General features: G+C 33.7%; 4 protein-coding genes and 1 long non-coding RNA gene across 8 annotated transcripts; 3 read left to right on the top strand and 2 right to left on the bottom strand.

The window, feature by feature from the left end:
• Positions 1-83: 83 nt before the first annotated feature.
• Positions 84-4,436, bottom strand: LOC108346083 (ATP sulfurylase 2). 2 transcript variants are annotated; one of them, XM_017585038.2, is made up of 5 exons: positions 3,631-4,436; positions 1,994-2,399; positions 1,559-1,819; positions 1,043-1,129; positions 84-602 (listed from the first exon to the last, which is right to left on the bottom strand). In XM_017585038.2, the coding sequence occupies exons 1-5, from the start codon at positions 4,194-4,196 to the stop codon at positions 468-470; spliced, it is 1,455 nt and encodes a 484-aa protein (XP_017440527.1). In that variant the 5' UTR covers positions 4,197-4,436; the 3' UTR covers positions 84-467. The 2 variants fall into 2 exon arrangements, with proteins under 2 accessions (XP_017440527.1, XP_052723338.1); XM_052867378.1 differs by lacking the exon at positions 3,631-4,436 and adding an exon at positions 3,317-3,489.
• Positions 4,437-12,382: 7,946 nt separating this feature from the next.
• On the top strand, positions 12,383-13,488 carry LOC128193618 (uncharacterized). Its single transcript, XR_008244970.1, has 5 exons — positions 12,383-12,466; positions 12,626-12,841; positions 12,939-12,980; positions 13,071-13,180; positions 13,256-13,488. It is a non-coding gene; the product is annotated as an uncharacterized LOC128193618 (long non-coding RNA).
• Positions 13,489-16,900: 3,412 nt separating this feature from the next.
• On the top strand, positions 16,901-20,964 carry LOC108343703 (amino acid transporter AVT6B). Its single transcript, XM_017582039.2, has 6 exons — positions 16,901-17,118; positions 17,217-17,703; positions 18,032-18,184; positions 18,672-18,875; positions 19,617-20,082; positions 20,411-20,964. Exons 2-6 carry the CDS (start codon positions 17,271-17,273, stop codon positions 20,556-20,558), a joined length of 1,404 nt encoding a protein of 467 aa, XP_017437528.1. The 5' UTR covers positions 16,901-17,118; positions 17,217-17,270; the 3' UTR covers positions 20,559-20,964.
• Positions 20,965-31,984: 11,020 nt separating this feature from the next.
• On the top strand, positions 31,985-42,477 carry LOC108346005 (amino acid transporter AVT6B). The gene is made up of 6 exons (XM_052867397.1): positions 31,985-32,723; positions 36,162-36,163; positions 38,802-38,954; positions 39,878-40,081; positions 40,813-41,278; positions 42,178-42,477. Exons 1-6 carry the CDS (start codon positions 32,290-32,292, stop codon positions 42,311-42,313), a joined length of 1,395 nt encoding a protein of 464 aa, XP_052723357.1. The 5' UTR covers positions 31,985-32,289; the 3' UTR covers positions 42,314-42,477.
• Positions 42,478-43,728: 1,251 nt separating this feature from the next.
• On the bottom strand, positions 43,729-67,655 carry LOC108345455 (uncharacterized). Of its 3 annotated transcripts, none has more exons than XM_017584048.2 (17): positions 67,328-67,655; positions 67,121-67,239; positions 65,941-65,986; positions 65,731-65,803; positions 65,594-65,651; positions 62,497-62,592; positions 61,539-61,656; positions 61,196-61,462; positions 61,008-61,109; positions 56,977-57,334; positions 56,756-56,869; positions 53,856-54,484; positions 53,497-53,693; positions 49,559-49,766; positions 48,364-48,483; positions 47,315-48,085; positions 43,729-46,990 (listed from the first exon to the last, which is right to left on the bottom strand). In XM_017584048.2, exons 1-17 carry the CDS (start codon positions 67,421-67,423, stop codon positions 43,940-43,942), a joined length of 6,423 nt encoding a protein of 2,140 aa, XP_017439537.1. In that variant the 5' UTR covers positions 67,424-67,655; the 3' UTR covers positions 43,729-43,939. The 3 variants fall into 3 exon arrangements, with proteins under 3 accessions (XP_017439537.1, XP_017439538.1, XP_052723548.1); XM_017584049.2 differs by having other exon boundaries at positions 57,007-57,334; XM_052867588.1 differs by lacking the exons at positions 65,594-65,651; positions 67,328-67,655 and having other exon boundaries at positions 67,121-67,215.
• Between the last annotated feature and the right edge of the window lie 4,434 nt (positions 67,656-72,089).

Raw genomic sequence — 72,089 nt, 5'->3', positions numbered from 1 at the left:
GCAAATTTCTAACTCATCTAAATTGTGGTCACAATCTTTAATATTATGAAAAATTGTTGACAAACACAGATAATGCAGCACAGTTACGATCATGATGATCACAAACTTCAAAATCCTTCAAGTTGCGACCACAATTACAGTTATGAACCGTTTCCCATGATGGACATAAGCACCAAGGCTGTGGTGAATTTCCCTAACTCTTATTAAACTGGTCTTACAGGAGTCTACAGTAGAAGACTACATCTGCAATCATGCTTGATGCACCACAACAAATTCCTCAGTCATAGTAACTTCAAAAGAAAAAGATGATTCAATATAGTACAAAAAATTCAAATATGCTTGCGCATTGATTAAATCTTCATCATGAAGCTGGAAGACCAGGCACAAAAATTGGCACTCCCAGAACTGTGTGTTTAACACTCTCCCTTTGGAATCAATTCATGCTAAACTTCTACTTCTAGTTATGTCTAGGTAGATAGCACAGGCTGTTCAGATGGCTCCTCTGCCTGCAAACTCTCATAGTACTTCACAAGAACATTCCACCCACTTGGACACATGAAACCTTCTGGTGGGTTCTCCCCGCTTCTCGCAAAAGCCCGCATCTACAAACATAAATCATCAAAGAAACCATGAAAATTTGTAAAGAAATGTTGTCAATTGTCAAAGGATTTCAGAAACCAAACTTGATGATACATAATATTGGAGTGTAAAAGTTTGATTCTATTCACAGAACCAGCATCTCAATATCTTGCACTTAACATGTTATAATGAGTAAAATATATTTTTGATTTCTCAGTATTTCAAAGTTCGGTTTTAGTCCTTACATTTACCAAGAAAGTATGAACAAACTATATAAGAGACTAAAACATTTCCTTCAATCCAAAACCCTAAAACAGTGACTCTTCTTTTGCTTATTTGTACTCAATCTGACATTTGGATTTCTATCAATATCCTAACATGTAATGATGAGTAGTGTTGACAAGTATCAGACTTAAGTTTGTAGAACCTGAAACATCTTATTGAAGGACAGGGAATCAAATACCTTGGTTCCAGAAATAAAGAGGAAATCTTTAGCACGGGTTGGGTCAAAAAATGCCATCTTATTAACCTTTGTGTCATAAGCTGCCACCTGTAATTTAAAAATGGCATACAAGAAAACAGGTATTATCAGACATATATCTATGGTCCAAACAGTCACAGAAGAAAACAAACAATTCCGCATCATAATGGTAGGTAGTATATATTATCAGACATATATCTATCGTCGAAACAGTCACAGAAGAAAACAAACAATTCAGCATCATAACGGTAGTTAGTATATTAAGCTTAAGTGAACAACTTTCTACATATATGAACAAAACAATGTTATTTCTCATCCCAAAAACAAGTCATGGTATGCATGACTAAGTAGTTGATTACTTGATTTAATTGAGTATCAGCTTGAAAGAAACTAAGTACAAAATACTAAGCAAAACATCATGCAGAAGATAGCATTGAAAGAAGGTAACTCTCACTGGATTAAGAAGCTATAGGCACATGTAAAAGTAATACTTCTTACCCTGAATGGCAAAATGTTAAGCTTCTCCAAACCAGGAGCCATGCTAAGAACCTTCTTTCCATGATCAGGGTCATACAAATCCCTTTTCTCAGTTGGGTGACCCATACCTGCTGGATCACGACCAACAATATAGAAGTTTGCACCTGCATTTATGCGTGCCTTGGCATGCCACTGTACTTCAGTTGGACCAGCATAATGCATAGGCGATGGAAATATGGCAACTATGGTAGTCTCGGGATCAAGAACTCCATCTTCCAGGACCTAAGCATAAACACAAAAAGATTTGAGGATAAAATTCCATGGATTTTTCAATAATAAAATGAATAGATTTCTGAAAATGCACAACAGTTTAATCACTTCCAAGGTCATTTCTGAGCATACATTGATACAGAACATTCTCATTCACATTAACATTACGGTGACTCTAGGAATTACCTTACTATGTTGCTCCATCCTAACATCCAAGGGAACATCATCAACCTTTGTGAATCCTCCAAGAGGATGAAGCAGTAAAATTGGATTTTTGTAGCCCATTTCCAGAAGGCGTTTGCGAGTATCATTCATTAACAAGGCATGGCCATTGTGCACAGGGTTTCTTAACTGGAAGGCAAAAACTGCATCGGCTTCACGCTTGTCAAATTCGTCTCGGAGTTGTTTGGGAGAGAGCCTGTAGTCATCAAGACCATCATTATATTTGATAGGTTTCAGCACTTCCAAATCTCCTCCAATAAGCCAATTTCCAGCTCGAGTGATGACCTCCTCAACATAAGGTAATCCAGGAGCAGTGGTTCCCCAAGTTCTAGCTATTCTCTCTTCCTTGTTATGCTTGTAGATTTCAACACTGCATAGGAGATTAATGGTTAATCATTGCTAAGAGAGGCCATGACAGAAATTTACTTACATAGCTAATGTACTTCAACAATCTTATTTTCAAAATAACTTTATGGCTTACAGTTAAAACAAACCAGACGACTGAAACTGAAGAGAACATTAATCATCCAAGTACTAAAATGTGAGACTTATGAAAATACAAGAAGTTAGGAAAGGTCAATATTTCTTAACAATTTTCATAAGTCTTTCCCTCAGTTATTTAAGGTCTCCCCTACACAGACAAGATCTTCTCATCATGATAGTTTTTTCCCTACACATAGAAAAAAATGAATGTAGATCTCAATCTGGTTTTTAACAGGGTATTGTGACAACATAATTTTATAAAGATGAGGACTTTGTGAGAAGAACTGGTTCCATTTATGGTCATCTCAGATTTTAACTGAGCCACTTCATAACTTGGTAGCAAGAGAGGAGGCTCAGCAAGACTTTCTTGCCTTTCAGGAATTTGAAGCAGAACCTAAGACCTTTCATCTCAGCTAGACCATTCCAAACTCAAATTCATGTCTCTAAACAATGGAGACTAGATAGTGATACTTCAGATCACCTATTTGAAATCATTCCAAGACTATTTGATACTTTTGGACTTCCAACCCTATTGAAACATGCCATTTTTTAAGGCCCAATTCCCTTTCCACATATCATCCAAAGACAGTGAAATGGATTGCCACACTGTTTATGAACAAGTTCTAACACAGGAGATATCTCCACAACACAATGCCAGCTGCAGTTTGTTGCCACCTGCACTAGGGGATCGGAATGGAAGCAATTCCCATCCTAGCTCAGCAAGTTTGGCATTTCAACATTTTAACATTTGAGGATAAAAAGTTTTAATTTGACTAAGATGGTTCAACATATAATTTCTGTTACCTTTCACTCATCCTTCCGTAGAGCTTACTGTTCAGTTTTACAATAGCCATTTACATTAATGTTCACAAATCATCTACCAGCGCATATTTCTGGCAGCTGACCAATCCCCTTTCTTGGGGGTTTCAAAAAATTTCTTCAACCAACCCCTTCTGCAATGGAAATTTCTTCAAAAATTTCTGCAATGGTATCCGTTCCTTTCACAATTTTAATCATTAAGCTATCCCACCAAAATTCATACAAAACACCACAATTGAACGATCAACAAGAAATTAAACACCAACCAGAAACAAAAAAACGCCATCAGACTAACTAACCTTCGAAGAATTGCAACAAAATCTCCATCAGGCCCCAGCAACGCCACATGCGAAGAGGACCCAATTCTCCCTTTGGTCTCGTCATCAATGGCCAACACAATGGGAAGGGACATGTTCACGAAAGAACCATCCTTGACCCTAAGGGAATTGAAATGCAAACTCTGAAGATACTCATCCTCCCTCATGAACCCTCTCAAGGGACTAGCCCAGCCTTCCCCCACCACATGCACCCACTCAAGATCAATCCTTGTGAGCTGCACCTTGGGCAGCGTCTCGGCCTCAATGATCTTAGCACCCCTCACACTCTCAGGCACCACAAGATCCACCAATGCCCCCCCATCAGGCTCTATCAGAGAACTCTTGACCATGGCACCACACTGCACTCTTGGCCTAACTCTACACGCGGGGATGATCAAAGGGTTGGTGCTATAAATGGGCTTGGGACGAATCTTGGCGTTGTAGCAACAAGTTTCGAAAGTTGTTACCTTTTTTGCATGGTGGTGGTGGGTGAGGTGGGAGGAAGAAGATGAAGCCAAGTGTAGCTTGATGGTTAGACTTAGAGACATGCTATAGAAGGAAAATGGAGTGTTGTTGGAGAGAGAAAGAAGTAAGGCTGTGAAGAGAAGGGAAAGTGAGAAACGAACGCGTGTAACGTGGGGAACACAGAAGCAAAACCAAGGAGTGTTATGGTATTATGGTGTGGCACAGTTTCAGTGGCAACCACTACCTATGAATATGGCGAACATGTTGGAGTGATAAGGCCACGCAAGTGGGTTCGTATGCCTTTTTGAGTGTGTGGACGAGAAAATGGTGGCAGTCATTGCTGCTGCAACTGGGGACCATGATTTGTACTAAAAGCCTCAAAGCTAAAGGTAGAACCGTTCCTTGTTCAAACCGCACAAAACTCAAAATTCAATCACTTGTGTATGTGCTCACTAAAACAAGGACAAGGAACAGAAACAAGTTAGACTACTATGTTAGACTTAAATATTTTTAGAAATATACTATGCTGTTTTTTTTTATATCGAATTATATTATGCATAAAATAATAATAATAATAACAATATAAAAATATGTGTAATTACTAATACACATTCTTAGGTTGATAGACATTTTAAATTTTGTGATGAATAAATATTTGCAAACATAAACTATTTAAGATTTATGATAAACAACTTATTATGATCCAAAGATTTGTTTGACTATTCTAAGAAAATAAAAAGTAAAAATTGGAAGAGAAGATGTTACAAAAAAATATGAATATTAATAATAAAAATAAAATTTTAAAAATTAGTTTTATGTAATATTAATTGTTTGGTTGGTAATATGAAATTAGTGTAATTTAAATAAAATCATAACGATGATAATAAAAATATTTAAAGCTTTTAATTGTTAACTTTTTCCAATCATTAGTTACGTTATCAAATAAAAAAGCATGTTAAATTACTAATAATATTTACTGTGATAATAAAATGAATACTTTTCCTCTATTGCCCTTATTGTTTCATTCTATACAACGGGTGCACAAAAGGTTTAAATTGATTTTTTTCTTAATTTATATATATACAGAGAACCTCCTTAATTAAATAAGAATTAATTTTCATCTTAAATGATCATAAATGTATATTAATTATTTTTCATATAAAAATGGTAACTTCTTTCTTGATCGTGAAATGTGGGGAATACGTCCTTAAATATTATAACTCTTTTTTTTCATTTTTGTTAATATATTAAAAGTTTAACTAAGTTTAAAGTTTGACTAATTGTGATATTTTTAATTGTGTCTTTATTATATTTATTTATTTATTAAATATTTAAAAAAATTATACTTTTTTATTGATATTAAAAAATCAATTTTTTAGGAAAAAAATTGTAGATAAAATATTAAATTCGTCGCAAAATTAGATATTACTAAGTAATTACATATAAGTACATTTACACATAGAAATAATTTTGTCACTACTATATATGGAATAATCCACGGGTAATGACCAGGAGTATTTTCCAGCATCAAAGGGCGTATAAAATATTGTAAACATCTGTATGTACGAAAATATCACCAATATGTAACAAACACGTAGATTACCGAAAATAAATCTGTATGTATAGCAAAATATTTGAGGAATATTAAAACACTTAGCAATAATTCCTTGGTAAAAAATATATTTGTCGGTATAACATCTGTTAATTAGAAAAAAAATATATTTATTTTTGTTTGGGGATTCGAATATATTTTTAAGATTCAATTGTAATAAAATAAAATTTTATCAACGCATCACCAATGTAATGACATTCAAATTTTACCAACACGTAACTAATTCAAATAAAGTTGGTCCACATGTCAGAATCCAATGAAACTCTAACAAAACATAATTTAACTAATATCGGGTAATCTAAATCAAGTTATAACGACGTATAATCCAAACCAAGAGCTAAAAACATATAATCTAAAATCAAGTGACAATTGATAAACTAAAATCAAGTGACAATTGATAATCCAAAATTAAGCTATAAGAAAATATAATATAAATCAAGTTCTAACAAAACATAATCTTAATGCTAACATAATTTAAAAAGTTCAAAATTAAAACTAAATGTCTAATAATTAGAGTAATTAGGTCTATATTAGTGATGGTCTTCATGTTTTTTTTTGTTGTGTTCCTTTTTATCTTGTTGAGGTTTGTATATCAAGATGGAAGGAAAAGAAGGATAACACTAACATATGATTGTAATTAGAAACTTAAAAACTCATTATACTCCCTACAATGAACGTTTCGTTTTAGTTGAACAATATCTTGTAAAGTATAAAATAGGCTTGAACTTCCTTTATATGTGACTTTCTATCCATATCTAAAAATATGAACGAGTTTTTCATTTCTGCATATTTGACTTTTCACCTACAACAAGAATCCAACTATTTGCTCTTATTGTGTGTTTACTTACATGTGTATAATATTAAAAAAATATTGGACTTACATGTGTCCTTCTAAATCATTCATCAACAAATTTATTACTAAACATTCACATATGAGTTTACTTTAAAACTTCATTAATGTGGTAGGTAACTCAAGTTTTTCTTTTACAAACAACATCAGTAATATAAATGTTATAAAAAAAATACAATTTCTCTTTTTTATGTACTTACCATGTGAATCACATGCTCACATGCACTAATGAAGTCGTTTGTGTATAAATTGTCACCTATTCTAAATATTAGATTTTGTTGGACTTGTGAATAGTTTGCACAATATGAAGAAAAATTCCACTTCAATAGTAGTAAGTTTCAAATCTCATCAAACATCCAATTTCGACATCTTTCGAGTTATATGTGTTATCATAAACATCTTAAATAGCCTATACAAGTCTTTTAAGTGAAAAATCTTTTTATCCTTTTCTCCTATTAATTAGTCTTCAATGGTTGAAGATTGTTTCCATATCTTGTATAAGAAGAACATGTCAAAATGATAGTTCAATAATTAATTATTTTATTCTCATTAAATTTAGGTGAACTTACAAATCAAAATTGTCCCGAACCATTGAAATTTCATATTAATATCATGTTTTCATACACTTGGTTTAAGGTTGGTTAAATCTTAGAAGATAGTATTAATGTTATTGTAAGACCATGAAAAATATTTACCTTAATAGTAACAATTTTATTACTAGTAGTAATAAATTTCTTTGTGAATGGAAAATATGATAAGTTTATGTAAAAATAAAATGTGGAAAGCTAAATAAGAAATTTTGGTAGCTTAATTGGTAGAAAATTGTGGTGATTTCAAGAACATGGGTTCAAACTCTTTTCTACCTTTTTGTTAAAAAAAATTAAAATATTGATAGTGGATAAAGCACTCCATGTTTTAAGGCATTATTGAGGAATCCATTATGTAAGTGGTGATTAAGATATTAATATAATAAAATAATATTAAAAAATTGTTGAATAGTAAAATTTTTGGACTATAAATAGCCATGAGAGGGGAGGCTATTTTGCACAAAGAGAGAAAGAATCAAGTGAGAAACCTTGAGAAATAGAGAAGAAAGAGTTAGGAAGAAATTTTTAGTTGCAAGAAGAGTAGAGGCTCTGAAGGGTTTTCGGGGAAACAAATTCGAAGCAAGAGAAGTCTGGAATAGAGGTAGGGGAGCTAACCTTTCTAAGCTTTTATATTATGATTTAGTATTGTTTTATTACTATTCATGTCTTGAAATTCTGTGTGAATATTGTTAATAAAAAAAACATAGGTGCTTACGGTATATCTATCTATAGTGAATTTCTGTGCTAATATTATATGTTGTTGTTTTGAATTTGTAAATAAGAAATTTGTTAAAAACTAGTTGAGGAACACTTTGGCTAAGGAAAGACTTGGTACTTAAGTTGTCCATTGTGACACACCTCTCTTTCTTGGAAGTCTACTTGACAAGTTTTTAACTTAAATCCTACTGAACAGATTATGTACTGTTAAATTATTGTGCAATATATCTTGTTGGAATGGAAATTTCTGATGAATTCATGTTATTGTGGTAGATATGGAATTATGAATTATAATTGTGATGGTAGGATAGAGGAATCTTAAAAATCGGAGTTGGTACATCCCTAATCATAGAGTAGCCCTGGTCAAATCCAGTAAGTTGTGACTAGTCATATGTACTGGCGTTTATGGTGAGTTTGATTCGTCAAACATTTGATTCTTCTCCGGTGACCATTTATGGTGATATTTTAGTATTGTTAATTTATTTTTTGATATATTCATTTTGTATGATTTCTGTGATGATTGTAATTTATTATATTGGATTTGAATTTATGCATCTGAACATGATATGAGTATTATGGAGAGATTTCGTAATGGTATAATATGAGTTGAGGAATGTGAGCATGGTATGAGTCTCGTGGAGAGATTCTGTAATGATATGGTATTTGTGTATATGTTGATGTTGAGGGTCCTGATGTTGGAGGTTATCCTGATACTCTAATAATCATCCAGTCTCAAGTAGAAAAGGATGAATTATGTGGTGAGAGGGGCAGGAGGTCCTGGTCTATGTGTCGGTTTTGGACATAGTGTTGAGGACTAACCTTGTGGATGGTACGGAGGGCAGGAAGTCCTGGTCTATGTGCCGGTTTTGGACATAGTGTTGAGGACTAACCTTGTGGATGGTATGGAGTATTTTGGAAATGTATTTGTAAGAAGAAGTAGAAGTCATCACAAGTGCATAACCTCCCGTGACCGCTCATCAACATATCATTGGAATAAGTGTCTATTGGGTATTGTGGAAATGAGTGTCTATTGGGTATTGTGGGATGAGTGTCTATTAGTAATTGTGGTATTGTGGTATGAGTATCTATGATGCGATTATTGTATGATGGTATGAGTATCTATGATGCGATTGTTGTATGATGGTATGAGTATCTATGATCCGATTGTTGTATGATGGTATGAGTATCTATAATGCGATTGTTGTATGATGATATGAGTATCTATGATGCGATTGTTGTATGATGGTATGAGTATTTATGATGCGATTGTTGTATGATGGTATGAGTATCTATGATGCGATTGTTGTATGATGGTATGAGGGTGTCTGACATAATTATTATATGAGGTTTGTTGAGTGTATCAAAGTAATGGATGAATATCTATGATGTGATTGTTGTATGATGGTATGAGGGTGTCTGACATAATTATTATATGAGGTTTGTTGAGTGTATCAAAGTAATTATGCATGTTTTATAAATGATTAGTTGCATGTTAGTACTGAGTTAGTGTAATTCGAGAATAAAAATGAATCTTTAATACTCTAGTAAACATGCACCATAAATATGAATCATACTTATTGTAATTTGATCCCAACAAAACTTAAAACTTGACATTCTTTTTTCCTTGTGTTTGGATAACTCATTTTATAATTGCAAAACATTGAAAAATAAGTTATATTTGAATTATTTAATTTAATTATCTCTTTCTTAACTATTTTATTTTGATAAAGAAATTAAAATAGCTTACATTGGAACCTTTTTTGTTTCCATAAAATAATCGAATTTCTCATTTAAAATAAAATTCAATTTTAAAAATATTAATTTTAAAGTATAAATTTTAAAATTAAACTTTCAAGAACGTATTAGTCAAATTTAAATATTCAAGCAATATATAATAATTTAATTTTTTTTAATATATGTGTGGAGAGAGAGATAAGTTGCGAAATTTCAATTTCCTCCTTTCTTTTTTTTAGTGAAATTCAAATTTCATTGTTTTATTTATTTAAAGTATCTTCTAAAAATTCTAAATTTTAATTTTCTTTTAATTTCTTCATTCAAAACAATAATTTTAATTCAATAAATTTTAAATTCATCAAATAAATAATTACTTTTTTTAAACTAACTTATTCAAACAAATTTAAGAATGACAAACATTAATGATGGCACCCAAATGTTCTTTTAGAGTAAGATAATGAAAGCAGGATAAAAAATAGTTTATTTGATGATAGTTGATATTTTGTTTTAATAAATATGAAAACTTTTTGCAAGGTGTAAAACATTATATCCTTTGATTAAATAAATGTCATTTTAGACTTCTATTTTCGTGTTACTCTTTACGTTTACTTTAAGGTACAATACAGGAATAAATTATTTATTTAATATATCTTTTTAAATAAATGTATATTAAGATAGTGTTTTACTTATCTTATTGCTACCTTTTTCTTAAAGAAAAAGGGGAAAAACTTAGCCAAAACACTTTTTTTATCTAAGGTTTCTTAAAATACATAAACAACTTTTGTTAAAAGATAAAAATCCATAAAAATAAGGAACTATTAAAATTCTGTGAGTGACTGAATAATGGGTTATTACCCATGATTTGATTTTCCTATTGCCATTTCTCTTACAATAAGGATGATGAAAATTAAATTTAGAATTTCATATAAACTATCATCAAATTCCACTATAATTCATTGGATTTACTTTAATGGGTTGTGATTTGTTATTAAACACGTTGATTTCTCGATAATGTGTATTTGTATTTTTTAAAATTTGAAAAACTAATTTGAATTATTATTAAATGTTGTAATTAAAATGTTATAAGAGAAATAAATTTTAAAATAAATTTTAATTTATCATATGTATGTATTTTATGTGGGCTATATTAAAAAGTATAAATCAAATAAGAATATGACAACAAAGTTAGCTGTTATGATGCAATTGTAAAGTAAAATTTAGTTGAAAATTATTTACCACGTGTTGAAAAAAATTAAACTAAAAATAATTTTAAAAAAAAAATCTGTATAATAAATAGAGAATTTCATTATATATTATAAACTATTTATTTTTCAAAAAGAATCACGAAATTATTTGCCGTTGGGTATACCTAATTATACAGTTTACGGTTTTAATTATTATTTTTCTTACCGTTATTTTTTACGAGACAAATTTTAATCATCATTTAAATTAATAGAAAATATATTTCTGTATTTTTTTTTCATATAAGACTTATCGATATATTTAATTACATTCATTTATAGTCTCTTCTTTCTATTTTATTCTTTCATTCTCTTTCACTTTTTCTTCTATGTTCTTCTTTATCTTTTTTTCACCCTTCTCACCACTTCACGTGGGTTGTGTGAAAACGATGTCTAGCATATATTCTTCATGGTTGAAAATGATAAATGAAAATGACAAAACAAATTTTGTGGGATTCTGCTATTTTATTTTTATTCTGAAAAGTAAAACAAATAAATAATGTTGGTTCTAACTTATTTCCTTAATTATATTAATTAATAAAAAGTATTGATATTTTATTTGTATTTCAATGTGTTCGATATGTTTATTTGTGTTACGCCTTTATTTAAAGTTTAGTTTATTATAGTGCGAAAAATAGTATTACAAAGGAAAAAAAATCAATTTCAATTGTATATTTTCTTATTCAAATTTTACTCATTTTTGTAAGACTTAAATTTTTAAATGGTTGCATAATATAAATCAATAAATAGATTAATATATAGATTATAGATGCTTTATAAATCAATAAGTTATAACATTTTAATATAAGAGGCTTAATTAGATTCTTGAAGTATATATATACAATATTTTACTAGTGGACATGTTACCTATGAATAACGAGAGTTAATTCTAGCATTAAATATTTTTATTTAATGTTTGGATGTATGAAGAACATAATAGTGAAATTAGTATAATATATGCATGATGAACATGGATGGCATACAATTGTATATGATTATTGAGAAATTGAAAATATTAATGTATGATTATTAGCTACTATCAACCATCATTTATCTCAAGTGGCTGCCACCTTCCCCGTCTTCTTCCTCTCTCTTGCTTTCCTTTTTTGTCTTTTTATTTCATTCCTTTTATGTTCATGTTTTAACGTTCATACTCATACCTTGTTAATATTCTCTTGGTTTTGTTTGTTTCATAATTGACACCCCAAACTCTTTTTCTTAAGCTCTTAGAAATTCATATTCACATTTAGATAACATCTTGATTATTTTATTTTATTATTATTTTTATCATACTGTATTTCTAATTTTCTTGTCTTAGGAATGTTACTGTGAGTTGAATTGTCCCTTTTTTGACTCACCTCACGTAAGAATTGCACACAAATATTAAGTTCTCTAAAGTTTTTTTCTTTTAACCTTTTTAATATAATGAAGAGGCAAAAGTAAAATATCTTACATAATAATATAAAATTTGATTTAAAAAATTATATATGATTATGTCCAGCCTATATATATTTCCCTGCAACTTAAATTGTTTGGATACTTACAACTCCACGTAACTCCAAGTAAACGAGTTGTTGCAGGGTGATGACAGGAAATAGGATTAAAGGAAAAGGTAAGAGATAAACAGAAATATTATAGGATTAATGAACAATGTTTGTCTCAATAGTTTGTCTTTTTATACAAACATTGTATTGCTGCCAACTCAATAGTTTGTCTTTTTATACAAATGCAATGTTTTTAATGTTGGCATCATTGATTACGTTGTATGTAGGAAAAAATTCAAACATATGAATCTACAACATCGTCTCAATCAAAAGAAATATCAAGTTTAGATTCATTGGCTCATGTTTTAGGAAGCCAAGAGCATTGTGGACGTGTTCGCGGTCTAGGTTTGGGTCCTTGCCCATCTAAAGTCTTTGGAGTCCATGCTTGTTCTCATGTTGGATCATCTTCATCTACTCCTTCTAATGTTGAATTACAATCTCAGGTTAATGAATATTTAAATATTTATTTGGTTTGTTCCTTTTAAAATTAACATGTTAGTATCATATTTCTCACTTTTTAAATAAATTTTTCTGTTATAGGTATCTTCATTGACTTCTTCTAATGTTAAATTAGAATCTCAGGTTAATGAATACTTACTTGGTTTGTTCCTTTTAAGATTAACATGTTAGGTATCATATTTCTAACTTTTTAAATAAATTTTTCTGTTATAGGTATCTTCATTGACATACAAGTCAATGAAATGAAGGCAATCATGACACTTTTGTTGCAAAATCATCAAGGTCCATTGCCTTCACAATTTGCAGTATTTCAAAGATCATCGGTAATAATTGTTAAATTTATTTGTATGATTTTTTTATTAAATATATTATCGACTAACTATTATGTTATATTGTAGGTATCTGATCAAGGGAGTGGGCCAAACAATGGATGTAATGAAGAAAAAGATTAGATATTGTTATTGAATACTTTTATGAGTCATACTTTTAGTATTGAACATTTATATTGAACATATGTAATGAACTTCTTTCTTTTTAATTTTTATGTATGAACAATTAGTTGTATGAATGATATTAGGTTGAACAATGTAGTTTATTTTATACAATATTATTAAATTTTAGTTCATATTAATTTATTATTTGTTTTGTCAATAAAACTATTTTTATTATAATCTAATTTTAATACAATAAAAAAAATGAACTATACAAATTCCCGGCGGTTTTAAAACCCCGGTAAACTAAACCATCAAAAGTAGGGGCGGTTTTGAGATAACCCCGGCTAGTTCCGGCGGTTTTTGAGTAGCCCCGCTATTCTCGGCGGTTTCTACAAAACCCCTGGAAATTCCGGCGGTTTCTACAAAACCCCTGGAAATTCCGACGGTTTCTACAAAACCCCTGGAAATTCCGGCGGTTTCTGAGAACCCCCGCTAATACTGGCGGTTTTTTCAGAACCGCCGGTACTTGCTTGGCGACGGACGTTTTCCCACCGGTTTTTCCAACCGCGGGAAATATGATTTGCGGGGGTTCAAACCGCCGGTAATATTTTAAAAAACCCCCGGTAAAAATACAAATTTTTGTAGTGTATATAATAACATAATAACCAATATTATATAATAAAAACGTTAACATCCAAATATAGAGAACAGTCGGAGTATGACGTGTAATTAAATGTGAAATTACAATCATCCAGAAATAAAAGAAATAGAAAATTTAAACTTGAACAATTGAAAGGATTAAACACTACAAGTGTTCAATCAGGAAATTCCTAAGAAAACTACTCCGCAACATCAGTAACCTCCAGCTCTTGCTCCAAGGGTATCTCCGCGACAACATCTGCTCCCATCCAAGTGGATGATCATCGCCAAAGAAACATACCCAAACAGCACACAACACAAACAAATGCAAGGGTGAGCTAGATATAAAAGGCATGTTATACATATAGCACAGTTAATTCATGTTATCATACTTAAATTCGTATAAAAGAACAATTAGAGCATACTTATTAAACCACAATTCACTCACTCACACGACATGCAAAAGTCATCCAAACATGGTAAACTGACATCACAAGACCTGTTACTTTATACTCCGACTCGTCCGGACTAGAATGATAGTCGAGCTATGGCGAGTCTTGCACTCGTGGTGGCTTATGAAACTTGGGCTCCCCACCCTACCACACTCACGAGGTTAATCCGTTATCACTCACCTTGGATCATACTGGAAGCACCCAAGACTAGGACCTCCTACTACTCCTCACCACATGGTTCAATCCTCTTTACATGAGAAGAAAGACCATTGGAGTTTTAGGATGACCCCCAAGACTGAGCTCCTACTTTCATTCTAAACACTACTAGGGCACCACCATGTATCCTCTCCTTGAGGATCATGGAATTACGTCCATGAACCATACTGTCACTTTGAAACTTAACCCAAGACATGAATAACCAGATACCCTCATATTATCATAGTGAATCCAACATACCTCATACATTCACCTACTTCCCACAATAATCACATCATGTTCAGACGCATAAATTCAAATCAACATCATAAAATACATTCATCATAGAAATCATACAAGATAAATATATTACAAATAAAATAACAATAATAAAATATTACTATAAATGGTCATCGTAGAAGAATCAAATGTTTGACAATCATTAAAATAATCTTAATACATAAAAATTCTTGGGGAAACAAGAAGTTGAATCTGGCAGAGCCGGTTAGACAACTTCTAATCCTTCCAAGAAGATGCAATAAAAATTAAATAAAACAATAAAAGTTATGGGGAAACAAGAAGTTGAATCTGGCAGAGCCGGTTAGACAACTTCTCATCCTTCCAGGAATACAATGTAATTAAATAATAAGAATAATAACAAGTTTGGGGAAATAAGAAGTTGAATCTGGCAGAGCCGGTTAGATAACTTCTAATCCTTCCAAAAATAAAAACGAATGAGGAAAACAATATAAAGTATGGGGAAACAAGAAGTTGAATCTGACAGAGCCGGTTAGACAACTTCTAATCCATCCAAAAATAAAAACGAATAAGGAAAACAATATAAAGTATGGGGAAACAAGAAGTTGAATCTGGCAGAGCCGGTTAGACAACTTCTAATTCATCCAAAAATACAGAAATAAACAATTAATAGCATACATATGGCATAACATAATCAACATCACATTTAAAACTATCACACTTGAATCTAAACACATAAGCATTTCTCATCCAAAATTTAAAAATCATACAGAAACAAAATACTTCACATTCAAGATTTAAGATCAACCAAAAGCAACATATACAAGACTCAAAATAATACCAAACAAAAATGTAACTCTCCTTACCTCTATTCCAGACTTAATTTCCTTCTCTGAAATAGTTCTCCGAAAACTTCCAGAATTCCCCCTTTGCAACTAAAAAATTTCTTCAACTCTCTTCTTTCACAAATTTTTCTATAATTTTGGCGTAAGTTTCAGCCTTCCATCCCTTCCTATTTATAGCCAAAAAAAAAAATTTACTATTCATTTTTACTATTCATTTTTTTACTATTTATTTTTACTATTCATTTACTATTACAAAAATATTATTTTAATTCAAATTCTATTTGATCCACCTTGCACCAACGTGGCTTACTTATCACTTTGGCACTATTCATTTTTTTTACTATTCACTTTACTATTCACTATTCACTTTTTACTATTCAATTTTCTAAAAAAAATCCTAAATAAGTTGAACCTCTCATTCTAGAATTACTAAAATTTTATATCCAAAATTTACATTTTTCTATCCATTAAAATTATTATTACTAATAAAATGCTAAAATTTACTATTATAAATATTTTTCATGAGTCTTACATTTTACATCTTTAATTTTAATTCATAATTTATCTTTATCAATTTTTGTCATTTACTTTTTAATTATACCTAACTTTGGTTCTTTAATTTATTTTTACTTGTTTTTTATCCTTTAATTTTTAATCACATAAACATTGTTTAGTTTTTAGACTTTAAAAATATGTTGAATTTAAAGATTAAATTAATTTGAGATATTTATTTACAAAAGAGTAAAATTTAAAGATTAAATAACACTAAATTAAAGATTACAACTTATGTTTAGATAGAAGTAAAATTAAAAAGACTAATATGAAATACTCTTTATCTTCCTCTTCTTTTTATCCTAAACCCTAAATAAACTTCATACACATTCAAAATTTTCTTAAACATTAGAATATCGAACTCATTTAAATAAGAAAAATGAGTCATATACATAAAATATTATCAACACTTTATATATATATATATATATATATATATATATATATATATATTATTTATTTAGAGAGAAATCATCACTTTCTATTAAAAATAAAAAGTTTGCATGCATGTCTTAGAAATACAAACCAATAGGGAGAGAGTCCTACCTTAATCGTAATGTGAATTACGTGCAGTAGTTTGGTCAACAACTATTGTACGTTAGTTTTTTCTTTATTCTATTTTATCTTTATTTTGGAATATTACTCCAATTGTAGTAAATAAATAATCATCGTTGCCCTCTGAAATCTAATCTTTCTGCCCTTGTTTTTGTTTTCTTCTTTGGTTCCATATTTCCAACAAGCCCAAAATCTCTCTGACTTCTGGATTGGTTTGTTAGAGAGATTTAGGTTCTGAATTCTCTGAGTATTTTGGTGATCTGGGTTCTTTTAATATTGATTGTTGTTTTCTTCTTTCTGGATTCTTGGGTGCCTTGAATTTTACTTTCAGGTTTGTTTAACTGAGTGCGCAAAATTTTCTGAATTAATTGTTCCATAGTTTAAATCTTTGCATCAACTTGAAAAATGGGTGTATTTGGTTTCTGACAGATTATTTGAGCTAGTATTAAATTTCAAGGAAAAGAGAAAACTTGAAAGCTGAAAATGACTATCGTGAACCTAGAACCCAGAGCAAAGAAGACAAAATCAAGGAAGAACAAAGCAGTGGCTGATGAGAAGGCACCTTTGATACCTAAAACTCTTGAGGCTGATTCTTCAGGGTTTGATGATTTCAATGGTGCTTCATTTTCTGGGGCAGTTTTCAACTTGTCCACCACAATTATTGGTGCTGGGATCATGGGGTTGCCCGCATGTGTTAAAAAATTGGGGATGATACCTGGTCTTCTTTCTATAATCTTGATTGCTTTTTTGACAGAGAAGTCAATTGGGTTCATGATTAGGATTTCCCGGGCAGGGAATCTTTCTTCTTATGCCACTCTAGTGGGGGATACATTTGGCAAATTTGGAAAAGCCCTGGTGCAGATATGTGTCGTAGTCAACAACATTGGAATGCTGATCATTTACATGATTATTATCGGTAAAAACTATATTCTTAATATTAATACCTTAGATTCTATGAACTTAATTGGAATGCTTTGATAGGGTAAATATTTAACTTTTTATGCAGTGTTGTCATCTGATCATTAATTGTCTTATATGGTAAAAGTCATGTCTAGTGTGATTTCTAATTAGTTCGCTGTACGCATAATTTTGCCCTTATTGCGTATGAATCAAACTCAAATATTATTTTGGTGTTCTTGTTATCTAGTTCATGGGTTAATTATTTTAGTTGAACGTGGACACTTCAATCTGTTTAGATGAGAACTTTTGGGTTGTGATTCAGCTTTGTGTTGTTTATATTGAAGGTGATGTGATTTCTGGAACATCTTCTGGTGGAGTTCATCATTCTGGTTTACTTGAAGGATGGTTTGGAGTTTACTGGTGGACAGGACGTACATTTGTTCTTCTTGTTATAACACTTTCTGTGTTTGCACCTTTGTCCTGCTTCAAGCGCATTGGTGAGTGTTCTTCTTTCTTGTGTTAAAGTGAAAATTAAAAACATGATATTATCACAATTTTGGGATTGACCGCCAATTGTTGTGGTTGTGACAATGCTTAGGTGTTGTTAACATGTCAGTTTTCATCTCAAAATACTCAAGTATTTATTTGAAGTGTTGACAGGCAAGATGAATTAGAAATAAGGCTTGACATAAAATGGGACTACCTATTTTCTTGATGTTAACTGCTTTAATTTTTATATTTCTCAGTTTTTTTATGGTTTGAATTGAAATATAATATGTTTATGGTGGAAATGGAGCAAACAAGTAACTGAAACTTTATAAAAACTTTTTGTTGTTTTGTTGCCATAGATGTTGTGTTGTGAGTATGACACCTTAGTGACATCACATACTAGACATGAACTAATAATGTCTTAAATACTTTGGCTTAAGTTATTTCTATAACAAAAAACTCATGATTTTTTTTTTCATACTGTGCTTTTTGCAGATTCGTTGAGATACACTTCTGCATTATCATTTGGTTTAGCAGTTGTCTTTCTCGTCATTGCTGTGGGAATTTCAATTTTCAAGATTGTCATTGGAGGCATTGAGATGCCTAGATTATTCCCTATCATTACTGATGTTTCCTCAGTTTTTGAACTGTTTACAGTAACTCCTGTGGTTGTCACAGCCTACCTATGCCACTTCAATGGTATGAAAGTTTCTCGACCATTGTTTCGAGCTCTTTACCCTTGTTTTAATGTTTTTATTGAAAACAGACATATGTAGATATAAGTTTGTCAATAATTAATTTCAAAAATATCGTGACTTGTGAGGTCATTCTTACAGTTCCTTTCATAAGCCTCACTCCAGTTCATGTCCAACTAATTTGAAAAGAAAACTGAGGGTAAAGTGGTTTGGTAAATGAATATTGATTTATGCCTGGCTAAAGTTATTTTGGTTTATTTCCGAGTGTTCATCATGATACAAAACTGGAACAGTAGAGCCTTTTTAGTTTGAGAAAATATATTTTCTATTTAATTTTGTTCTAATTCGATTTCCTGTTTTTTAAAGTTTATACAAAAAAGAACTTTTATTGTTTCTGTTTTCACAGTTTCTTGTATAAACTTTAGAAAACAGGAACAAAGTGTTAAACCACAAACGTTTTCTCAACCCAAATAGATCCTAAAATCTCTCCATCTTGTTAATCATATACTTCATTCTGTGTTGATAACATGATGAATGGTAATATGCCTTTCGTATCCTATGCTTGGTTGCTTAAAGTCATGGTAGAAATTACTAGCAGATGCCTCAAGTGCTATTAGGCACTTGCAAAAGTTTCAGTTATGTGGGAATGGAAGCATAACATGACTGCAGTTAGCTATACTGATTTTACGTGTTTACTTCATGGATATAGTTTGATATTTGTATTGTGTGCACTCTTCTTTTGCAGTACACCCCATAGACAACGAACTCGAGGACTCATCACAGATTCGTGGGGTTGTGCGTGCTTCCCTTGCTCTATGTGCTTCAGTGTACTTATTGACAAGCTTCTTTGGGTTCCTTCTATTTGGTGAAGGAACTCTGGATGATGTGCTTGCAAATTTTGACACTGATCTTGGGATTCCTTTTGGTTCTGTGCTCAACGATGCTGTTCGTGCTACCTATGCCGCACATCTTATGCTTGTGTTTCCAGTTGTCTTCTATGCAGTGCGGATCAACCTTGATGGTCTTTTGTTTCCATCATCTAGACCTTTGGTTCTAGATAACATCAGATTTTCAATGATTACTGTGGCCCTTATTGTTTTTTCCTTTTGGGGAGCAAATTTCATACCCAGCATTTGGGATATTTTCCAGTTCACTGGAGCAACTGCTGCAGCATGTTTAGCATTCATATTTCCAGCTGCCATCATCCTTAAGTAAGTTTGGTTCTGGATTTATTCAGTTCAGTAATGCATGAGGTTTTCAAAATGTTATATTTTAAGTTGTGTTTAGATAAGTATTAAGTACTCACCATGGAAGGGATGAGAAAAATGAAAGTAACAATTGAATAATGGCATTGTAAAGAGAGGCAAATTCATGTTGGTTAAAAAGGGTATACAAATCCTGGATGAAGTTTTCTTGTGTATTGTACTGGTTCTGCCTAACAGCCACCTTGTCATGCATGGAAAACTTCTTGATCTCTGTGCTCTTTCTATTGATTAATTAACTCAACATTATCATTAAAAGTTTGTTTTATTACTACAGGGATCGGTACAACATTGCAACTAATAGGGACAAGATTCTGTCTGTCTTCATGATAGTCCTCGCAGTCTTTGCAAACGTTGTGGCTATATACAGTGATGCACTTGCCTTGATCAAGACTAGTCTTAGCTCAATGGGAGTGATTTCATGAAACTTTCTTTAGAAGTCCACACGCAATATGTTCATACTTGCAGAAACAGGAGTGACAGGGTTATTGGCCAAGTAGAAAATTGATGTTTTCTGAGAGGTACGAATGATGGGTTGATTGTAAGATAAAGAAGCAACCCAATGTGTTGTTCTTCAAAATTGTGTAAAGGCCTGCAACATGTTCATCTCCTTTGGAATTTGCTCTATATGGTATTGTAGTTGTAGAGGCTCTTCTTGATTGTCAATGTAACATAGAATGTTGGCTGAATGATTGAAGGGACGTGCTATGAATTATGAAATAATGATTTAGGTGAGAGAACTGTGAGCGTGTTTGTAATATATTGTGTTGTAAATTCTCCACACTTTTCGATGTTGTGCCTTAGAGTTTCATGAAATCTGTTTGAACACAAGCTGTCATATGTTGAAGAAAAATTGACTACATCGTTATAAGGTTCCAGCAACACTATATAGGTCAATAATGAGTTAGGAAAGAACACGAACTCCACTTCTATTCAAGATATGGATGAGGATGCAGAATGAGAGGCGTATAAAATTTCACTCTGCATAACTATCACTAAATAAAATAATGTGGTCTACAATTATTAAGCTTTCAGAATTTGACAAAAAAGATAATAGTGCCCTTTCCAACTCTCCAAATTGTTTTTCTTACCACATGATTCCAAGTTCTGGGAATTCTATTTCAGAACCTTGATTTTGCGTTTCGGAAAGAACTTTTCGGAATAAGTTCTTTTATGCATTTCTCTCTTCTTTCTAAGCAACATTCTTCCCTTTTTTTTCTTCTTCCTTTACAATAGTAGTGCGATGACAGCAGTAGCAACGGCGATAGTGACATTGATAGTGTGATGTAGTAATGAAAGGTGTTTGAATTCGTATTATTGTGAGGGTGCATTTAATAATTGTGGGATGCAAGAAGCAGTAGCTATAGTGTTCACCAAATCCCAATTTGTTTTGCTTAATTCTACAAAGTGGGATTTAGTTTAGTCCTTTGTTATTCTTTCTTTCCTCCTTTTTTTCTTTTATATGAATAATGGTACATCTAACTCCTCCATTATTATATAAATAATTATTATTTAATTAAAGAAAATAAAATTAATTTTTTTACGGTAAGATTTTCTTTGAGATAACATTAATAATATATATATTGATTATAAGATTATAAACAAATATAATAATACAAATATAAACTAATATAAAGATCAATGCATAAGTGAAAATAGATGAAATGAAATAATAAACATGGTAAATAAAATAAAATAAAAAAACAGGACTGCTACACACTTTTGTCTTCTCTTTCTCTCTTATTATGATGCAACACATGTCCATTTAATGTAGTCATATCTCATCTGATCTCTTTTCATTTTCCCACCTAACTTACGTTCTCTTCTTTCTATTGGATCTTCCTATCACATTTGCACCTATTTATAATCCAAAGTTTCAAGTAAACATTAAATGTCATCTTATCTCATCCTATTTCTTTATCTTTTTTTCTTCTTATTTCTTTCTTCTTCTATTTTCTTTATTCTATCTTTTTATCCTTTCTTATCTCTTATATTTAAGATTATAATGTTTATTTAATTATTATTACTTTTTCAATAATTAACACACATATATATATATATATATATATATATATATATATATATATATATATATATATATATATATATATATATATATATATATATATATATATATATATATATATATATATATATATATATATAATTAATTCTATTATTATTCTTTTTCTATCACTTATTTTCACTATTATTTCTATTTTGGGTTAAATATGTTTTTAGTCCCTAAACTATTGGCCGTTTCTGGTTTTCGTCCCTCTTTCAAAGTAAGGTACAATTTGGTCCTCATTCTTTTCGAAACGTTCGTTTTAGTCCTCGAAAACTAAACACTGTTTAAAAATTTGGTCCTCATTTAGCAACAAATGAGGACTAAAACCAAAATCCCGAGGACTAAAACGAACGTTTCGAAAAGAATGAGGACCAAATTGTACCTTACTTTGAAAGAGGGACGAAAACCAGAAACGACCAATAATTTAGGGACTAAAAACATATTTAACCCTTCTATTTTACTTAGTTGCAATATTCTTTTAAAACTATTTGATTTATTTTTCATTATTCAAGCTATATATAGATAAACTACAAAACATTAATAAAATACAAGGTTTTCTAAATTTTATTTTTAAAATAGGATAAAATAAATAATATAGTTATTTAAAATGCAGGGATGTTACCGTACACATCAAAACTGTATATATTTAATCACACAGCAAAATAAAGTATAAAACTTAAATTAATTAATATGCATTTCAAAATAAATATTTGATTACAAGAAATTATGTATTTTCGTACAAAATCCTATTACTCCTCTTGTTATAACTTATGATTCTATGTTTTCTTCTTAAAACTAGATTCAAGAGTGATAAATGTTAACCCTTAACGTATTTTACAGAATTATTTCTCATTAACCACTGTCGAAAGTATTACAGAAAAAATGTATATATGAACAGTAAAACAAAGTAACTTACATATTGATGTTATGTTAATTGGATTAACACAACACTCTCCTTAATCCAAATTCTCTAAACTTTTAATATTAAGTAAGCCTCTCAACTTTTCAAATATGATTTGTCTTAGTGCTTTTGTAAAAACATCTGCAATCTGATCTTCAGTGGAACAATGTATCAGTTCCAATTTCCCTTTACTAACTTGATCCCTTAAGTAGTGAAATTTGGTCTCTATGTGTTTGCTTCTGCCGTGGAAAAATGGATTTCTGGACAGGCTAATAGCATATTTGTTGTCAACTAAGAGTTCTACTTGTTTTCTACAATCAATCTTCAATTCATAAAGGATTGTCTCCAGCCAAACTTATTGGCATGCAGTCTCAGCGGAAGCTATATATTCAGTTTCACAAGAGGAGAGTGCAACCACATTCTGCTTCTTAGAACACCAGGAAATTGGTGCTCCCATATACTTAAACAAGTAGCCATATGTGCTCTTTCTATCCACCTGGTCTCCACACCAATCTGAATCACATCAAGCTCTCAACACTCTATCTGTGCTGTCAGACTTTTTGGGGAAGAAAAGACCAAAGTCTATAGTTCTTTTTAAGTAACACAAAATGTGTTTAGCAGTAGCAAGATGTGGTTGCCTTGGATCACTCATGAATCTACTCATCAGTCCAATTCCCTAATTAATATCTGGTCTACTATTACAGACATACTTGAGTGATCCCACAATCTGTTTAAACAAAGTAGCATCAACCTTTCTATCATCTGCTTGAATATACAACTTTAAGTTTGCCATGACTGGTATATTGGCGTTGTTGCAACTTTCCATGCTAAATCTCTTCAACACCTCATTAATATATCTCCTTTGATGAATGAACATACCATTGGTTGTTTGCAAAAATTCCAACCCCAGAAAATAGCTCAGACTATCGAGATCTGTCATCTCAAATTCTTTTTTCATTCTCATCTTAAATTCTTCAAATCCTTTTGCAAAATTTCCTGTTACAAGCAAATCATCTACATACAAACAAATAAATAAAACACTTTGTTGTCTAGCGAGTTTCATATAGACTCCAAACTCTACAGTGCACTTTTGGAATCCAAGGCTAATAAGCAATGCGTTGATATGAGTATTCCAGGCTCGAGGTGCCTGTCTAAGCCCATATAAGGCTTTGTTCAACTTATATACCTTCAGCTCCTCACCTTTCTTCTCAAATCCAAGTGGTTGTCTCACATAAACTTCCTCTTCTAGAGGGCTATTCAAAAACGCTGATTTGACATCCATTTGGAAGATTTTCCAGCTATTGAAATTAGCCACTACAACTACAAGTCTCATGGTTTCAAGTCTTGCAACTGGTGCAAAGACATTCGTAAAGTCAACTCCAGGTTTCTATAAGAAGCCCTTTGCTACCAGTCTAGCTTTCAGCTTTGTTATGCTACCATCTGGTTTGTACTTTGTTTTAAACACCCATTTAACCTCAATAACTTGTTTGTGTTGAGGAAGCTCTACCATCTCCCAAGTTCTGTTCTTCTCAATTGCTTTCAGTTCCTCCATCATAGCCTCTTTCCAACATTTTATGTCAATAGCTTGCTTCCATGTAACTGTTTCAGCATCAGCTAAGAAAGCAAGATGAACAAGGTCACCAGAGTCTGCTATTTCACTATCTGCAAATACCTCATGACCTGCGAGTCTTGTTGAGGGGAACCTTGATCTTTGAGATCTTCTTTTATTGGCTTCAACATTAGTAACAACCTGTTTAACATCATCAGGTTTCTTTTCTTCCAACCAGCTAGACACAACACCTGGTTTCAAACTTGCCTCTACTTCTACCCAATTGAATGTAGCAGCTTCCTCTACTAACGCGTCTCTGCTGATCACGACTTGCTTCTTTTCTGGATCATACAACCTGTAAGCACATGTTGGGTGGTAGCCTACTAGGACGAGAGTCTCACTTATATCATCCAACTTCTTCCTTCTCTCATCTGGGACATGCTTATAGCAAACAGATTTAAAGATCCTTAAGTGATGCACATCAGGTTTGTTTCCTGACCAAACCTCTTCAGGAGTGCAATCTGGCAAAGCTTTAGTCGGGCTTCTGTTCAACAAGTAGGCTGTTGTAGAAACCACTTCTCCCCATAAATAATGAGGTAGTTTCCTTCCTTTAATCATACACCTGGTCATATCCAAGAGCATCATGTTTCTTCTCTCCGCTAACCCATTGTGCTGGGGTATGTATGGAGCTATCATTTCATGCCCAATTCTTTTGTCATCACAAAATCTACCCATTTCACAAGAATTAAATTCACCTCCACCATCAATCCGAAGTTTCTAATTTGCAAGCCAGATTGTCCTCCACCAAAGAGCATAATTTCACAAAGTAAGTGTAAACTTATTTCTTTTCTTTTACCAGATAAACCCAGATTTTCTTGGACCATTCATCTACAAAAATTAGAAAATATCTGTTACTTCCAAGAGATGACACATCAAAAGGGCCACACACATCTGAGTGGACAACATCCAACAATTATTTTTCTCTCTTGGGTGACACCTTCTTAAACATCTTCCTAGCTTGTTTCCCAACTGCACAGCCTTCACAAATCTTGTTCGGTGTAGTGATCACAGGAACTCCCTTCACTAAATCTTTGCTCTTCAATTGACCCAAGCTCTTAAAATTCAAATGCCTGAATTTGTAGTGCCATAACAATCCTTCATCCTCAGCTTTAACAACAGCAAAACACTGAACGTCAACAACATTTAGATTCACTTTAAATGTTCTGTTTCTGGCAAGAGGAGCCTTGAGCACTAGACGTTGCCTTTCATCAAACACCTCTATGTGACTTTGTTGCATCGACATTGTGTAGCCTTTCTCTAGCAGTTGTCCCAAACTCAACAAGTTACTCTTCATTGTCGGAACATACAACACATTATTCACATATGCGAATCTGCCATCCTTGTGTGTGATCAAGACCTTGCCCGCTCCTTCAGCTATGTCACACTGTTATCTGCAAATCTTACACTGCTCTTTATACTCGTGTCTAGATCGATCATCCAATCTCTCTTAATCATCATGTGATTGGAACATCTCGTGTCCAAATACCAACTCGTTTCATCCTCTACATGGCTCAATTTTTTCGACAATAACACGTGGTCATCTTCACAATTACACATGTCCAATGCATGACTCACTTCTGGGTACACCTGTCTAGCGCGCGATTTTGTTCTTTTCCACACCTGTCCCGCATCAAGCTCCAACACAAATCTACTTCAACCTCTTCCACTTTGCTCATTAATAACACATGATCAGACTCAAAATCACATATGTCTTGTGCAAGATTAGTCGCTTCATCATTCTTGTTTTTCTTCGTGGATTCGTTATGCCAATACTCTGCAGAATAGTGCTTGTATTTGTTACAGGCGTATCATTGAACATTTCTTTTATCATAACCTTTTCTGCCTCGGCCTCTAGATTGCCTTCCTCCTCTCTTGTTTCCCTCCTTTTGCTTACTGCCATTATCTTTCGTGGTTTGTTCATAGTGTTTTACATTTACCCCTTCCAACTCCACGACCCTTGAAGCTTTGAATATTTCTGGCTTACAAGGCTTAACTTGTGCCTTGATCACACCCTTTTCTGAAATCGTTCTTTCGATTAATCTTTGCTCATGCGCTTCAAGAGAATTCTGCAACTCTTCCACTCTCATCGTTTCAAGATCCTTACATTCTTCTATCGCTACAACAATATGATCATACTGAGGTGTTAATGTTCCGAGTCTCTTCTCAACAATCTTGTCTTTTACGATCTTGTCACAAGCTCTCATCGCATTCACCATGATTTGGATTCTTCCAATGTACTCCACAATCGTTTCTTGCTCTCCCATGCTCAGAAGTTCATACTGCTTTTGTAGAGATTGCAACCTGATCTTTTTGACCTTTCCAAAGTTGTCATAGCCCTCTTGCAATATATCTCATACTTAATTTGTCGTGGCAACCTTCGATAATTTCTGGTAAATTGTCGCAGATATGCACTAGTGCAACAACATTCATGTTTTGCAGTCCAACCTCTTGTTTTCTTTGTACAATTTCTTCACCTCTTCTGAATCACCCTTCGAAGGTTCTTTGAAACCTTTCTTGACAATTTCATCTACTTCTTGGAAACCAAGGATCACGTCCATCTTAAAGCACCAATCGTCGTAGCCTTTGCCATCAAACACTGGCAAGTTGTTGTGAATCATTCTAGTCATCACTACTCCACGAGTTTTTTCTTCTTTGAATGTCTTCTTGGGCTTTACAACTCTTCACCAGATCTCACAACTTGGCTCCCCTTAACGTATTTTACAGAATTATGCAGAGAGAAAAGTGTATGTAAAGAGAGGGAGAAAAAACGAGATTTATTTATCATTAACCACTGTTGAAAGTATTACAAAAGAGATGTATATATGAACAGTAAAACAAGCTAACTGTCATATTGACAGTTATGTTAGTTGGATTAACACAACAATAAATGTGCACTTAAGGGATTTTCAAGAAATATCATGTGGTAGTTTTTTATATTATTAAATTTTTATAAAATTAATATGTTATAAAACATTTTTTATTACAAGAGATTGTGTAACTTTCTTATAGGATTCTACTATACCTCTTGTTACATTTTTTTTTTAAATTCAAGTAGATACAAATTGGTTATATTTTATTCAAAGATAAACAAATAAAATTAATTGATGATAAAAAAAACTTCTTATTATAAAGCGAGGAAAATTTAGGAAATATTGTAGTTATCATCATAATATAGTCATTAGTAATTGCATTCTTTTCACGAAGATAATTGAAGAGACCTTGGACCAGAGAAGGTTGAAAGTTGACTTATGTTGATTTAGTTTCTTTCCAAACTGAAATTAACTACTCGAAGCTAATGTTGATGGTCGAGGCTACTCAGGATGCCAATCCAAGACATGAGAATAAAAAAAACATATCCAAATACAAAACTAGAACCCTAGTCTCCTTTTATAAATCAACTTTAGTTAAGTCAGTTTTTTATTTTATCTTTATCATACTATTTTCATAATAATTAATAATTTTTATATTTTATTAAATCTAGATCTTTCAAATGAATTACGTAATAAAGTTAATTTGTCAATTCATTAATTTTAATAATTATTTCTTAGATGTACATATTCGTTTATCAAGTCAATTGATAAGGCTTTTAAAAGAGGTTTAGAAAGCCTACTTCATGACATGTCAAAAGTTAGGGGTAGGTACACTAAACTATCAATTAATTATAAGTTTAATAGCTTATTTTATCCCAGTTTTATTTCATTGTGTCAATTAGATCCCTGGTTTAAAAAAAGTGTCTAGTTGATCCTTACTTAGTAATTTTTGTGTCAACATCATTCCTTTCGTTAAAAAGAAACAAACAGAGTTAATAGTACGATGATATGGCAGTACATAGTGGTAATGTGTCATTTTAATGTTATTTGTGGTGACGTGGTAAGCAATTAAAGGTTGAGGTAAATACTACACATGGCAGCCCCTTCTCCCACCCAAAATTAGGGTTTTGATGGAGAGGGAAAACTGCTTACCCGCCGCGAAGAAAGGTTGCTCGCGATTCTTGGCCATGAATGGAGACGCGAGTTGCTCGTTGCTACTGGATCGCGATTAGGGTCTTGAACTGTTTTAGGGTTTCTGATTTCTTCTACAGGTTGTAATTTGGCGCGATGAAGGATTCATGGTGTTGATTCAAGAGAATTGCCATGACTGCGCGAGGAAAGCTTCTAGATACAAAGGGGATGAACATGGTTTTGTGATTCTGTTTTGGATGCATATTGGGTTTGCATTCTCTGTATTTCCCTTTGCAGGTTGAAGGTGCGATGAAGGCGGTTACGGTGGCGTCGTGCTCGTGGTGGATGAAGGTTTGAATGGAGATCGCGATTAGGGTTCACTTGTGTAGCACGACAATGGTGGTTCAGACGAGTATGGACAAAGCTCGTGATTTTGATGGAGGCGTGTTGCGAGGTCATGGTGGCGCTAGGAAAAGCTTTTGGGTCTCGCAATGGTGGCAGTGTGAATTGGGATGGTGCGAGGGTTGTCTGATCTGTGCGAATTGGGAGTTCAAAAATTGGGAATTTTTCTGAGTCTTAATCGCGAGGAAGAAGATGGTGTTGTTGGTGGTGATTTGGGTTGCGCAAGACTGATGATGAAGGGTAGGTTCAAACCTGGTTGTGCGATTTCTTGCATGATGGTGACAACGCAGCATGGTTCATGGTGATGGATGGATTTCACGGTGTAGGTGGTTGCAGGTTCTCGCGTTGAGTTGCCTGATTCTTATGGCGGCGACAACCTGAAGTGGGCTTTGCATTGCTGCGTGAATGGATTAGCCCTAGCTCAATCCATATTAACTTGAGTCTAATCTGACTTAACACTACTTAGGCATAACAAAGCTCATTTCAACTTGACCTAGGTCTAATCCACTTAACTTGACTTGGGTCTAAACTAACCTAACTTAGTTTGGCCCAACTTAAGTCTTGGGCTCATCCTCACCCAACCTTGCATAACTTGAGCTCACATAACCTAACCTTTCCTAGTTGAGACCTAACCTGAATTGTGTCTAATCTAACTTAATCTGACCTAGGCTCGAACCAACTATTCCTGACCTTGATTTGCCTTGGCTTGATTTGAGCTCAAATTAACTCGAGTTGGCAATGGTCTAACCTAACATGCCTGACCTAGACTAGGCTTATCTCAACTCGACCAATTTAGCCCAATTTGGATCTAACTGAACCTAGCCAATGCTAGCCCAACCATATTCCACTTGACTTATGTTTAACTTAACTTATGTTTAACTTAACTTATGTTTAACTTAACTTATGTTCAACTTGACTTAACCTAATCTTGACTTAACCTAACATGGCTCAACTTGAGTTACGTTTATCTCGATCCAATTTGACTTGGCTCATTTGGAATTGGTTTGACTTGACTTAGCACGACATGAGCCTAACTCAAATTAACCTATTCTAGATCTGATAAGACCCGAGCTTGGCTTGACCAACTCGATATGACTCCGACCCAACATAACTTAACTTGGGCTCGTTTTAACTACGCCCATAAAAATATGGCTTGAGCTTATCTTAGGACCAACCTAATCATACATGACTCGAATATAACCTAACTTGAACTAGACTTAGCTCGATTTAGTCTAATTTTAGGTCTAATCAATTATACACAATTCAAACCTAATTTAGCTCGAATTTCACTTAACTCAATTCAATCTTGCCTTAGAATCTAACCTACCTTAAACTTGGACAACTTAAATTTTTTAATTTTATATTTTTAAAATCTATAAAATTATCTTATTTAAAATTAATATATCCAAATGTAATTTATTGGATTAAATTTAAATTCTTGAAATATGACTTTATTTTTATGTAGTGAGTAGAAAAAAAAAGAGCAATTAATATTTTTTTTTAATGTGTATAAAGATTTTTGAAACAAAAACTTTTTTATTCTTATTTTTAAAGGTGTTTTATTTAAAAAAAATGAGCCAACTTTATCCGAGCATTGAAGAAACAGTATATTTATGAAACGACATCTCATTGAGGCCCACCGTAATTATTCACAACTGTCCTTGACACGGTAGTGTGTCTCATTGATCCACGATCACTTGAAATATGCGTATAAACAAAATATAAAATTGGATTATTATCTATGAAACTAAAAACTTGTATTTCATAATGTAAATAAAACGTTCGTAATTACACTTCTAATTTATGTGTTTTAAAATAAATGATAAAGCAAAAGATTTAGCGAATTTCTAATTCTTATACTTGATAACATTTTGTTGGATTTCTCCATCTATAACATTAAATTCATTTTGTTTTAACTTTCACATTAGTGTTTCTAGAAAGTATTTCAAGATACTAAAAGCTTCATCAATCCCAAAGACCCCTTAATGAAAGTGCATGTGAAATAGTATGTTGACATTTCTCGATATAATATAAGAAAGAAAAGTATAAGGACGTGCTCAACGTGATATTAATTTATTGTGACATGACTAACTTGCAATGAAATGTATATTAGAAAATATCTTGGCATTTTCCTACATTTATGGTTAAATTTGAAGTTCGAGATTCTTTAGTTTTATCAATTATTCATTGGTAGAGTCAAGTCACAAAATACGTTATGGAAACGTGTAGATTCTAAATTTTATGTTCTAGACGTAACTTTCGTGGAAATATTTACAACTCAATAATTAGATTTGGATTTATTTATATATTATAAATTGATTTTATTTTAATAGATAATTTATTTTTAAAATTTTAAACAAAATTTATATTTCACTTTTAGTTTCTTATAAATTTTCATTTTATTATAATTTTCTAAATTACAATATTGTTAACCAAGTATGGTTAATGACAAACAGAATTTTAAAATTATAATTTTGAAAAATAATTTTTCATGATTTATAATCATTTAAAATTTAAGTTGTTGGGATTACGAATGAAAAAGTGACTTTTCTATTCATTCTTTCATAAGAACAAAAAAAAAAGCTCAATTGAAAACGTGATTCCATTAGCGTAATTTTCATCAAAATGTTTTTTCTAAGAATGATAGATACTTAATTCTTTGGTGAAAGTTAAGTTGTTTATTCCTTTCAATCATAAAGAGAGAAGAAATTTGCAAACCATGTAAGAGGAAAAACTGAACATAACCATAAGAACATTTTTCTGAAAAAAAATAATTAACCACAAGAACACATTCTTTGAAAGAATATTACTTTTTTCACCTTTATATTTAACTAAACATAGGTAAAACATATATATTATATGTATGTAAATTACATATATAATAATATATGTATGAAAACAATTTAGACCTTCACTTTGCTCCATTCATTTCTCTCTTAGTCAACTAGAAGAAACAGTGTCAAAGTTACAAGAGGTTATTATGAAACACAAGACCAGCGTCCTAAGGTACAAAGCCTTTCAAATTTTGAATCTTTATTTTGTTCAAAACATTGTCGGCTTCTGGGGTGTCTTGAATTATCATTGTTCAGCTCTGCATCTCCGAGCCTGTGAATTCCACTGAAATTTTTTATTCAAAGTTTGATGCTTTTCTTCAACTTGAAAAATGGGTGTTTTTGAAATCCAAAAAAACAGTTAGCTGATTTTAGAAAATCATAAAAGAATTTAAAAGGGGAAGATGAGGAATGCAAGTGTTGCAGCTGAAGCAGTGGAGCAAAACTCTAGAAGGAACAAGGGAGTTGTTGATGAGAATGTTCCCTTGTTAGCAAAGGTTCAGAGGAGTGATGATGTTTCAGGGTTTGAAGAGTTTAATGGAGCTTCATTTTCTGGGGCAGTTTTCAACTTGTCAACCACAATTATTGGTGCTGGAATCATGGGGTTGCCAGCATGTGTGAAAAAGTTGGGGATGGTGCCTGGGCTTCTTGCTATAATCTTAACAGGTTTCTTGACAGAGAAGTCAATTGAGTTCCTGATTAGGAGTTCTAGGGCAGGGAATCTTCCCTCTTATGGGAGTCTCATGAGGGATGCTTTTGGAAAATTTGGAAAAGCTTTGGTGGAGATATTTGTAATAGTCAACAACATTGGTGTGTTGATTATTTACACGATTATACTGTAGAAATCGAGCTGGGAGGTATAATACAAATCATCTGTTATCTGGGAAATATACTTCATTATGTATATATATAAATTTCTGGACAAACTATCCAGAACATACAAATACAAACACAACACTTTAATCTCTTTTACGGTACACACACAGACACTTTCTCCACACAATACACAAACATGGAGACTCTCTCCTTTCTCACTGCCCATCCTCCACGGTGCACACACTACAAGTGTGCCATACGACCACACCTTCCTCTGTATTTTCTTTCTTCTCGGTGGTGGGTATTTTTCAACCACTTCTTCATTCACTTTTATAAGTGAATTGCACACATAAATCCAAACAATGGTTGGTGAAGTGGACGGCTACTTTTGATGTAGTGTGGTAGTTGTTGGCACAATTATCACAAACAAACAAAACAACTTTCAACATAGTGGACCATTTTAAAGTTTACCCAACAAAACTCCCCCGTAAACTTTAAATTGGTCTTCTTGCACTGTATCCCATCATCTCGACTTTTTTCTTTCTCCCAGATCTTCTGCTCCCTGTTCTCGATCTCTTCTCCTTGGATCATCTAGGTCTTGAGTGTTCCGAATTCCTCCTCTTCAAATCAAACTTTTCCCGAAGCATTCGATCTAGTGGCTCAAATCTCCGCTGCCGGTGCGCCTCTAGAACCCGATCAACCTCTTTACCCAAGAGCTTTGATAGGTCCTTCCACTCCTCGATGACGCACACAAAACTTTCGAAATCATCCGTTCATGATTTCAAACTCTTCTCCACAACTCGGCTGGCAGGCAGCGACTCTCCATTTCTGCCGAGTTGATCTGCCACTTTCTCCTTCAAATTTTCAAACTTCGTCTTGCCTAACACAGTTGTTCCCTACACGGGTCTCTTGAAGATGCCTCCTTTGCTATCTTCTCACCGCTGGACTCCTCCTCACAGGCGTCCTTTTCACCTCAACAATATGGGTCACAGATTTGCTCTTCTTTCTCTGTGGGTTCTCGTTTCCCACAATCCACAACATCCCAAACACCGGGATCCAACAAAAGCTTTCATCTGCAGACTCCAATCACCATAGTTGACACACTCTGTCAACTGAACTAGGGACACTGTTAGCAAGATTAGTCATCTCTTACTCTCTCTCTCTCTCTTTTTCGAATACTCAAACTCTCTCTCTTTTTCACTATCCTTTTTTTTGGGACACTCAAAGTTCTCCCAATTAAATCAGCTACATTTTTTTAACAAAAAATGAAGTCCCTGCACCTCTCGGCTCCTCCTTCCCGTGTGCACACCACTCTCCTCAAATGAAATCAGCGCCTCCACTTCTTCCGGCCTTCGCAGTTCGCTTCACTTCTCCGTGAAGCAGCTCACACTCCTCAACATGCTTTTCCAACGTGTGTGGCCTCTACTTCCTCATTTAATCTCCTCTTCATTCTCAAGCAATTGGTTGCAGCAACGTGCTCACCCTTCAGCAATGGGACCCGTGCCTCATTCTTCTTGAAAGCAAATCATGTTCTTTCACCATAATAATAAAAAATGTATAAGGTGGTCTTTTCAAATGCTAGACTTCACGTGACCACTCTTCATTCTTTAATGAAAGAATTCTCCAAACATCAATAGTGCTTTGCTTTCCATATCACCATGTGTTGTCCACCTCTTTGTCCTTTTCCTCCAAAGTGGGCCACTTTTTTTTAGGTTTAATACGTATTTTGGTCCCTCTTTTCGTAGGGTCTGTTCAAATTGGTCCTACTTTTTTTCAAAAGTTCACTAAGATCCCACTTTTCACAAAAACGATGCACGTTAGTCCTTTTTTAGGTTTAATACGTGTTTTGGTCTCTCTTTTCGTAGGGTCTGTTCAAATTGGTCCTACTTTTTTTCAAAAGTTCCCTATTTTGATCCCTATTTTGATCCCTCTTAGTGAACTTTTCGTATTTTGGTGAGCTGTACATTTTTCGTTGAGGTGAACTTTTGAGGGATCAAAATGTACAGCTCACCAAAATACGAAAAGTTCACTAAGAGGGATCAAAATAGGGATCAAAATAGGAAACTTTTGAAAAAAAGTAGGACCAATTTGAACAGACCCTACGAAAAGAGGGACCAAAACACGTATTAAACCTAAAAAAGGACTAACGTGCATCGATTTTGCGAAAAGTGGGATCTTAGTGAACTTTTGAAAAAAAGTAGGACCAATTTGAACAGACCCTACGAAAAGAGGGACCAAAATACGTATTAAACCCTTTTTTTTATTACTTAAAGCACATATCTCCTCTAAAGTGAATTCTTTTTTTTTATTTTTTATATTTTTTCTTCCCCAAGGTCACGTCTGGACAAGGCACACCTCCATATTAATTTCCACTTGCTTCCAAAAACCATCGACCCACCTTTTTTGGACATGAGCAGTGTGCTCTCCTTCAATTTCCTCTGTTGCCCTCCAACGCTTCTCTTCAATCATCATTTGGCTCCGCCCATGCTTCCTGGATGCGTCACTTCCTCCTCAAGCTTTGCACATATATTCTCTCCAAGCTGCTCTGCTTCCACTGTTGCTGGATATGCAACCTCTGGACCGTATCAACTGCCCCCTGCTTGACGCTGCTTCCTTCTTTTCCCTGCTGTCTGGTGGCTGCTGGAGCACGCTTTCTCTCTTCCTCCACACACTCACAATACCACTCTCTCCCTCTTGGTGGCTGCTTCAACACGTCCCATCTCTCTGTTTGCTGGACGCTGTTGCACACAGTTCTGCTGTTGCCTCCAACGACGCCGGGAAATACGACTTCACCGTTTCCTCGGCCGGCGACTCTCTAACGATCCATACTGGCGTCGACTCCTCCAGAATCACCGATACGTTCTCTATTTACTCCGTCGACAACGTTCTCCTTCCTCCGGAGATTTTCGCTACGTCGTCGTCGCCCGCTCTGGCCCCGGAACCAGCTTGCTCGCCTTCTCCATCTTCGACACCAACTCCTGCGGAAACGCCTTCGCCACTTCCAGCGTCTCCTCCGGTTCCTGCGGGAGACACTCCAGCTGGCTCGCCTGTGGACGCGCCGTCATCTGCTCCGCCAGAGTCTTCCATCATTGCCGCCACCGGCACAGGTACCACGCACGCCAGCTTCTCCTCCGTCTCTCTCCGTACGCGCTGCCAGCTTCTGCTGGAACGCTTCTTCGTGGGCTGTGACCGTGTGCAACTCCAAAGCTGCTGTGTGCTTCCCAAGGTTGGACGTGAACCCGCTTTTTTTTTTTTTTTTTTTTTTGTTGGTATCAAATATATTTTATTGAAAATAAACACTTTCCAAAGTACAAGAAAGACACAGTATTATCACTCAAACTAAAATTCTCTCAATAAACTTATAAACTAGAATGCAGATGTACACTACACTTGTGTGTTTTTATTCACTCCCTGGTGCTTCTATTTATAATAGAGCAAAGACTAATAATCCAAAATGTAGTGGTAGTGGAGTAGAATGGTGGACACGAGGATTCACACAAAGCTGGTAGTGGAGTAGGCACACAAACATACTTTTATGGTAGTGCAAGACCCATTATGGCAAAGTGCATGGAGCTGACTCTCCATTAGGTTTATTTTACAAATCTCCTCCATAAACTTAATGGACTTTTTATCCTTCATTCATGCCGATCATCTTCCTCAACTCTTGAAATGACTTTGTCGGTAATGGTTTTGTGAATATATCTGCAATTTGCTTCTTGCTCTCTACATGTTCAAGTTCCACGCTTCCTTCTTTCAATTTTTCACGAATGAAGTGAAAACGAACATCAATATGCTTGCTTCTCTCATGGTTTACCGGGTTCTTTGCTAACTCAATTGCCGATCTATTATCTACTCGGATCAACACCTTTTCTTCTTGCATTATCTCCAAATTTTTCAACAGGTTTCTCAGCCATATTGCATGTCGGACGCTCCAGGATGCTGCCACATACTCAGCCTCACATGTGGATAGCGTCACGATGGGTTGCTTCTTTGATAGCCAAGTAAATGCTGTATCTCCCATGAAGAAAACATAGCCAGTTGTGCTCTTTCTATCATCTATATCTCCACACCAATCACTATCTGAATATCCACTAAGTCGGTAATGATCTGACTTGGTGTATAATAATCCAAAGGACATGGTTCCCTTTACATACCTTAGTATCCGCTTTAGTGCTTTCCAATGAGAATACCTTGGCTCCTCCATAAATCGGCTTGTGATTCCCACACTTAGCATTAAGTCTGGTCTTGTATTTGTCAAGTACCTCAGACTTCCAATCAATCTGCGATACCTGGTTGCATCAACTCGATTTCCATCTCCGTGTTTGGACAGTTTTGTTCCAGGTTCCATAGGAGTAGAAACCGGATTGCACTTCATCATCTTCGCTTTCTTCAATATCTCCTCAGCATACTTCTTTTGAGACACAAAAATTCCTTTTGTGCTTTGGTCCACCTCCAATCCAAGAAAGTACTTCATAACACCCAGATCAGTCATCTCAAATTCCTTTTTCATCACCTTCTTGAATTCTACGACCAACTCATTTCTGCTTCCCATGAAGATTAAATCATCTACGTATAGAGCAACGAACAACATATCTCCTTTGTTCTTCTTTAGGTATAGAGCATGCTCATACGGACACTGCTCATAACCATTCTTCTTGAAGTAGGTGTCAATTCTCTCATTCCAAGCTCGAGGAGCTTGCTTCAAGCCATACAATGCTTTCTTCAGCTTCAACACCTTTTTCTCTTCACCTCTTCTCATGTAACCGAGAGGTTGCTCTACATAGATCTCTTCTTTTAAAATTCCATTCAGAAATGCAGATTTCACATCCATCTGCTGTATCTTCCATCCGTGTTGTGCTGCTAAAGAAAATAGCAGTCGGATTGTCTCCATTCTTGTTACTGGAGCAAACACTTCATCATAGTCAATTCCTTTTTGCTGTTTATAACCCTTTACCACGAGACGAGCTTTGTAACGTTCCACATCTCCATCTGCATTGATTTTCTTCTTGTATACCCATTTTAAGCCAATTGGTTGAGCTCCTATGGGTAGATCTGTCAGCTCCCAGGTTTCATTCCTTTCAATTGAGTTGATTTCTTCGTTCATTGCTTTCTTCCATCTTCCATCGATCACAGCCTCTTCAAATTTGACATCTTCTGCTCCTGCCAATAAACATATTACATGTACCTCATCAGTGGAGTTGTAAATGTCGTGTAAACTTCGAGATTTAGGTTGCACAGGTTCATCTTCTTCATCAGAATAAGTGTTGATTCTCTCAGCTATGGTCTCCAGGTTTCTTTCAGCAGCTTTCGAACTCTTCTCAGATATTGTTGAGTTCTCTCCTTCAGACTCCGAGCTCCACGAGGACTTCTCCTTCATGTTGTCCCAGCTCCATTCACTTTCCTCATTAACTTGGACATCCCGGCTTACAACAACTTTTTTTGTAATTGGGTTATAAAGTTTGTATGCCTTTGCTTTTTCATCGTAGCCAATAAAAACATATCTCTTGCTTCTGTCTTCAAGTTTGGTTCTGTGCTGAGTAGGAACATGACCATAAGCCATGCTGCCGAAAACCCTAAAATGGCTGACATTCGGCTTTCTCCCACTCCATGCTTCTTGGGGAGTTATTCCATCTAGTTTAGTGTGTGGACACCTGTTTTGCACATAAACTGCACATTGTACTGCTTCTGCCCAGAACTTCTTTGGCATATTCTTCCCTTTAAGCATGGTTCGAACCATATCAAGAATGGTTCGATTCTTCCTTTCAGCAACACCATTTTGTTGTGGGGAGTATGGAGCTGTAAGAAAACGTTTTATCCCATGTTGTTCACAGTATTCATTAAATTTTGCTGAAGTGAATTCACCTCCCCTGTCTGATCGGACAGCTTTTATCTGTTTGCTTGCTGGACCGAGTACTCCCACCTTTGCTGGACACCGTCTGAAGGCATCCTCCGTCCGTGGTAAGGACGTTAGTTTAATCCTAAGCCATATACATTAAATTTCATAAGTGTTTTGTTGAACTTGAATTGTTACACTGGTTTTGGTTCTTCTTCTTTAGTCATTAATGTTGTCTGATTCAGGTTTTTTGTGTTGTTGTTCAAGGGGATGTGATTTCTGGAACATCTTCTGTTGGAACTCACCATTCTGGTCTCCTTGAAGGCTGGTTTGGAGTTCATTGGTGGACTGGAAGAACGTTTGTTGTTGCGTTTACAACAGTTGCTGTGTTTGCACCTTTGGTCAGTTTTAAGAGGATTGGTTAGTTTTTTTTTCACTAATCCAAGTAAAAAAAAATGACTGGTGAATTACTATTAGCTGCTCACTTGTTAAATTGCAAATCAATGAAAATGACTGGCAATAAATTAGTAAACAATGACAGCAAAATCATCGAAGCACTGTGATTCATGTTTAGGAATGAACTTTCTAAGTTCTAGTTTTGACTACCAATGGCTGTTTGTTACAGATGCTGTGGGGTTGTGATAAAGGTTTCTGTCATTTCAAATTACTTGAACAGTAGGTAGGAAGGTTTTGAAAAATCATATGTAAGTCTAAGTTTTCAGTAAGTAAAAATATAAAATTCAACACTATACTATATAAGAAAAAAACCTATAAATTTAACCTGAAAACAGGATTTGAATAAATGTAGAAAGAAGCATGACTAAGAAGATTCCATATCAAACTAGAGATGTAGTCCAATTACTAATGCAAATTTTACTTAGTTGGATAATACTAAGCATGAATCACCTTACTAAAATGTAATGTGTGACATAACAACTTAAGGTGGGACCCACTTGTAATTGTGTATAAAGGCACTATATTTGTAACATAGTTGCATATCCAACAATATAATAACATAGATTTCCCAATTTCAGCCTTTTGTCACCAAGTTTCTATATAAAAAAAAAATTCAATCCGGGGACAAAATAGTAGATACGAAATATAAGAACTATTATAGCATGCAATTAATAGGTATTCTAGATTTCCAACATCGAAAATGGGTGAAATGAAATATAACCGATTGCCATTATTGTTGTTTAGATTGTTTGAAACAAGGTAGGGTCTATTTTTTTTTCTTAGATTCTCGGAATAAATTACATAAATATGATTTTAACATCATTTATATAAGAAATTGATATTATTTAATTCAAAATTTTAGATCAATATATCTGTGGGTGTTGCAGATTCATTGAAATTCACGTCTGCATTATCAGTTGGGCTAGCAGTAGTTTTTCTAGTGATTGCTGTTGGAATCTCAGTCTTCAAGATCATAGTCGGAGGCATTGGAATGCCCAGACTCTTTCCAATCATAACTGATATGGCATCAATTTTGGAACTGTTCACTGTAGTTCCTGTTCTTGTGACTGCCTATATCTGCCACCCCAATGGTATGAGAATCTTTTTAGGCCTTTCTGCAAATTTCATTACCCTTTTCTTAATGTTCTTATGAAGATCATACATATATAACTATAAGCCAGTTAATAATTTGCTCAAAAAATGTTGAGGTCCACCTGACAGGTAGAAATTCTGAAACAAAACATCATTGTTGTTTTTGTCTGTTTCTGGAAGCACAACATGACTTCAAATTACCTATTCATGTTATATTCATTTCTTTTCAATAAAATGATGAATGACAATGCACATTTTGCTTCCTAACATTAGATTATTTGAGTAATCTAACCATAATCATGGCCACATAGCAGGTGATGAAAAAACAGTTATATAATTATATTATGTATATATAATTGATTGTTTTTGTTTTCTGGATATATAATTGATTTTAAAATATTTTTTAATATTTAAGAAATTGTTACAACCGATTTTACACATTGACAATTGGGCCATATCTATTACTTAGTATTTTAGGGTAATCATTGATAAGTAATTTTTATTTTGTAAATAATAAAATCAATATTGTGTTGTATTAATGAACATATATTTTGTGTTAAGAATAGTACTTTTTTTCTTTCGAACTCCAATTTTTGTGTGATCTATAGGAACAGCCAATGGACAATGAATTCCATGAGTTGTGGAAAAATTCAAGAGTCATTCTACACACTTGTATATTTTAAATTACAATAACACTCTGATGGTTGCATTGCATGCACTGTTGTTGCAGTACACCCCATAGACAATGAACTGGAGGACTCCTCTCAGATGCATGGCGTTGTACGTACATCCCTTGCTCTGAGTGCTTCAGTGTACTTGCTGACAAGCTTCTTTGGGTTCCTCCTATTTGGTGAAGCAACACTTGATGATGTGCTTGCAAATTTTGACACTGATCTTGGAATTCCTTTGGGTTCTGTGCTCAATGATGCAGTTCGTTTCAGCTATGCTGCACATCTCGTGCTTGTATTTCCAGTTGTCTTCTATGGAATGCGTGTCAACCTAGATTCTCTTTTATTTCCATCATCCAGGCCTTTGACTCAAGATAACATTAGATTTGCTTCAATTACTGTTACACTTGTTGCTGTTATCTTCCTTGGAGCAAATTTCATACCCAGCATTTGGGATATTTTCCAGTTTACTGGAGCAACAGCTGCTGTTTGCATAGCATTCATATTTCCAGCTGCCATCATTCTACGGTGAGTTTCATACCCAAATTCTCTTATTTTCTGTTCCACTCCAATGGATATACTTATATGAAAAAACATAACACCATATTAGAAATACATGTTTGATTATGATTTTGTTCTTTTAACTTGCATAGAGGAGATAACTAGCTTAGTATCAACCTACTTTTTATGATTATATCTTCCAATTTTAGTTTTGTGTTTACCTCAATTCTATTAAGCTTTTTTATAAATTGAAAGTTATTAGGTTAGACATTATACATCGATAAGATATAAGACAATTGAACTACACTTAAAATCTATTTTTTAATTTTCTATTTGTATATTATATTCTTACTAAGATATAAAATCTTCCTTACACCCAGTTATTGGAATTGAACATATTATCATTTATGTTAAATTGTGATATAAATATCTAGAAAGTTCAAACAAATTTATTTTTTCTACAAGGAATGGTTGTTGCAATTTTTTTCAATAATTGATGCTACAAATGTCAAAGAGGCATGGAGTACAATACAAAAGGAGTATCAAGTAAGAGTGGTAAAATAGGTCTTAGACATATGAATCAACCCGCCAGCTCCGAATTAGTGTTTTCAATATGTTAAGATAGTACTGTTTTTTTTTTTAATGACCAACAATAAAGTAAATAATTTAATAAACTATTTACACTTAAATAACTTCTCGATTTTTAAGCATGTTAGATGTAATATTAGCAGTTGATTTTCTCATCAGCACTTGATATTGATTATTTAGTTTTTAAAGTGAGTGGCTCACTTTAGAAGAGTAGGTTCTTTATTGAAAAGTTCTTTTTAGTTGTTTATTTGTTGTGTCTAACAGAAAAATGATTTGATATATTCTATTGCTGAAAATTAATTAACAATTATCGCTTTGTATTAATGTTTCAATTTCAGGGATGGACACAGCATAGCAACTAAAAGGGACAAGATTCTATCAGTCTTTATGATATTCTTGGCTGTCTTGTCAAATGCTGTGGCTTTATACAGTGATACTTATGCCTTGATCAAGAAGAACAAAACTTATACATGAATTCTTTTTTTCTTGAAACTTTCTTTGAAGCCCATAGCACAAGCACATTCATACTTTCACAAGGGTGGATCATGGAATAAGCCACTAAGTGCTGGTAACATGTTCAAAAGTGTGTAAATAAGAGTTTTAATTAATGATCTTCAAGTTTAAAGGATTTTGCAAAATCAGTCTATATAAAATGACTGACTATTTTTTTTTCTCTAAGTCAGTTTTTATTTAATAAATACTTTATACCGGTTATTGTAGTTTGATCTTTGTTGTTGTAAATAGTTTACTTTTTGTGACTCTATTTCCTGGGCTTCATCTATCCAAATATAAAATTCATATTTGAGCTTATGTACACGAGCTTCCATTTGTATCTTAGTATAGTTTTTGTGTTTTTCTCTCCCATGTGGTTCCAAACACAGCGTTTGAAGTAGGTTTAAAGTCAAGCCAAACACATGCTACAAGAACACTTAACGTGTCAGGTAAACTTTGGTATAAGATCAAACTTTAACATAAAGATTATCGAAATGTCACGTTTTATGTTTCAAGAACTAAATTAGTTTAAAGTAAAAATATATCAGCACCTAAAACTTTGGATCATAGGGGATTTGGTCTTAGCCACTCGAAAAGTTTATTTCGATACCGAAGTTTCTCACAAATGATACAACTTTTTCTTTTAATATTTCATTAAAAACTGATAAAATGTTGACATGTGATTGATAGAGTTTATAAATAAAACCTGGTCAAAAAACTCTTTGTGAGTGAACAAATATTACTCATAGATATAGTTTGACATGTTAGTGATGCCTCTTTCTCCTTGAAATCCTTCATCCCTAATAAACCCATCTCACTCATCAGCATATTTGACCAGCAGCCCAACTATCAACCAGAGCTAAAGTCACCATTAAGCACGCAAAGATTCTTTCCATAAACTTGTGGAGTCACTTAAGACACCATTAAATCTCAACAATGGTTACCCTAAACCCATGTGTATATGTAAGATCTTTTTTATGTATCATTGCATCACTCAAATAATATACACCTTAAATAACTATTATAACTGGCAAACTCTTCCGTGAGGTTTAACATTTGATTGGGTTAGGTATGTCCGATATTCTTGTAATCACATTGAATTAAATGTGAGAATACATAAAAACCATAAATTCAACACGAAGTTAGCTTTAATTAACTCGTTAAAAAGAATCAAGGAAAACTAATCGATTACGTTGTTCCAAATGGATTATCCGATCTAGTGTGAATGTTTAATAACTACTGTGCAGCAACTAATCAAATTATATCCAGGGTTTCTTTTATGGCAGAGTCAAATAGAAACATACTTCCCTTTCCCAATTATGCGCACTTCTCTGAATTTATGAGCCTCATAACTATAAAGATAAGAAAGGAATAAATATAAATGAAGAAAAATGGTATAGGGCAGGAAGGAACAGCTGAAAACTACATTGCAGTGTTACAATCGAAGTTAAATTATGCATGCTATTTGACAAGAAAATGATCTGTCTACAACTACACAGAATGTTACAAAACTCTCATCCCAGCCTATGTAGTATGTACAACGTCTATCCTGTAGCAATCCCTACTTTCAACTTTGGACAGAATATATACAGAAAATGAATTATACAATCACGGGTTACCAACATTGGGCACAAAAGGGACTAGCTTTTTCTGGTCCTTTCTCTTTCCTAACGCACTTCTGTCTAATACTCGACCAAGAATCAGACGAGTATTCTGCAGAGCTACCTCTCTTGGTGTCATCCCAGACTCAGTTGAACCAAATTGTCCATGTGTAAAAGCCGAGCTTAGTCCTGATCCCAAGCCATACTGTAGAGGGCCACTTCGGGCCTTGAATGAGGTTTGTGGAGCAAGCAACTTTTCTTCAGGTCCGCCAATTCCGTTCTCAAATGAACCTTGTTCATATGCATGAGTACTAGTCAATGAGCTGCAACTTTGTAGAAGGGCTTCTAACACACTTAGTGCCTCCCAACACAAAGTGCTTTCCACCAATTGGGACACAATTGCATAAATATGAGGACTCTGGGTAGCGTCCATTGGTGTGTGCTGGAGGAGAGCTTTGAGCATGAGTAGAATGACACGTTGATACTCAACTGGTCCTTTTTCCAGTAGCCTTAGCAAGTGTCCAAAGGCCAAAGTTGAATGTTTTGGAAACCATTCATTACATAGAAGTGGTGAAACACAAGCCAGAAAATTATCAATACTCTTAATCTCTCCTCGAGAGTAAATCATAAATACAGTAGCTAATTCATCCAAAGATTTTGCTCGACACCAAATTGCTATATTGACAGCAACAGAGCATGCCTTTTGATATTGATGTTGGAGTGGTGAAACTGGACCTATCACTATGTCTTTACTAAGTTGAAGACAGAGCCAAGGGAGTAATCCTATGATGTGCATCAGGAGTCTTGTCTCGGCATCACCAAATATAGAATCGCATGAATGAACTGTTGTACGAGAGAGAACATCAATAGCAACACTGTGGCTGACACTCGACATAAGTCCTTTAAGAACAAGGGGCTGAACCCCTTCAAAAGCAGGTAAACTCCCCTCTTGTAGAGGTTCGTAGCCACTTTTAGATTCTGTGCGCTGAAATTCTCCTAAAACACTACTATCAAGTTCATCTCTGGGCATACTTGAAAGGAGTACATTTTCTGTTGTCCGATCACGGAAAGATAAACGGTCAATCACATGAGAGAACAGTTCTAGAACCTGGCGGTAGACATGGACAAAATCTGTGTGCATCATAGCAACACAACCCCAAAACAGCTGTGGGTAGAGTATCACCTTCTCTGGCTCCATATTCTCCACCATAACTTGCAATGTCATCAAAATTTCCATAACAAATCCCAAAACTTGAGGTACTGGATTTCCCAGACATCTATGGAGGCAGCGAAGAAGGGACACACAAGCATCACTTGTTACACTTGGTCGAAGTGCACGGTAGATCTGATGTGACCGACAGGCAAGGTGTCTTGATGTACACTCCATAGCCCATCTAAGAGCTTCTTCTCCCCAAGTTTCCCGAAGATCTCCTTGGAAGAAGATAGCATCCACCATGCTCTGAACCAGGGCAGAAAGAAGTGCTGCACTTGGAAGCTCAGTTCTGACAACTGTTGGATCTTCATTCTCCCACATCATGCTTCCTCGCTTAGATTGTACATATTTAATTAAGCTCACAACTTGCTGTTTGTTCTCCCTATCATTATTTTCCACCTCATATTGCTCTAAGTGGCGTCCTGCTAGGGAATATAATAGATTAACGAGTAAATGCTGACAATGCTCTAGTACAATGTCTTCTGAGCTATCCATTGAAACAAAGATAACGTGAAAGAGTAGAGGCAAGTATTGGCGGAAATCTTCATCATTTTCATATGCAATTTCAGCAAGAAGAATCAGAGCTATATCCGCATGCGTAAGTGAGTGCTGCTGATGACCCTGTAAGGCTGATTGAAGTTCTTTTGCATTCACAGCATGCATAGCACTCCCACCATGCAGTCCATCTTCACCTGAGTTTGGAGTGTCAACAAGATAATCCCCACTGTCTCGTGAAACATGGCGGCTCCGTAAACTCCCTGTTGAGCTTCTAACACCCATCAAGGGTCCTGACATATTAACCAAGGCTGGAAGAAGCTGTCCAGATCGCCCAGCAGTTACTGGGACAACATTCAACTCTGGAGGCATTGGACTTAATGGACCTGATACACTCCGGCCTGTCATACCTGCTGTTCTCCAGCTCAAGCTCCCACTAACATTTCTTAGTGGACCATCAAGGGAACCTCTTACAAGCAATGGGGACATGTGTGGTTGGTTATCCAAAACTGACGTCATTTGGGCCACAGCAGGACCTTGTGAGAATTCTAGCACAAAATTTGCACTAGTATCACCCTTACTTGCAACTGGCTCCATGCTATCCTCTAGTAGTCGTTGAGACAATTGGAAAACTAGGTGATCTATAGTCCGCTGAGGGCATATTCGTGCTAAATAAAGACTTACCCGTTTTGCAACACTGAAGTATGTAGCAAATGCACCACTTATTTCAGTTGATGCATTTGAATCACAATCTTCAATGCCTTTTGTTATCAAGAAATCTAAAACAGGGCTGATATTCCTATTTTTGCTAGCAATTGTGCTCCAAAGCTTCTCAATTTCATCAGGAAATTGGTCTCCATGCCGCCATGTTACATAGTAGAGACTTTTTAGTAACCTTTCACTCCAGCCTTCCTTGAGTTTCCAGAAATTAAGGTTCTCAATCCAAGGAGCCATGCATGTTAAGACCTGATGTTGTGCAATTATATCAACAGCATCTAACTGCCTCTGCATAATCTCCTCACAAAGAAGTTGGCTTAATTCAGGATGATCTTTGGCAAGCTTACAGGAAAGCTTGTATTGGAATTGTTGATAGGAATCAGGAAGATTACCAACAACGGCAGCTCGATAACTTCCTGAACCCTCAATTCCATCCTCAGCCCATTCACGAACAGAAAGTGTCTCCAGCATCTGAAGTGCATCGTCACGAATTTGTCTTGATGGGTCTACCACCTTGTAAAGGATCAGACTCAATAATCTTTGTATTTCACAGTTTGGTATCTCCTGACGCATGTAGACCTCAGCCAGTACACTGAAGTATCCATCAGCTACAGAAGAATTAGAGTAGTAGCACTGCACAGATCAATTCAGTTGAATAAGCTATAATACCAGTGTGACAAAACAAACAAGCATGATCCAAAAGATTATGTAATAAATATTAATTTATATAAAAAGAACATTATCTAAAAGTGTAAATAGCTTGCAGTGCAAGTATCAATATATTATTGTTCTGTAAACAGCGTCCTCTCTGTGTGTATATATATGATTATTAGATAGTCAATATTACTATTCTTCACCCTATCACGATTTGTATATGAATAGACTTCATTGCTAATTCTTTAGTTGGAGAACAATATTTCCTAGGATGCAACGCACAATATAGCATTGAAATATTACCTGATCAATACAGGAAGGAAACAAGTCCAAATTTGTAAGTAAAAGATTCTTCAAAGCCAATTTTGCTAAAGAAACACGGTGATGGCCACCCTTGATCCTGTCACGACCAGCAGCTCCTCGACCACCCTCCCCCTGGTACTTGGTATATGATGGTGTTCTAGGATCAGCTGGTGAGAAACCAAATGGAGCCCTTGGTGTAGGCTCCAAAAACAAACCATTAATCCAAGATATCACACGGCCACTCATTTTCCTTGCATTGTCATCAAAACACGGTCCGTATAAAAGTGATGCTATTGCATTCATGGATGCCCACTGGATTGCCTCAACCTGTTCATTCAGTTCTTTGTCAAATGATATTTTATCCACCGAATCTTTTGATCTTGCATGTTGAGAAGACTTGTAACGATCAACTTCACGTCTATAATCACTCACACCATCTACACTCCATGTACTGCATGTATCATCAGACCAGGAGAGAAGAAGATCAAAGAGTCGCTTTCTAGTTCTAACATCAAATTTCTCAGATTTCGAATCAACAAATTCTGGGGCTAATGATCTTAGAACACAAGCAAGTGCATAGCGGAATGGTTGCATGTCTTGAAAACTTTCAGGAGTTGTTGAGATTAGTCTAGTTGTCTCATCAATGAATTTAAGATAATGCAGACGGAACACTGGCTTCCGTGCTAGCATGCCAGGCCATATATTTTCTGCAACAGTACGATAAATATTTGCAATGTGGACACGAAGCTCTTCCCGACGAGCCTTTTGACTCTGAATAAAATATACATATATATTGTAAATGCCAAACTATAATTCAACCATCCAGGAGAAAAAACAACTAAAACAATAGTGTAACAAAAGCTTTGATAATTTCACAACGTAAATATGAATTATTATCTATAATATTGTTCAAATGTGCTGGAAAGGTTTTAAGAATTCATTATCTAATTTCTGTCACTATCATATTGTCCTTATCACTCATAATTTATGATAACTACCCACTTCAAGTCCTCAATGGCTGATAAAATTTCACCGATTCAAAACTATACCTTCCACTTTGGTTTTCCTTCTGTCTCAGAAGAAACTTCATCAATAAAAGATGAAAGTTCGCTGAACATGATTTCACATGCTTCCAAGTGTGAGCGGCCAAGAGCCATGGTCGCTGCATGCTATATCAGAAACCTTGTCAGCAATAAACAAAGACACCAAAAGTGATGACCAAAATGTTTTGCAGCAGAAATTTAAATGTCTTTATAAATGAAATTGTTGTTATTAACAGTCAATAATCTTCCTTATACCTCTTCCACATAACAATGGACTCGAAACTCGCAAATGTAAAGAGACCTTTTGTCAAACCTCACAAAAATTGTTTTTCAACAGGGACCAATAAAAGAAATGAAATCAAAATTCTGACTTTAATATTATCCACAAAATATACAAAACATTATGCACGAACCAAAAATCAAATGAGAACACGAATCCTATTTCTATTTCCATTTAGCATATAATGGGAATAAATAAAAACAGTTTTTGTTGGAAATGCACAAAGGTCGACATAATAATCAACCAGACATAATGTAAAATCCTTCATTTATCCCTTAACAGATTAAGCTTTTGAGATCGTTGGTTCATAACACATAACTTCTTAGGAGAAAGAACAAAACTAAAGCATAAACTTCCTTTACAAAGATAGAGAATAGTTTATAAGTGTTTAATCATGATGTGGACCCGGTAAATTAGGTCAAACTATAGACAGTTACCATTCTAAATACATCTCCTAACCTCCTACATCAATAAGAAATACAAAAGAAAACAGTGAGATCTCAACATAGGTTAAATGAAGAATTGGTAATTAATATTTAAAAGTAAAATGTTTTTAAACCTGTAACCAAGAAATCATATTTATAAGTTAAACAAACAAACATTATGACAGAGTAGCCTTTAGCCTGCATATCTTGCATCCGACTTTATCTTGAATTTCTTCATTCAAATTACAGACTTCATTGGTTTTTCTTACCATTCAGTCACTTGAGGAACTAAAAATAGTTTTTCATACGAAAATATTAGAATATTGTAAAAACGACAAAGAACAAAAACTATTCTCAGATTGTTTTTTAATGATTTTGGTTTAGAAAACATGGAAACATACAAACAATACATCAAGCACGCATGCCACTCTTCATCCTTTGACATAGACTGCTTGAGAAGATAGACTAATTGACAAGTTAAGAGAGGCGCTCTTACAACATGAGCATCAGATCCAGATTTTAGTGAAGGGAAAATTAGAGAGTAAAGATCTTTGGTAGACTCTCGAGCAACTGGCGGACATGAACAGACAAACATGGCATACATAAGCCACTGGTCCAGTTTATTATCAATATCCTGCGACTGATGAGCTTTTCCACCCAATTCAGCAGGTGTGATATGAGTAAGACGTTGCATGACCTCTTTCCTGCCCAAATTTGAGTGATATTACCAAGTTTTAGATAGAAATTTAAAACAGACTGAATGAAGAGGGGTAGGGGGAGCAAAGCACGTGGGTAAAAATATTTTTTCCTCTTCTTCAAAATGATAATGATAAATCACTCCATGAAACTTTCTGTGAAAGATATGATTTGATCTTTAGTAATTAGGATATTCTCCATTACTAGGTTTCCTTAATTATAATGATATAAGGGATTTACATGTTTACTACACAATTCAAAACAATAGAAAAACTCTTAATGGTATTAGAGCTAAAGTTTCCTTTTCCTTTTCTTGTCTTTTTTATATCTGCAGTGTAATGTACATGCAGCCTGTTCAGGCAAACCACTGTAATCCTCCATTTACCACCATTGAGCCCTCCTTTCTTGGAAGAGCAGACACCACCAGAGTCACAGTCTCCCTGCAACCACCAACCATGCACAAATCTATGCCTAACTCCACCACATGCACTGCCTCTCTTTGGTGTGCCCATCTCAGATCACCACTGGACACACTGTTTTTTGGCAATCCAGCCCCAGTGACCTCCCCACCATGCTTCTACTTCTCTAGCAAACCACTATTAGGCATCTTTTGGCACTATTTGACACTATAACTTGATGGCTTCTTCTGATTTGGCTCACGTGCAATCTCTCATGACTTCACCGACATACCGTTGATCCCATGCAAAATTGTTACTGATGAGATTAATATGACCTTGCACTGTTAGCCTGGCAGGTCAAGTACTAAAAGTCCCAAAATAAATATTATGAATATTTTAAGATTATATAAAGCAATGCCTTTTCCAATTAGAGGTTGTAGGCTACATATATCAAGTGACACCATCTTGTTCCATGAAAATGCAAAAATTATGTTAGTGTCCATGCCTTGTCTAACCTTCTTCTAAATATGTCCTTTACATCTTTGCTTCCCTTTGAGGCAGTAATGTTTCTCGTATTAACTTTTGTGAAGAAAACTGGATAGGACTAAGATTGTAGAAGAATGCCTTTTGAGGGAAGTTTTCCCAAGCCTCTATCTTCCAGTTTTGTACATAGGTCTCTTGCCATAATTTTTATAACCTTCAATGTTCCATTTTCCTAAAAGTCACTTTTCTCATACTTAATATTTAAATGACAGGGAATTATTTGAATTGGAGCATTATTGGATTTCATCAACTCCCTTCATTTGCCCTGCAACAGCATAAAAGGATATACACTCTTGGTCCTTTTATGGTGTTTTCATTCAACATCAACTTAAGGTATTAATTGTACTCTTGCTACCATGCTTCATTCTCTACTGTCTTTTTTTTAGCCCACTGTCACGCTTCATTCACTGTCTAAATTTCTATGTATGTCATAAAATTTAAGATTTCTTATCACTTTCCATCAATTAGCAATGGGGGTATAGATTTTTTTTCTTGCTGGACCTCTTTGGAAAATATGTTTACTTCTTAAAATGTGAGTTTATGCATTCAATTCCAAAGAACGGGTTCATATAGTGAGATTGTCTCCAGTTCAATATTCTATTCAGGCTCTTTCTCTAACCAAGATGGAATTTGGAGCTTTTCATATACACCTCTGCATACCCAACACTATTAGGTCAACTACGTGGATAACATGGTGGGTGACCCTTTCCAATAAATCTAGTACTAACCGTTTAAATGCAAGTTCTTGAACAAGGGGATGAAGATGCTCTTGTACCATATTAAGAAAGTAAAATTTAATCATAACCCAGCTCTACAAAACCGGATAAGATAAGATTTACAATCATATATTATAATTTGATCATACTTGTAGTTGGTGTAAGATCCCAAACACAACCACTTTGCATTGAGGACTCGACATCTCAAGCTTGACTAGGATAGGCTTTGAATGTCTTTGATACCAAGTGAAACTCTAGGGAAGAGAAAAGCACTAAGATGGAACCGTGTTTTTCTAAGACAGGATGGGTGTTTTTATTTATATTGAGAAAAAAAAAAATCAATACAATAAGTGGAGGAGATTTGATATCCTCTAACAGCAAAGATATGATACATGAATAAACAAAAAAAAGAATCCTAATAATACATATATAATCTAGATATTCCTAATTATATAGGATCAACTCCCTATTTCAATATTCTCCGAATTATATAGGAACAGCTCCTTATTTCTATGATTATAATAGTTTACAAATGCAATTTTAGAATTCCCTATTACTTAACATCATTACTTTGAAGGCTAGTAAATTTAATTACAGTTAATCTACAATGTAATACTTAATTACAATTTATCTACTATGTAATATTTAATTACAATTATGATTTATCTAAGACTTTATTATCTTCCTGTGTTTTGCCCAACTTTTTTTCTTTACAGAAATAAGAACTTCAAAATTAAAGTTAAGTCGATTTGGTAATTTAGTTTTTTTTTCTTTGGTTAAAATTTATTTAAAGTTGGAATTTCAAGCAAAAAGAGTAGAAAAATTAACAAAATTAACTTTTCAAAAAACTTTCTTTAATATCTTGCCTCTTCACAATCCACATCCAGATGTGTGGTTTGTGGTCCTGGTTCAGAATTGGTTCCTCGTGCCTTCCTACAATGTTTGTCTACTGCCTACATACATAATAGGGCAGTAGTTTTGTTACAGGGGAGAGGCTAAACTTTCATGGCAATGTACATCTATGCTACTATATGGGCATTTAGTTGGGACATAATGCTCATACCTGAGAATAATACAAAGGATTTACAACGAATCTTAGAGTGTGAATTTCTCTCTGTTAGGATCTCATGTTTATAACAACTTTAGATACATCAGATACAATATATGAGGGAGAAGAGAAGAGAATTTGAAACGATATATCTAAGAACTAGGTGCAACACAATGGACATAGATAAATTGTATTTAAGACTATTTATTCTAACACTTTCCCTCAAGATGAAGCATACAAATTGTATGTGTCAAACTTGGAACAAATATATTCAATCTGAGATTCTCTCATGGATTTTTATTAGTACATCTAGAACTTAATCACTTGATCTGACAAACTAGATGCAAATTTCCTTGGACAACAACTTCTTTAGAATTAAATGACTATCAATTTCAATATATTTATTCCTCTGATGAACACTAGACTGGAAATAATGTGGAGAACAGCTTGGTTATCACAAAAATTTATATTCTTGGAAGACTTATTTTACCCATATAAGCTCAGAGGTGAGGGATGTCGTTGCTCCATACTCAACTTCAGCAGATGGCTAACAAACAATATTGTATTTCTTACTTTTCTAGGAGATAATATTTCCTCCTAGAAAAATACAACATCCTATGCTAGAGCGTCTATCCATAAGAAAACTAACACAATCAGTGTCGCAATATCCAAAGATTTGGGCATTCCCTTCATTAAGTAGTTCTAGTCTTGGAGCCTTTTTAAGGTATCTCAGTAGGAATGATAGCATTCCAATGATCAATACAAGGATTTTGCACGAATTGACTCAATGCCAATTGCAAAAGACAAATATGGCCTAGTAATAGCGAGATAAATAAGTTTTCTAATCAGTCTTCCATATATTTCTGTCAGAGGAAACTTCTCACTGTTCTGGCATTAATTTCTAATTTGGATTCATAAGACAATCCATTGGTTTACACTCAATCATTTCTGTATCTTTCTACTAAATATATTTAGCTCCACAATGTTTGGACTTCAGTGAATACAGAAAAAGGTAAAAGATATAGAAACTTACCTTGCTTCCTGAACAGAACTTGGACAAAGTTCAGCAGCATATTTCACTAGCTCACTAAGACACCGAGCCCACCTGTTCTTGTCAGGGCTCTCAAATATTATAGATTGAAGTGTCACTTCCGAAGGAATGGCATCAGGTTCTCGTTTTAAATCGAATGGTCTCCCGGAGTCCCAATAGCAGTTCTGAACAATCTCATCCTGCAATGCCAAGGTATTTACATCTTTAAGGGGACCAAGGCTTATTATGACAAGATAAAATTCAAAAAATACACAAATGAAAAATGCATAAAATATTAGTGTAGCAGATAACAAGAAAAAATATCATTCAAACAAAATTGAATAATATAGGCAAAAGTGTACCCCATGTTCTTCCAGAACATCAATAATAAATATTGGTTCAGCTTCATATTTTAACATGAGATTTGATTGCTCGTGTATCCTCAGGTCCCGAATATCATTCCTCAATGCACGAACACAACGCAATAACTCTAATGCTGTATGCCTAATTTGACTATCAACAGAACTAAGGAATATGAGGCCAACTGCATCAATTTCGGATGCACGAAACTCAATTGCTTCGCCTGATTGTTGAATGGAAGACTTTCTCAATCTCTCAGTTTCATGCCCTAAAGATGTTGAATCGGCATCAAGTAGTATCCTATCATCTATTAGACAAGATCTCCAAAAGCGCATGAGTTCCAATAGGCGTCCTAACGATGTTTGAATGAGAAGAGGAAATTCATCAGGAAGTTTTAATATGAAATTGGCCATTCCCTTCATTACAGCAAAACGACGATGGGGTAGGTACTTCACAATTCGGTTTAGCACTTGCACTGCTTCTTCTCGAACACCAGGGTCAATACTTATGCCATGTTGTGGTATTATTTCAGTAATTTTATCAGTTCGCCCAACTTCTTCTATTAGATCTGGGATGCACTTCAGCACAGACCGGAATAGATACCCTTGAGACTTTTCCTTGGTTACAGCATCTACAAAAGAATTCTTATGGTGTCATCATGATGGCAAGCAGAAATTCAATACTAAACTAATTAACAAAATGCACATTTCAACTTCAAAAAATTAAAAACTACAAATACAAAGAAATTCCCATCCTATACAAATAAATAGTTTTTATAGTTTCAATCCTATCATATTTTGGAATACCAGTGAGCATAGAAATATACTGAAAGACAGACCAATCTGAAAATACTTTCTCTTCACACATCACGGTGTCATGATGGCAAGCAGAATTTCAAAAGTTAACAAAACACAAAATCTAAATTTGAAAAAAGTAAATTAATTACAAAAGGAACACCCATCCTAAGGAAATGAGTAGTACTTTCCAGTTTGCATCATTTCAATCCTATTATATTTTGTAATACCTATAGGCATGAACGTACTGAAAGGCAGACCAGTCTGAAAATATCTTTATTTCACATACAATTTACTCAGACTTTGTGAAAAGACTAAATGACTTCAAGTCGTCAAATCTAAATATTTATTATTCAAATTTTGTTTGTACTTTATCAAGTCCAGCAGTGTTCCAAAGTACTTGCAAGAAAAAGAAGAAAAGTGCGAGAAAAATATTGTGCAAGAATTAAAAGAATTTGTGTGTTCTATAACTAAGGTGGTAAGTAAATTAAATGGCTAATTTCGAAGGGAAGATCAGAAATATATTTATAATTAGGAAATGTTAACCGTTTAACTTCTTAGCTACTCATCAGCTGTAAAAGCCTACAGACTCTAAATTTTTCTAACAGACTCCACTAACTGCCATAAAAGTAGTTTGGAGACAGAAGAAAGTTGGAGAAGCAGATAATAAAATGTAGCACATGAAATAAATAAAAATAAAAAATAAATAAATAAAATAAAATAAAAAGTGGAAGAAATAGACACTTATTTTCCCCAACCTCGGTAAATCTATTTGAGTAACTAAACACATTAGTCGTGAATGGTAAAATAGCCAAGGAAACCCTTCAAATATACACATCTGTAAAGAAGTGTGCTTTCAGAATAGAAAAGTACACATCATTTTGAAAAGGTTTTACAACATTAAAAAAAGTAACAAAAATATTCTTAAAACATAAGACTAAGGGGAGAATTAAGTTACAACTTTCATTTCACTTTAAAAGATTTAGGAAACAATCAAAACAAAAAAGTAGATAAATAGTAATCTTAGAGGAGAAAAAATGTTATTACTTTCAAAAGTATTGTACCATTATATTACTTCTATTTTGAAAAGTTGTCAAATTAGTTAATGTTCATTAAAAATGAAAATTTTACCCTCTTCCCTTTCCCTGGGAACTCAACTCCAAAAAACATCCCAAGGCTTGATGAACCCATGCATAGAGTCAATTTACCTTGTGCTAATTTTAAATGTTAATTTAACTGTGAAGAATAGGTGGCATAATTTAATTGGCTAGTAAGGATTCGACTCTTCAAATTTGATCATATGCACTTTATATACCATACAAGAAATCACCTCTTAAAAGTCTCAGCAGTTCAACATGTGTTATGTATACCACTTCAATGTTAATCAAATAAATATTGTGATGTTATTGTTAACTGTAATGTATAAAAATATATTTTTTGTTAATGCTAAATATTGTCGCCACCTTCATCCTTTCATACATTTTTTACAAAAACTAATCTATCAAACAATACTTTGAATGCACAAAGAAGCTTATTTGTACATCATAAAACAAGTTAAAATTTTAGTAGATTTTTAAACACATAAAGCATGATTGAAACAAAATTCTTTATTAAATAAATCCACATAACATTAGATAGTTAACAAATATCTATGATGCACGGATAAAATAAGTGTATCAGATGTGACACCCATTTTATATGACAATATGTTTAATTTGAAAATAATAGGATATGATACATATTATTTGCATATTGAAAAAATGTACAAAAATTCTTAAAAACATGATAAATATGTAATTGTTAGTGTGAATCCAAACTAATAATAACATGTATTAAATATTATCAAAACAAAAAACCATAAATTATTATCATCATAAAAGTGTTAGTATTTTATAAATTAGACACTTCATTAATAAGTATCGGTAAAGTCTCCTACCATATCAGATATGGATACTTGTTGCATATATATACGTGACACAAATTGAAATATCAGTGCATAATAGACAAATATGTTTTCCGCAAAATATAGAGGTTTGATTCAGCTTTTAAACTGTAATTCTTATACTTAAACACCTTCAATCCAGCTAGCATATAATAGAAGTAATTACCTATTGTGGTACGTGATGATGTCAAAAGTGCTTGACTATAAGTTTTATGGCATGACCTTAATATAGACTCAATTGCAGCTTTCACTTTTGGAATATAGTGGTTAATATCAGGACCTGCTCATTCAACAAAATTGTCATTACTGAAGAAAATAAAGCTCTGAAAATGTACTTCAATTAAACATAACAATGTACAATTATTCTAGGCATGTAATTAATTATACCTTTAAATATATCCAAACCAAAATGCTTACTTGAAGGTGACATGACAATGGCAAGCAATGCACGAAGACCAATAACCTTTGCTTCACTGGGACTGTCTTGCTTGAGTAATTCTAGTATCATATGGTTCATGGTAAAATCAAGGTTATGTTCAGCTATAGTTACACAGAATTCAACCAGTTTATCATGTTGAACATCCTGAGTAAGCAATCCTTTTCTTAGAACTGCTAAAAGTTGTGAAGTTACACTGTCTAAGTTGTCCCATATCCGATTTGGGGCCTGGTTCACCGCATGGACACTCAAGTAAAATCTTAAAACACGATGAAGACAATCTAAAGCCATGAACCGATGATTCTTATCCTGCATGACCAACAATAGAATGGATTCTTTGTATAGTTAAAATAATTGAAAAAACCTAAACCGCATAAATAATGAAGTAACTACGAGCTCTTGTTCGCCATTTATAGATATTAGGAGTTAAAGAGTAGCCAAAAACTATCTGTGTTTCACTAGGGAAAAAAAGGACATTTTACCCACCCTTCTCTGACTTGCCTATTCCTTGGACTAAATGCATCGCTAAATGAGGATTATGTCAGACAGATTAGGAATATTTACAATACATGTAATAAAAGTATTAATATGGATCATATCATTTTGGTAATAAAAAGCCTTGATTTTAGAGGTTATCCATTGGTATCTCACATGGCTTGTCTATTTTAATATTTATTATTTCTTAGTTTTAAACAAGTAGAAGAGCTTACGCTGATAAAAAAAAAAAGAGAGTACAAGAGCTTACTTTATATAGAACTCCATCATCCTAGAAATAATACTCACAGCAATAAAATAACAACTCTTCGTATCCCTACAATATCCTAATACCAATTACTACACTGTCTAAAAAAATCTTCCTGTAACTCAAAAGAGCTGATTCTTATAATAAATAAGGATCAATTATTTAGGTATGATAAATATGGCATCTAATAATATCTTCTCATAACTCGAGCTAATTCCTATAAAGAAGGACCAACTATTGGCATATGATAAATACAAACATGTACCATTAATATGGTCACCTAATTATCGTACTTAATTATCTCAATACAAGCAAACATTATTATACTCAGGATTTCAAGATTCAGGCAGCTAAGTAGTCAATCACATATAGCAGCACGGAGCTGGCAACCCCAAAAACACTATAGCAAGATGACCTCTGTTATGAAGTCTAAATACAATATTATATATATACACACACACACACACACATATATATATATATATATATATTATTTATTCATAGAAAATGGATTTTAAATTTATCTCAACCTCACAAGAACCTGCTTGTATGGTGAGATTTGTGCCATTTTTTTTCATCTCTAATTGATGTGGAATCTCCAGTACTTCTCGTCAAGCTGGACAATGAATATCTCAAATGTGAGACTAGATATTTGTGCTTATAATTGGTGGCACAATAAGCTGACAAGTGTTTTCAATTGTTGATTGGGCATATGATGTAGATGACAAAAGAGCACTTCAGGGGCATATCTAATTTTTCTGCCCTAACTTGATTTCTTGATAGTCAAAGAAAAAGCAAACTTAGTTGCAACACCAACTGCTGAAACTGAGTAGAGGAGCTTAGCTATGACTGCTTCTGATGTTCTAAGGGTAGAGACTCTTTTTTCATGAGCTTCAAATTAGCATTCCAACACCAGTCATCTACTGTAACAACCAAAGCACCATTACTTTAAGTCACAGTCCAGTTTTGCACTACATAACAAAACATGGAGCTGCTGGACATTTTCTTAGAAGATGAAAAAAATTCTCGACAAGTCTCTAGTTGTCTCTTATGTGCTTGCTCAAGCTCAGGTTGCTAATATTCTAGCCAAGCTCCTCGCCATAACTCAGTTCACTCATCTCAAAGTCAAACTCAAGGTTTTGAGTTCTTCACAATCCTTAGTTTCTAGGGAAGTACTAGGGTATTAGAGTTCTCCTTTGCTATGTAAGTTGATTGGCTCTCTGCCACATCAGCATAGTTAGTTATCTTTGTTAGAATAAATAGTCTTAATAGGATTTATTGTAAGGTGTTGTGTTTTTTGCTGGACCTAGTTCCTAGATGTATCTTTTCGAATTCTCTTCTTTTCCCTTTCATACATTGAATCTTATGTATCCAAAGTTATTATAAATATGAAATCCTAAGAGAGGAAAATGCACACTTTCAAATATGGTCAAAGTTATGGTTATAGCCTATCCTAACGATATTTGTTGTTTGTTGGACATGTTATTTCATCCACTATCGGGCCATTATCAAACCATCCATTAATGTCTAGTCTCACGCTCGAGATGATGTCTATACCTCAACATGAGGGGGGTGTTGAAAGTCTCACATCAACTAGAGATAAGATCAATTTATAATATATAAATGGGTGCAAACCTCACCTTACAAGCCGGTTTTGTGGGGTTGAGTTAGGCTTAAAGTCCACTTCTTAACCGGTAGGATGAGCTACTTGATGTGGCACTTAAGCCTTGAGGCTCTCCTACCAAATGGACAAGTCTTTTGCATCATGTTCATAAGTCCTAACAATTGATACTTTCATTGAGAATTGAGCCACATAAAAGGCTACATATAGGCTGAATTTAGGTGTAAACTGAATACTGATAGTTATCAAAGTGAAAAGGGCTACCACCAGGTCTTTTCCATAGAATGAAGTTGTTGTGGACAACAATCCTTAAAAGGAGTGGCAATGAAGGTGTCTCAAATGGAGTAAGATGAGGAATTTGGTGTAGTACTTAAGACTTGTCGTTCTCCCACATGGTGGACTAGTCTTCTAGGTTGGACTAGCAGTTGGTGCTTGTTAGAATAGGTCATCTTAACTAGACTTTATTGAAAAGCTATTATGTGCTTTGTATTGTACCTAGTCTCTAAATATTACATTTCTTATTCTTTTCTCTTTCCTCTCATCCATTGAATCTAAATTACATTGCCGTTATAAATATGAGGACCTAAGAGAGGGGAATCAACCTCTCTAATTCATTTTCTATTCTTTTGAATTCATCTCAAGTTGGTATCAAAACTTATCCTAGTAAGGTTTTGTGAGTCTATCATATCCCCTTTATTGAACCACCCACAAATATCTAATCCTACACACAAGATATCAATTCCTTCATATGACATATGAGTTGGAAATATCACGTCGACCAGAGATAAGACCAATTTATAATGTATAAATGCGGACAAACCTAACATTTCAAGCCGATTATGTGAGGACAAGTTAGATTTAAACTTGCTTCCCAATAATGCTCAAGTCCTACCAGTCAACTCAGTGTTAATTAGTCAGCTACTCATTAGTTAGGTACTCTTGTAACTTATAAATTGGTCTAGTTGTCTGTTAAATAATATACAAAAGGTTCACAGAAACTTTTCTATTTAGATTATAAATATCTAAATAGAAAAGTGCCACAAACACACACACTAAGCAAAGTCTTGGAAAGTGAAAATTAAACATAACTCAACCTTTCACAAAACTAGCTTTCACAAAACTAGCTTGTAAAGTAAGTTTTACATTCAACTATATATTATAATTTAGTCATATCCCTAATCGATGTGAATTCTCCAACACACCCCTCACGTTGAGAACTAGATATATCAAACATTGAACAAGATATTTGTGGGTAGTTCAATAGTGATAAGATAGTCGGTGATATAATAGGTCTAATAAAACTTGTTAACATAGACTTTAATACCATCTTAGAAAGTGGACTTTAAATTTAACTAAACCTTACAAAATTGGTCTATATAGTGTGGGTTGTACCTACTTATATACTATACTTTGGTCATATCTCTAGTAAATGTGGGGTCTCCACCACAAAAGAACAGAAACAAAACAATTTAAAAAAGAAAAAGATTCTATCGCAAAAAGTTTAGCAATCATGAGTAATACTTAGCTGAAACATGAGCATTTTACCATGTATAGTATATTGTTTGCCTACCCACAATTCCAATGGAATCCAAGAATGAGCCAATTGAATTTAAACATACCTTAAGAAGTTTGTAGAGTTGATCCATGTGAGGACTTAAGTTGTTGTGAAATATTTGAGGATCACCAAGGCATAAAAGAAGAGTTACCAATGGATACCCAACCTAGATGATAACACAAAATAAAAACTTAGCAAAATTAACATTAATAAACAAGGAAAAATACTGAAATTGGTAAGAGAACAGCTTACCGCAATGTGTTTGCTTTGTTTATCCATCCAATGCATTAGCTGAACTCTTATACGTCCAACAGCTTCATACCATAATGTAAGTGCGGGCTCTACACCAGAAGGTGGCCATTGACTTTTCCCACCATCTGCAAGAGGTGCTAGGATGTTTGAGAGCATATTGCATAGAGCATGATGAAGCTCACTTTTCCGTTTATGAGGAGCACGGTTTAAAGGATTTGCTTTTGCAACAAAGGATGCCGAGGCATTTAATCCACCTTCTGTTTTAACCTGAGATGAAGCTTATATTTAAATAATACTAGTACCATATAATACCTTACATGAAATATTTAAGTTTTACACATACCCCAAGCTTCAGGTAGCGCATCCCATTAATGATACTAAGTGTCTCACTTCTAGCAGCACTTGTATCAATTCGACGGGTGTTGAGTTCCATGAAAAAACGCTCAGTAACAGAACTAAACCTATAAAAACAAGAAAAGCAATACCGTGAAATAATAAAAAAAAAAAAGTTGAGATACAAAGGCAACACAATTATGGCTAACTGAACAATAGTGTAAAGGGATGAGGCAGAATCACCCAACAACATCATCCCTATCCCACTTGACTGAACCAGAATCACCCATCAAATTTTAAAACTTAACACACAAACACTACAAAAGTTAATCATCTCAAACTAACAAAACTTTAATAGTTAGGGAGACAGAATTCCACCTGAAATGGAGAACTGAAGTGTAAAATTCATTTTTCTAAATTGGTAAATAGATTCTAAAAGTATCTCCATACACTTTTTGTTGTGGTACTGCAACTAACTCAACAAATGAAAGCAGGAACAGATAGAACATTAGTTATGTCAATACAAAGTCACAAGGAAAATATATTTGAACGAGGAAAGCCAGCACCAAGCACACTAGAAGCAGATACACATCTCTAGAAAATTTAAGTGCTAGTGATTTGCTTTTTGTATAGAATCTATACATTGCCTTGTTTTATTCAAAACTAGTACTAAAGGCGCCAACTAAGAAATCAGAGAAAAACGATAAAGGTATAAGGCACCAACCAAGAATTAGATAATAAAACAATTGAATTTCTCCTATAGCCCCGTCAGTCTACATTTTTCAGGACTGAGAACAATACATACCCTTAAAAGGCACAAGACAGGACGATACCTAAATTCCTAAAGAAAGAATAATACATGTGACTGATATGAAGAAGTATTTACTAAATGTGTCAACAATATAATTGTCAAATAATTTTCAATCATACTGGATAATTTATACACAACCCTGATAAATCAGATATACCTGATACGGGACAGAGCACCTAAGAGTTGAGCAACTAAGTCCAGAAGAAGCCCCCTCAGATCAACCAGTGAGGGATATTCAACCTGGCTAACAACCCTGCAACAAGAGTTCACTAAGTTCACACCAAAGTTAACAGAAGAATAAGAGAATTAAAAAGTTTATGGAAACCTAATAATTAATCTTTATGTTTTGCTACTAAGAAACCACATTCTAGTCTGAATAATAATTGATTTAACAACACTTTCAAAATATTCATGAAATATTTGGACTCAACTCATCAATTACTCATTCAAGTTATGTTTATAAACAAACCCAAACTTGATAATTGGATTGAATATTTAAATGAGTGGAGTTCAAGCTTTAAAAGCTCAAGTTGAAGAGTCCATACATACATACATACATATATATATATATATATATATATATATATACATATATGTATATATATATATATATATATATATATACATACATACATACATATATATATATTATATGCATATACACAATATATAAAAAATATAATTTTTCTGAAAACAGTTTTACATATATTATTCTACTAATAATTTTTATAAAACTACCTTTCATTTATTATTTATCGCTTAATGTTAAAGAAAATAGTAAAAAATAATTAAGTTATAAATGAGTTGAAACGGACAGCTCACTTTTTATGCAAGTCCAACTCAAGCTTTCAGTTAAGCTCATTTAAATAGATGACCTAAGCTTGAATATCCAATTCTTTTCACAAGCCAAACTCAAGCTTCAAATGCTCAACTCGGTCAATTCATATACACTTCTATCTATAGTTCAGCTTAACTATATTAAAACACATCCAATGTTAAGCATTCCAAAAATCAAATAAAAAAGAAGAGTTTCCTGAGATTTTAAAATTATTAGACATAAGACACCACATGGACATTTCAGCTATGTTTGCTTTATGTTAGGATTCAGTTGCAAGGGATGGAACTTGAGTCCCACATAGGAAGTATAGGATTATAGTCCAGGGTTTATAAGGTCTTTGGCTCTCCAACTACAATAGCTAGCTTTTGTGGTGTGCTTCTCTCAAGATTTTATTGATTGATATCATGGACTTCCACCATGTTTACCATTTGCAAACACATGGTGATACCAACATTGCAATGTTCAATGCCCTACCAGAACAGTTTTCCATTTTGTAAGCATTCCAAACCTTGCCCTTGTAGGAAAGAAGACCTATTGGTTTTTGGCTGATACAAGGATCAATGTGATTTAGGGTCGTCACCTACTTGCTTGTGAGATAATAAGTACTAGTCCAAGGGGCTTATCTTCTTATAGCATCGCCTATTCCAGAGAGCGACCACTTCCTTTGCTTATTCATATCATTCATCAACAGAGGTCTAATGAACTTGACAGGCCAACAAGCAAAACCCCTTGTCCTCTGATAGTTGGTGCAAAGTTGTTTTAGAGAATCTCCTTTTGTTCTTGCAATAATGACTACCAAAAGCATTGTGCAACTTGTCAAGGTACAACTTTGAAAAGTGTATCCATCGTTTTACCTAGAACTTTGGGGAGATGAAGCCCTTTCAACTCTAGCTTCCAGTTTCCTTTGCATGCGAGTTCGCATGGGTGCTCGGCTAAGGGTTGTAGTTGGATGTAAGGTTGCAATGCAAGACATGGGACTTGCACATTGATCCTCCACCTACATGAATGGATAAACAAGTATAGGAATAGCGGATCAATGATATCATTATAAATATTTCTGTTGTATTATTAAAGAAATGTCTTCCAACACTACATCAACCTCCAAAATAGATTGTCCCATCTTTTCTAGTTATATTCTTGCTATTGAGTCACTTGTTGCTCCTACATGATCGGCTGATCTAGCAACATTTGAAGAATTCATCCAATGGTGTCTGACATGTCAATCCTCTAGTAACACAATTTCAGTGACACGCCGTAATTCATCTGCTTGTCTGTATCAATCTCCATCTCTTGATCCCTAGGTTATTGACTAGGGTGCAATTGACAAAATATCTAGTAATAGTAGCTAATTTGTCTTTTATAATTGTTGTCAATGGTTCACAAACACAAGCTTGCAAGAGTAGCACTACCATTGGTTTTAAATATTTTGTTACCATTATTAATGATTTTTTTAGATATACTTGGATTTGGTTAATGAATCAATCAGGAGTGTTTTCTGTATTTCAGACATTTTTAAATGAAATCAAAACACAATTTAGTTCCATACATGCTTTATGTAGTGACAATGCTTGTGAATATTTGTCTCAGCTATTCCTGCAATCCAATGGTATCTTTCATCAAACTTTAGTTATCATAGACTTTCCCCCATATAATATACTTGTTTGTCCTCGTTATCTTCTATTCCTATTCCTAAGTCTCCATGTGAAGCTTTATCTCACCTAGAGATGAGATGTATGTCCTTCAAAGTAGTGGTACTTGGGAGCTGGTTCCTCTCCTAATTGTCAAATCAATTGTTGGGTGTTGATAGTTGTATACTCTTAAAAGAGGACCTAATGGTAACACACAAATCTGTGACCTTATATTGACTCTCTCTCTCTCTCTTGTTGTCAAACTAACATCTATTCAACTTCTCTTTTCCATTGCAACTATTCACCACTGAACTTTGTTTCAGCTTGACATCAAAAATGCATTTTTACATAAGTTTGATTGATCCTTGAGTGAATGTGCCATTTATCTTAGGCTACAAAGTTTTAGAATGACTCCAGCCATCTAAATGCTCAGATAACTTCCCAGAATCAATGGTTAACAATCATTGGAGAGAAACAAAAGCTTATGTATCTGACTTTTCTTTCTTTTCACACTACTGAAGCATTCTACATAAATGTGAGCCTCAATGCAGCAAAAGTTTAAACCTGTTGAGGATTTAGATTGAAATAATCTTGAATACTGAAAGTCTTAAGCAATTAAGAACCTAAAATTGACATCCACATTATGAACTGAAAAAAGTGGAAAAGTAATTCTTAGGAGAACCCTATATCTTATAATTCAGACATCAATCATTTGCTTTATTAAAAAAATATTTTCACCAACTATGAACATACTACAGTGTTCCTATTATCATCGACAACAGAAATACCTGTCAGCATTAATTAACCAGTCAAAAACAAAATTTTCGAGCCCAGACCACAGTTTCTCTGTAACAACAAACGAATAATTAATGTCCATCATATGTTCAAAACAAAAGAAACACAATCACATATACATAATACAAACCAGTAAGTCCTTCTTGTGGACAACACTCCACAAAGCGTATGCATGCTGAGCAAAATATGCACTCCACTGCAAGCTGAAATCAACAAAAAATATGCTACATAAACCTCCAAACCAACTGATCACTGTTCTGAAAACAAAACCAAAGCAAATATGCCAAAACTCTAAATTATACAAGCATTAATTAGCCTATCAAAATTCTTGCACACAAACCTTTCTTTGGAATGTCGATGCATCATTGGCACCCTTGGGAGATTCACTACAACAAGTTAAAAAGAAAACTAATTATTTCAGTGAGTCATTTAACTACAACAGGGTTGAAAACGTACAAGTATAAGCAAAGTTTCACATCATAGACCAAAGACTAGAATACACTTTTGGTCACTTGTACATTTTTTGTTTTAGTCTGGTCCCTTAAGTTTAAAGATTATCAATTTGGTCTTTTAAAGCGCCTAGGTCAGACCAAGATCCGCTCCACCAGTCCACACAAACACTTACTTGGTGACACTTGCCAAAGTGAATGTGATAGATGTTACATCACAGGCACGTTTGCCATGTCAAATAAAATTGATAGCATCAGTGTAAAATAGACTGTCAGAATGACCTGTACAGTCTCAGCTAGAAACTTCAAAAGACCAAAAAACACTTTTTAAACCAATTGAAATCAAAATGAAACCAAAAACTTAAGATGAAGAACCAAAACTTTATTTTAAACTAAACTATACATTGTTTATCCGTTTATGCCTTGAAAGTGTAAAAATTGGTATCAATCAAATGAGTTTCATGACACACCCTAACTTGGTGACATATGGTAAAGTCTGAAAGTTCTTGCATTGCAGTCTGAAGCTTATCAAATGGAGACACACACACACTCCAATGCACAAACTAAGAGAAAAAGTTTCTCCATAAATATTTTCGGCAATTTTTTCCGTAAACACTTCTAGGAGAAAGAAAAGAAAAGGCGAAACAAGTTTCTCCATAAAATTAGTCTAAGCATGAGTTAAAACTTGAGCTTCCAGAAATTAGTTTATACAAATGACACATGAGTTAATTTCTTTTCTTATTTTATTCTCCTGCAAGGACTTCAGAAATCCATTCAAGCATACTCTTTGTCTATTAATATGAATGTAGTTTAAGACGAACCTAACTTTTATCCAAACATAGTCTAGGAAACGTCGGTGTAAAACCCATTTGGTCACAGACACCTTAGAACCAAAAGAAAAACTTTCTAAACTTAAGTTATCAAAGGGTGAGCAACAATGCAGTTCAGCCTAAACTAAACTATACCAGCTATGTTAAAAAACATACTGAAAACAAAAATAAAAAAGGGCTAATTAATTAAGATGAAGTGAAAAACAAAAATAAAAAAAGAGGAAGAGTTAATTATCCTAACCTCTCCCTCCACTTCAACAAAGCTTCCAACAGAGGAACAGGAGTGTGGCGCGCGACCATTGCGAGGGAATCAAGGACCTGCTCGTAGGCCGGATCAGATGGTCGCAGGTATTGCCCATCCTACGGTGAATCCCCATCACAGCCGTTAATTCAAACCACGAAATTGGAAAGTTGGTTTCAGAGCGAAAAGAGGTGTTGACACAAATACCTGTGCTTGAGCGGTTTCGATACGACGCCGTGCGAGGGGGAGGAAGCGCTGAAGCAGAGCGTCGACGATCAACTTGGCAGCACTCCCTGCCTTCATTTTAACCGATTAGAGGAAGAAAAGGACCATTCGATTTTCTTCTGATTCTGAATCACATACCAATTGAGATTGCGACCAGAAAGAAAGAAGGGCTATTGAAGAAAGAGGGAAACGAAAGGGTTAATTTGAGGGAAGGGTTTGAGGGTTCAAAAATAAGGATCTGAATTGTGAGAAGAGAAGGTAATGGCTTCTGTGACGTGACCATCGCTGTGAGCCTAAGCCAAAACCAAATTATTATGGAAAATGATACTTGAACAACCATTTTTGACAACATTTAGACACGCGCACACGTGTCGAGTGGTCCATTTTCATTTAATTTTTCCAACTAGACCACTCAGATTTTAACACGTGTGCGCGTGTCTAAATGTTGTCAAAAATGGTTGTTCAAGAAACATTTTCCAATTATTATAATTGTTATCGGAAGATTTGATGAAGAGATGGTATTGTCTCGTTTTTAAAAAATAAATAGTAAAATAAAATTGGAAAAATCATTTAACAAAAATAACTATTCAGTCTTATTATTAATATCAATAAATAGTAATAATTAGAAGTTTTCGTAATATAACTTTTTACTCTAATATGTCTTCATTCAAACAATTTTAATTTCAACCGCATTCGTGTTCTCTCTCATTCATTTTAAAATAAATAAAAACATTTATATCACTAAAAATTATAAGAGTAGTTTATACATTAGTAATATGATTCTTTATTTATAACCTTATCAAAAGGTTTAATTATAGTTTTAGCCTTTTAATTTATTTATATTAATTTTGGTTTTCAAAATTTTAAAAGTTTAATTTAGTTCCTTAAATTTTTCAAATTATTGGATACTTTAAAAAAGAGTTTTTTTAATGTGAAAAAGTGTCATAACTTATAGGAGATTTTTCCTTAGAAAGTAATTTGATGTTCAAAATAGAATTAAAAAATTGAATCGAAAATCATATATTATAAAACAAATTAAACTTTGTGGTTTTTCTTTCTCGAGTAAATCGATTGAAATTAATTTAAATATAAATCAAATATTACATAATATATCCAAAGACTTAGAGAAAAAGATTGAGTTATGAACAAAAATTACATATGTAACGAAACTGTAAGGTTGTTGATCCTCAAACTATTTGAGAAAATTAATTGTAATAGCTGACTTATATATAGTATCACATGAAGAAGGATTCATAGTAGGTGATTGTGAAGGAGGATTCGTCTAAACAACAATAGCAGATTAAGGAGAATGTCCATCTAATGCATAATATCTGTCAATCTTGCAACCTAACTTGCCACGGTAATTAGATTTGTGACGTCTTTTTCTAAACTTGTTAAAGCGATTGCGATCATCACTTGAGACGTCAACACAAAGGAATCATCAACAAAAATAGGTGTATCATTGATGGGTGTATTTGGTACATGCAAAAAAGTAGAACAAGTAGAAGTCAAATTGGGGACAACAGGTGAACTAAAAATCTGTTTACAAACATAGGAATATGTATCACCAAGTCCGTGTAATGTCAATACCATGAAGAACTTTAACAATTGCTTTATTTCTTGGGTAGAAGTATAGGCAAGAGGTAATAACTCACTAAATTCATGAAAAAGAGAATGAATTTAACCCAACTAATCATTCATGGAGCCTTGATTTTGTTGAGAAACAACACTAAAAAGATCGCGACAAACAACATAAAGATGTCGAGTGTCATTGTATAATAATTTGGCTTGTTTCTAGACTTTAAAACACATTTTGTAGGCATGAAACATTTATTTTAAAGAATAATGAATGGTACCCTTGAGAATGATACATAACTTAGCATCAATTTTCTTGCAACAAGGAAGATCAACAAAAGCAATAACAAACACTTTTTGAATAATATCACCAAAATACCCTTGATTCTCAAGCCAAAGTTTAATGTTTGATACTCAAGTCGCCTAATTAGTTCCATATAACATAAAAATGGACAAAACAACAATGAAATAAGCCATAGATGACTAGGAGAGTGAAAAACCCTAAAAATCTAAGGTTTTCTAATCAAGATAAGAAGCACAAATCCTGAAATATGAGAAAGAGGTGATATCAGCGCTAATTGTCATTGTTGGATAGGAGCATGTATACACTGTCACACGAAGCAAAAAAACGTGAAATACATGAAAACATTATAAAGGGATGGGGTTCGAATAATGTTTTAAATATTTTTGTAAGATAACGTTTAATGAATATTGTAGGTGTTAGATAATATGCAATAGTTATTAGACGCTTGTGTTTTCAAATAAGCTTTTAGGAAAACATTTAATAAAAAAAACAATAACACAAGTATTTTTATACTAGTTCGCTCAAACCTGATTGTATGTTATATTTAAGAGATGATGAAAAAACTTGCAAATATACAAATATTGTGGTATATCTAGATGGAACTCAAAGAAGAAAAACGAAACAACGTACAAAAGTTTTGTGTTACTTTCATTGAAACCAAGATTGCAAAGATTATTTATGATGTGACTGTAAAGCATATGAAATGATATTCTTTAGATAATAAGAATGAGTTTATAAAACATTTAAGGAATGATGAGACATAAAAAACCTTTAGTTTAATGTATCCTGAATTTACTTCTGATCCTTCAAATTTTCCCTTAGTTTAATATTTTTATTCATAAATAGTATGAAATTGTTAATATTATAAAACTTTTGTTTTTTCAAATGGCTAATTTCAGATCCAACTATATAAAAGAGCTTCTCTTAGTGATTTTCTAACAAAACAAAATTAACTCCATTAATCTACGTTAGCAAAACTCAATAATTAAAAAAAAAAACTAAATAACTGAATATATCTAACATTATCTAATTATATTTTATTTTAGTATATCTTACCATGTCTAAATCAATCTATCCATTTTCAATGAATTATTTAAAATATGATAAAAAAAATATTTTTATTAACGTAACCAAATCAAAGCTCAATTAAATTTACACAACCAAATTATAACTAAAATATATTTTTCATACATCATAGTAAGATATTGTACATAAAAAATAAAGAAATATTTTATAATTTTTCTCTAACCTTTTCAAAGTTAAAGTAAATATATACACATTAAATTATATTTTGATGATTTTGAGGAATGAGATGAAGCAATTAAAAACAATTCCAAAAGAAAATTAGGAAGAATTATAAATAAAAAAAATTAAAAATTTAAGATATTGATACCTAATATTCTTCCAATAGCATTAACATGAACTTAATAGAAAGATTAATATTATACAATATTAAATAAAATTCACACTAAATTAAATAAAAAAATATTTAAAAATAATTAAATATTTCTATTTTAAAAAATAAATACCAATTGAACATTTTTGTCTTTTCTAAAATTATTTCAAGCATTTGTTTTTCACAAAATTTTCAGTCAAAGTGTAGTTATGAAGGTTAAACTGATGTATAATTTGAGTGATGTATATTGGTATATTTTACAATTTTTTTATTTAATAGTTAGTTTTGTTTAAAATAATCTTTATACTTTTGAGTTGTTCAAATGGTCCTTCTTTCATAAAAATAGTTCAATTTGGTCTTTTTTTGTTAACAGTGTTTAAAATGCTAATGGTGTAAAGTTTACCTTAGCCAATTTGTCTAGTTTTAAAATACCTAGGCATTGACATTAGAATGTTAAAATTTTTTATTTTACTTTTTATATTTTTTTATTTTGTTCTTAATACATTATCATCTTCTTCTAGTTAAACACATCGCCAGCCACAATTGCTTGCACCCAAACTATCACCGGAAACTTGAAATCAAACCACCATCGGAAAATCACAAACCACAACCATCACCCTCTAGACGGAAAAAACTTTAGAATCCCAAATCAAAATCCTAGTCTCAAATCGTGAGATAAAAAACCTGTAGAGAAGAATCAAGAACAGAAACCTCAAATAACAAAGCCTTAATCAAAACCCTAACTCCAAATTGCGAGATCAAAGCTGTAGAGAAAAATCAAGAACATAAACCCCATATAACATAATCTAAATCAAAATCTTAGCTCCAAATGCGAGATCAAAACTTGTAGAGAATAATCAAGAATAAAAATCCCAAATAACAGAACCCAAATCAAAACCCTAGCCCCAAATTGTGAGATTAAAACATGTAGAGAAGAATTAAGAACAAAAACCCCAAATAACAGAACCCAAATTCAACTTAGTCAATCACGACTCCTAACCAGAAAAGGAGAAGACGAAACCTCCTACCTAACCACCGGGATTCGCGAGTTCAACCAGAAAACAGTAAGGGAAAGAAGTTTCTATCAGAGTTTCATGATAGTGAATTGAGAATTTAATTAAGGTAAAATAAATTTAATTGTAATAGAAAGAGTTTAATTAAGGCTAATGACTTTTAACATTATCATGTCACTTGGTTGATCTTGACACTTATTTTAAAACTGGACAACTCATTGAGTATTGGTTAAGGTGAACATTAAGGTGAACACCTTAACGTTTTAAATGTTGTTAACAAAAAAGACCTAATTGAACCATTTTTATAAAAAAAGGAATCACTTTGAACCACTAAAAGATAGAGAGCTCATCTTAAACAAAACTAAGCGAAGAACAAAATAGATATTAAACATCTTTTTTTTATTTGGCCAATTATGTTCGTTGTCCCGTAGAGAAAATTATGATATGTATAAGAGG

Source organism: Vigna angularis, chromosome 8 (assembly GCF_016808095.1).
Source record: "Vigna angularis cultivar LongXiaoDou No.4 chromosome 8, ASM1680809v1, whole genome shotgun sequence".
Classification (NCBI taxonomy): Eukaryota; Viridiplantae; Streptophyta; class Magnoliopsida; order Fabales; family Fabaceae; genus Vigna; species Vigna angularis.
The sequence above is the reverse complement of the archived record's forward strand: the minus strand, read 5'-3'. Positions and strand labels throughout refer to the sequence as shown.

Excerpts from the sequence above, each read along its gene's own strand:
- LOC108346083 (XM_017585038.2), bottom strand. The coding sequence starts at position 4,196 with ATGTCTCTAAGTCTAACCATCAAGCTACACTTGGCTTCATCTTCTTCC. Across the intron at positions 2,400-3,630 it reads TTTGTTGCAATTCTTCGAAG|TGTTGAAATCTACAAGCATA; the intron begins GTTAGTTAGTCT and ends TCTCCTATGCAG. Across the intron at positions 603-1,042 it reads TCTTTATTTCTGGAACCAAG|ATGCGGGCTTTTGCGAGAAG; the intron begins GTATTTGATTCC and ends TTATGTTTGTAG.
- LOC108343703 (XM_017582039.2), top strand. The coding sequence starts at position 17,271 with ATGACTATCGTGAACCTAGAACCCAGAGCAAAGAAGACAAAATCAAGG. Across the intron at positions 18,185-18,671 it reads GTCCTGCTTCAAGCGCATTG|ATTCGTTGAGATACACTTCT; the intron begins GTGAGTGTTCTT and ends TGCTTTTTGCAG. Across the intron at positions 18,876-19,616 it reads CTACCTATGCCACTTCAATG|TACACCCCATAGACAACGAA; the intron begins GTATGAAAGTTT and ends CTTCTTTTGCAG.
- LOC108346005 (XM_052867397.1), top strand. The coding sequence starts at position 32,290 with ATGAGGAATGCAAGTGTTGCAGCTGAAGCAGTGGAGCAAAACTCTAGA. Across the intron at positions 38,955-39,877 it reads GGTCAGTTTTAAGAGGATTG|ATTCATTGAAATTCACGTCT; the intron begins GTTAGTTTTTTT and ends TGGGTGTTGCAG. Across the intron at positions 40,082-40,812 it reads CTATATCTGCCACCCCAATG|TACACCCCATAGACAATGAA; the intron begins GTATGAGAATCT and ends CTGTTGTTGCAG.
- LOC108345455 (XM_017584048.2), bottom strand. The coding sequence starts at position 67,423 with ATGAAGGCAGGGAGTGCTGCCAAGTTGATCGTCGACGCTCTGCTTCAG. Across the intron at positions 54,485-56,755 it reads ATCATCACGTACCACAATAG|ATGCTGTAACCAAGGAAAAG; the intron begins GTAATTACTTCT and ends ATTCTTTTGTAG. Across the intron at positions 46,991-47,314 it reads TTCCTTCCTGTATTGATCAG|TGCTACTACTCTAATTCTTC; the intron begins GTAATATTTCAA and ends TGATCTGTGCAG.